Raw genomic sequence first — 72,089 nt, 5'->3', positions numbered from 1 at the left:
TGTGTTCTTGCAAGGTTTCACATTCTACTGACTTCTATAAAATTGGAGTATGGTTATACTTTGAATTTTTTTATTGCAAGATTTCACAGCATGATTACATGATTTTTTTGGCATTTTATAGAGAAATCTTTGGAGGTTGATCAACCTAAATATGGCGATTGCCGGAATATATTGCGTTCTGGTCCTGCATCATCTCTTCGTGTCAATATTCGAGCAGTAAGTAAATGTTTTCCCACGCCCCATCTCAACTCAATGAATGTCATTTTCTAATGGTTGATAATTATCAGTTTCTGTACAGCTTCTGCCAAAATTGGTAATTTATGAAGTTGAATTTGTTGATATAGACTTATGAATGCTCCACTCTGGTGTTGGAGCACACTATAACTCCTAAGCATGAGAATTATTATTGTACCAGTTGCGTTGTATGATATTTGTTGATAAAAGGGAAGTAAAGTAAAAGGGAAATTAAGAAGAAAAGAGTAAAGAATTACACTGCTGTCACAAAGTTGTCATTTTTAGCTTTTTGAGTGTCAACTGCATTAAGACTTTGACCAAGATCTTTTAACAATTTGTAAACATTTTGAGACAATTTTTTATCTTGCAGTATGTTTCATGTAATTTGTAAATATCCGACTATTACTTTCAAATCATGAATTTAAATATTTGTCAACTTGACGCTCATAAGCTTTTGCGGTGGAGAGGAACAAGAAAAGATTTGAAGAAAAGAAAGCAAGAACTTCTTCATTGGCCTATGACTCCTCTGCTATGCCATTTCTTCAGCAGCGTGCTAGTATGAACATTGAGTATTTAACTAAGCTACACAAGTCCAAGCTAAATATCGAAATTAGAGAATCGGTTAACAACAGAAGACCATGCAAGTAGCATTGCTTTGACAGGCTATCATCTGTCTATCAAAGTAAGGCAAAAATATCCAAAATGCTCAAATTTTTGTTACCAAGGAAAGAAAAAGTCTAGTTACATAAACAATAAAGAAACTCCAGTTCTTTAAATAAATCTCGTTGATGGTTTGAAAATGGCAGTGCACTGAAGTTAGATATTCACATGTTCGACTAATTCTAGGCAATGGCGTTTCTTGTTCTTTTCTTTTTCTTTAGCTATTTGGTTTGTGGCAATTTTTCTTATTTCATCTAGACAGAGAAATACCAAAGACTTCTTCTAACTACAAAAAGATGATCATATCTGGGAAAAACTCTCTTATATTTTCCTTCAATTATAGGTAGCACAATATGCATCCGATGATGGAAATGGTGAATCAGCTTCCAATGATGTTGATCAGTGTCTGAGGTACTACTTCAAATATTTTAACTGTCAACCTGAACGATCCTGTTTAAATACAATGTAAGGCAGTGATAATAATAGTTTTGCAGTTCAAATTTGTTATTAACTTCATGCACAGGATGATCAGACTATCAGGTAGAAGATGTAAGAAAATTTTAAAATTTTCTTGGAATACTGATGATTTCACTAGGTCTTTCTCCCAGAAAGAGCTACTTAATTGATTCTTGATCCCTTTAAGGTTGATTTATGGTAATGACTAATGACATTTGATTGTTCAATCGCAATGTTTTTCCTGTAAGCTTCATGACTTTGTTTTTTTCTTAAGCAAGGTTGGCTGTAAAGTTCATGCCACGAATGTGCTGATATTGTAATTCCAAGCAAACTGCCAAGGGAGATGGAACACCTTCAAATTTATGACTAGAGGAACATGCTTTTAATATATCCTTGTACCTCGCTAAACAAAAAGGACCAATGTTAACCAACATGCAAAGTGGACCATCATATTACATGTAACGTTGTGTTTTCGCTCTCACTTGTAGTTACTATTGCTTCTATTCTTTCTTGCAGCGCATTGGAAGGACTTGACTCGTTGCTTTTGCGTGCATCAAGAAATGATCCAGGGGCCTCAATTGACTCGATGAAGGCAAAAATTACTACTGCTCTAAATGCATTGGACAGGTCAAAGTTCTTCTTTTATTTGTTTCTTTCTGCCTTGGTGATAATCGATTGTTCAACGGCGTCTCAATTCCAAATGAATTAGATTGGTTGTACATATATGTTTTCTCTATAGCCATTTTACTCTATTCAGGTTATTAAATAATTTGTCTTTCAACGCAACTCAGGGGTTTGATAAATCTGAATTTATCCCTACACAGTTAACTAATTTAATCTGAACCAGTTATACACTTTTGCTAGCTAGTTGCCAATCAGATTCTCTAGAAGGTTTTGAATTGTTTTTCCCCTTTTCCTCTTTCAGTCTTCTGAAAACCGTCCCAGCTGATATGCTCGACAAGGGAAAGATTGTAGCTGATTCATATTTATTTGCTGATGAGGAAGATGTAACACCTGAGAAACTGGACCCGAATCTGAAGCAACTGGAATCTATACTGTAAAGAATATGAGAATGCTATGGCGTTAGCTTCGGATACGAAGGCTCTTTCTTAACCAGGTCTGACTGTTTCATCCTATCAGAGTTTTCATATTGCTCGAAAACAAAAACCCATGAGTAGATGTGGTTTGGGAAGGGGGGGCCGGGGTTCTCTTACTCTCTTAATTGATTAAACGTAAAACAGAAGATCCAACATATCTAACTCTTGTATTTAGTTTTCTTTTTTAATTCTAAAGATTGTATAGGATATCTTCCAATATACTCTAAATTTATAGCAATATTAACTCTGAAATAACGCTAAACATAGAGTAAATTTGCTTTGACTTTTTAACATAGAAAAAAATGCTTCCTTTACCTCTACTGAATGGAAACATAACCCCTCTGACCTCAAGGTCGACAGTCAAAAATAAGATGATCGTTGCCGCTATCAAAGTGTAAAAAATGGGTAGCAGTGCATTTTCTTTTAACAATTAAAAAGTTACCTAATAGTATGGCATAAAATTTGAAATTCCCGACCTGCTTTCTCTTTAGCTTTCTTTGAGTTTCTGTCTCTTACTCTGTTCTTACATATATCTTAGTCCAATTACTTAAAAATATCTGTATTATTTTGAAGAACAAGAGACTGCGGATGTTACAATCCTTTATAGGTGATATGCACTTGCTCCTAAAATGTTAAAAACCATCGGAGGACATGGAAGGAAATATGTGTCTCATTGAAGGTGAAGGAAAAAAATCTCGCTGCTCTCTTAGCTAGTTAAACTTTGAGGACCTTCAAATAATCTGATTGCAAAGCTGACCAACCAACAGCGACGAACAATTTTCTGATCCAATCCTCCAGCTCTATTCTGGTGGCTACTTCTAAGTTCTAACTCCCAGCCTCGAGCTTTTCTTCTTTCTACGGGCAAACCAAATATTGCTTTCTTTTGTAAATTAATTAAATTGATTTTGAGCGATTTAATATTCACAATACAGTTCATTTGATGCTTCACATTAATTGGAACTTATCAGCGGTAAACCCGAACTCAAGGTTGTGCCCATGCTCATATTTTCCAGTTCATCCCAATTACTGCACTTGCTCTTTCCTTCATTCATTTTACCCACTTCTTTATTATCCTGTTCTTAGCCGTTGCTCAAAGTCTGGACAATTTTCTGTCCAAAACCCTGGCCCCTTGACTGCCCCTGTTATTAGCTAGGTTCTTCGTAAGACCAGCCATCTTCTGAAGGGGGGCCATTACTAGCTTAAGAAAGTTCAACAAAACCCATCAATATTTATGATATCTATATATAAAAAATAGAGTAAATTTCAGTTTACCCCCTTAACCTTTAAGGGTTGGGAAACAATATCCCTTCACCTTCTGAATGGGAACGACAACGGCCTTCACTTTTTGTCTGACGTTGACTCTATATATATCTATTAAAGAATACCATTTTAAATTCAGTGAAAACATAATTTTTTAATTGCATTATTTTTTGCCAATGCAATTCTGATGTGGTTTGATTACTGTATGGTGTACCATAAGAATGCGTCCAGTTTACCCTCTATTTCCCCTCCATCGACTGTATTTTTGGAGGTTCGACTTCCTCCACAAGGCCAATGTGTGTCCTTTTTGTGCTGTTACAATCATCTGCATGCCTCCTCTGGCCCCTGAATCCTCCAATTGTACCCGCCATCCCCTTCGATGTTAGTCGAAGCATCTTCGTAGTCATCTGCTTCCTCATGTATTATCGGCATCATCTTCTTCTTCTTCCACTTCTATGTGGTTTTCCATATCCCTGAAGCTTTCATCTTCATACCGGACTCCAACATATTGAACCCAATTTCATGAGTTCTCTATATTTAAGTAGTTTAAGGACTTGGGTCTCAGTAAAATAAGCTTGGGCCAGACGAGGAGCTAGCCTTGTTAAAATTAGAGAAACTACCCGTTATGTCAGCCCAAAAGTAAATTAGTACAAAAATTAGTTAATTTATAAAATATTACCAATATTAGCCAAATGCTACCAATACTAGCTATTTGTAGCTAAAAAAAAATTTGCTTTCTTTTGAGTTGATGTTATTAAAATAGATTGGGTACATTTTAAGGAGTTTGAATTTCAGTTTTAGGATGATTTGGTAGAGTTTTGAGGTAGTTTGAATTGAAAATTCGAAATAGAAGATGAACATAAAAAAGATGATATGTGTATCACATTGTATATCACGTATGTATCATATGTGTATCTCATGTATATCTATATGTGAGACACATGTTTGACACACGTGTCATAGAAAAAACTTTAAACTCGATTTCAACTATAAATTTTGACTCAAAACTAGTTCAATTCACCTCCAATCTTCCTCAAATTTTGTATATTGGCTCATCTATATGTTTTCAATGAATTTCAACCATACACATTGAAAAAGATCCCTTTTTGCTTAGGTTTTGGGATATTGTATATATTTTTTTTGTATTTTATCACCTTGTTTGCTGCCTCATCAATGAAATTCTTTTCCATCTTGCATCTAATGTTGTTGATCACACTTAAAAATATAGGAGATTTTTGTGTATGACTCTTGGAGAGAAAGAATAATTATTTATGTGGGGTTTCAATTATTGTACGAGCTTGGCTAGTTTTGGTAAGTCTATGATTAATGACTAGAGGATGGTAAATTTGGGCTTATTTTGTATATTTCCGTAAGATTTTCTTAAAATTGTTGGGTGAAGTACACAAATAGCCTTTAAAGTGGATGGTCTTCAATTTTTGTCTCCGCCTGCTTCATGGCTAGAATTCAAGTTTAACAAGTATTGCTATTCGCTTTACCTTCTATTACCCGGCCTATTTATTAGTCTAGTCTGCATATGCTTGGGCTTGTCACTTGTGCAATATTTTCCTTTTGGCTTGCATTTATGCGCCCCCCTTCTGTATTGTACAGAAGGTATCAGGTCTTACCCCCCTCCCCCCCTCCTTGTAGCCCTCAATCTAGTGCCATTTTTTTAACCAATCAACTTAATATTTGAAATACAATCTTTAAAAAAGTGGAAAAGGGCCAAGTTTAACAAGTATTGACATTTGCTTAACCTCGTATTACCCGGCCTATTTATTAGTCTAGTCTACATATGCTTGGGCTTGTCACTTGTGCAATATTTTCCTTTTGGCTTGCATTTATGCGCCCCCCTTCTATATAGTACAGAAGGTATCAGGTCTTAACCCCCCCCCCCCTTATAGCCCTCAATCTAGTGGCATTTTTTTAACCAATCAGCTTAATATTTGAAATACAATCTTTAAAAAAGCGGAAAAGGGCCAAGTTTAACAAGTATTGTCATTCGCTTAACCTCGTATTACCCGGCCTATTTATTAGTCTAGTCTGCATATGCTTGGGCTTGTCACTTGTGCAATATTTTCCTTTCGGCTTGCATTTATGCGGCCCCCTTCAGTATAGTACAAAAGGTATCAGGTCTTACCCTCCCCCCTCCTTGTAGCCCTCAATCTAGTGGCATTTTTTAACCAATCAACTTAGCTTAACCTCGTATTACCGGGCCTATTTATTAGTCTAGTCTGCATATGCTTGGGTTTGTCACTTGTGCAATATTTTCCTTTTGGCTTGCATTTATGCGCCCCCCTTCTGTAGGTATCGGGTGAAATTCAAAAATAGCTAGATTTATAACTGGTCGTTCAAAAATAGTCTAGTTTCAAAAGTAATCGAAATTTAGTCACTTTTCATGTAAAAATAAATCTTAGCGAAAACACTGTTCAAAACCCGAAAAATATGCTAGTATATTATGCTGGAGTTCCAGCATAAGTATACTTGAACTCCAACATATTATACTGGAGTTCCAAGATAAGTATGCTGGAACTCCAACATAATATGTTGGAGTTCCATTAAGTATACCGGTCCAGCATAATTTATTGGAGTTTGGAGCACCGGTGCTCCAGTCTCCAGTATATTATACTAGAGCCAGCCAAGTATACCGATCTAGCATTATATGCTGGAGTTCATACACAGGTGCATCGAACTCCAGTATATTATGTTGGACCGGTCTCTATTTAGTGGCTATTTTTCATTGACTTGGTAAACGCTGGCTATTTTTGAATGACCAGTCCGAAAATTGACTATACCGTGCTATTTTTACGAAGGTATCAGGTCTCCCCCTCCTTGTAGCCCTTAATCTAGTGGCATTTTTTTAACCAATCAACTTAATATTTGAAATACAATCTTTAAAAAAAAAGCAGAAAAGGGCCATATTTGCCCCTTTACTATTGAAAATAAGTTATATTTATCTGTTTCAGTTTCTTAGTATAACTATCTATCGTCATAGTTTTGGATCATATTTGCCCCCCCGCGTTGCCGCCTGTTAAATGGTTTGGTCTCATCTTAAAAAAGGGCAAGTACACACATAGCCACTTTCAGGGATGCTATCCAGCGATTAGTCAGCACTTATTTTGTCCTGAAATTTTAAACTAAAAATCTCAATTTCAGGACAATTCATGATTTTTTTGTCCCGAAAAATTAAACTGAAAAACTGAAGATCAGGATGCACTAGCTAATTCCTAAATAGCAGCCCTTTGGAATGGCTATCTACAGGGGCGGATTTAGGGGGACGGAAGGGGGTTCGCCCGAACCTCCTTCGCCGAAAAATTACACTTGTACATATAAGGCAAAATTCAATTTGTGCCTCTATATATTATATTTTGAACCCATTTGACACAACCGAAAAGCATAGCTCAATGGTCAAGGGGGTTTAAAATCTTTATTAGGTTGTTGGCTCAGTTCCCACTGGCCACAGTCTCTTTTAACTTTTTCCTTTTTGAACCCCCTTAGCGGAAATCGTGCCTCTACCACGGGCTACCTGGTGTCATTTCTGCTCTTAAAAAATTTAAATCTCCGAGCAAACCCACACTGTTATGATAAATATCATATTATGTTGGATGTCTACTCTTCTTCTATGATCTTCATCTCAAATGCTTAATGACATATTTTGTATGTTCAATGACATATTCTATGACATATTTTTCTTCACTTTTTATGTCTATATAAAGACCTTGTAATAGATAGAAAAATACACACAATTGAAGAAGAAAATCTCTTCCTTCCCTCTATCTCCATTTCTTGTTCATGTTTTACTAAAGTTGCTTTTATTTCCTTGTTCCATATTGTTACTTTGAGTTATATTTGATAACACGTTATCAGCACGAGTCTCTAATATTTCATTTATATCATCATACCTACGACATTTCATATGCCATGTTGATAGATTGCTTATATTGTCTATTTTAGTCACATTATGTTTTTCAGTAATGTTTTGGTCTTCTTCAACTTCAAAGTAAGCCACAAAATTAGGCATAAAAGTTGAAGTGTTGCAGTAAAATTCCGTACGGTCTTTTCATATCTCGCCATGAAAATGAAAAGGAGTTATATGTTAGTTTGGAGCGGATGAAACAAGGTAGGACCATCAGATGCCAATGTTTGGTCCGTTAAATAGCCTTTTAGTGGTTCTATAAATTATAACATAATTACTACAAAAGTTAGACGTGTATATTAGGTAGATAATAATTACTACTATATCCTAGAGGTCCCATGAAACTAAATTTAAAGCATGTTAGAGCTAAATACTGTTAATTTGGAAAATGTGATTTTCTTACTCATAATAGTTATGTCACATGATCATGTTGGAGGAATGGCCATATTACTTCAAGGATTTTAATATGTTAGTACTACTATGTTGAGATTTTATTCCGATTTTGTTTGGCTTCGTGATGTGATTCTATTGCTTCTTTGAGAAAGAAAAAAATTGCGAGTGAAAAACTGTATACTTAGGTTTCTATTTTGGCAAAGGCAATGTATTTCGTTAATCTTCTGCTTTAGGCACATGAAAAATAATGTCAATTATATTATGATCCATACTAATTTAATTAGATGCAACATGTTTTTTTTATGTTGATAGTTGACAAAGTGATATCATTATGTTTTACTAGTCTATTTTGACATCTTATGTATAAAAACAGAATATGCTAGCAATAGTTAATACTCATGATTATTTGCTTTCTGAAATTGTATATTTAGTTATGTGTTTTAATTCTTGTGTACATTTTATGTAATCATCATGCATTAGTTTTCAGTAACACATCATATAGTAATAACGCTACATGGTGATTTTCTGTTTTGAAATGTTTATATGTAAGATACTAGTACACGGGTTTGTACTCCATCATATTTTTGTTGATAATAGTTCTTATCATTTCTATTTACTTATTTGTGGCTACATAAAATTATGTTCCATTCCTAAAAGTGAATGAGACAATTTGTGATAAATATTATATGAGGGTAAGACGATGGGTTCAAGTCCCAATGCACCATAAGGATAAGACATCGGGTTTAAGTCCTGATGCTCCATGATGATAAGAGTTGGGTTTAAGTCCCAATTCATTATAGCCTAACATGCCTTTATATGGGTAAGACATTGAGTTTGAGTTTCAGTGTACCATATTGATGATATATAATGACTAAAGAAAAATAATATATTTTTTTATTAAAGGCATGAAAATTGTCCCACTTGATTTGCTCCATTCTTGAAGTGAATGTGGTAGCAGTGCATAATAAGTTTAAATGAAGACAAGTGGTTGAACAACGAACGTGGGCGTTCCAAAGATCAAAATAATAATAATCATCATTATGATTATAAAAGGAGAACAATAAGGGTTCTCAAAATAGTCATTCAAAATGTGAAGGCAATGTTTACCATCAAATTGGTATGAAAATAATAAAGCACATCGCTGATTATGATCCATTTCTTGAAGAGAATGTGACTTGTGATAAGCATTGAGAATGCAAACCCATTCCTAAAGTTGAATCTGGCAATATATGATAAAAGCAATGAATAAAGACATGCAATTCATGATTATATGAATACCACACAACTCACCTCTAAGGGAGGTTTGAGTGAAATAAAGAGAATAAATATTATTGTATGGTTACATGAATATGTCATTGGTCGCGTACATGTGATACGCCAAATATTATTTTGTCATGCCTTATAAAAGTTATTAAAGGCAAAATTAAAACAAGAAATGATTTTGCTTATGATAATTCTGACCATGACAATTTATTATGATATAAGTTTCTCCGTGAAAGAGATATTTACCATATGAATGGTATGATAAAAGATCTTGTAGTACAAAAGTTATTAAGAGCTCCGGAAAAACTAATTACTATCCAGATGAATAAAATTATTCATGACATTGATATTGTAAAGTCTCAAAAGAAACTTTTTGAGTTTCAAATGTATAAGTCAAAGTGGTTGGCATATTGAAACTATAAATGAAAAGAAGATTGAATATCTTCATATTTCTATAATTATACCGGGTAAATATAAAAGGTTACCCGATTTTCTTTCTATTTGTACTACACAAATATAAGCATGATGATGGAATTATATGCCACAAGTAAACTAGAGGTTTATTAAAACAAATACTAGTTGGCATAACCGGTTGACCATCCTGGTTCAATTATGATGCGAAAAATTAATTGAGAATTACATTGGCATATATTGAAGAATAGAAGATTCTTCAAGAATTATCTTGTGTTGCTTATTCTCATGATATACCAGTTAAGGTTGTGATTGAATCCCTTGATTTCTGGAACAAATAAAAGGTGATAAATATATGGGCCCAGTCACCTGCCATGTGGATCGTTTACTATTATATGATTTTAATAGATGCATCTATTCTATGGTCACATGTGCATTTGTTATCAACTTGCAGTTTGGCTTTTGCAAGATTGCTTGCTCAATTTATTATAGCACAATTCCATAATATAAATTATAATGATTTATCTTAATAATACTGGTTTAAATCCAAGTTGGTTTAGCAGAAATTGTATGCCTCCAATTATAGCTAAATCATTGGTTATGAGAACAAAACTCCCAAAAATAAAATTTGGTATGAGATGTTATTTAATATATAGCAGCACTTGTGCGCATCTAGCCAAGTTATAAAAAATTTCTCCCTATCACAATCGGTTCAGGGTCAGGAACCAAATAATTTCTATATAGAAATATGGATGTGCTATATGATTTAATTATGCCACCAAAATGCACAAAGATGAGTTCCCAAAGATAAAACTCCTTGAAGAAGGAGAGGGACAAATATTCAAAATGGTCATAATAAGGAGGCAAGTGCTCTAGAAGTGCACCACGACATAACATTTCATAAGACCTCATGGGAGAGGCTCAGGTACCTAAAAATAATGAGATAAAGAAATCTCAATAAGTTATGTCTTTATTAGGTAATAATGGAACCGACATAAAGTGATCGTTGACGATATTGTTAATATAATATAGCGCTCAATATTATTAATATTGACGAGGATCTTGAGCTCAAATCTGTCATGAAATTTGGACAGATAAATGATTGGCCAAAATAAAATAAAATATACGCAATCAAGATTGTCAGGTGAAGTTGGATGGATAGTTCCAACACCTGAAAGTATAAATCCAGTGGAGGTATAAATGTGCTCTTGTGCGAAGAAAGACAAGTCGATAGATATAAAGACGACTTGTGTCACAAGAAGATTTGTAAATATCCCGGTATTGATTATATAGAGACATGTTCTCTTTTGGTGGATGTAGTCATTTCAGGTTTTAATATGGCAATACATAAAAAACTTGATATGCGTATAATGAAAATCACTGAAGGATTTAAATTGTTCTGAAGCATATTATGGTTTCCAAGAAATTTATTAAATAAAGCTTCAATAATTCTTATACGGATTGAAACAATCAGGGCACGTGTGGTATAATCGCTCGAGAAAATACTTGTTGAAAGAAGGGTACAAGAATAATTCAATTTGTCCTTGTAAAAGGACCCGGATTTGAATTTGTTATAATCGCCGTGTATGTTGGTGATTCAAATATCATTAGAACTCCCGGGGAGCTTCATAAAGCAGTAGACTGTTTAAAAAAAGAATTTGAAATGAAAGATCTTAGAAAGACAAAATTTCATCTTGGTCTACAAATTGAGTATATGAAAGATGAAATTTTTATCCATCAATCAACATGCACTGAAAATATTTTAAAGCGATTTTATATGGGTAAAGTACATCCATTAAGTACCGCGATGGTTGTGTGATCACTCGATATAAGTAAAGATTCATTCCGACCTCATGAAAATAATGAAGAACTTCTTGATCTTGAAGTACCATATCTTAGTGCAATTGATGCACTAATGTATCTTGCTAACACTACAAGGCGTAACATAACTTTTTTAGTTAATGTCTTAGCAAGATATAGCTCTGCTCCTACAAGGAGACATTGGAATGAAATCAAACACATATTGCGTTATCTAAAAAGGACTACCGATGTGGGCTTATTTTATGGCAATGATTGCAATTCCGATCATGTTGGTTATGCCGATGCGGGGTATTTATCTGACACACACACAAGGCTTGATCTCAAACATGCTATGTGTTTACATGTGGAGGTATTGTCATATCTTGGCGATCGACTAAGCAATCAATCGTGACTACTTCATCTAATTATGCTGAGATAATTGCTATTCATGAAGAAAGTCGAGAATGTGTATGGTTGAGGTCTATAATACATCTTATTCGAGTCAAAAATGATTTGTAGTGTTACAAACTACCCACAATTTTGTATGAAGACAATACATCATGAATAACCCAATTGAAGGGAGGATTCATAAAAGGAGTTAGGACAAATCACATTTCACCAAAGTTATTTTCCATATATGATCTTCAAAAGAATGGTGATATCAATGTGCAACAGATTCTTTCAAGTGATAATATAGCTGATTTGTTCACCAAATCTCTACCGACGTCAACCTTCAAGAAACTAGTGTACAAGATTAGGATGTGAATGATCAAGGATGTGAATTGATGCTCTCATCAGAGGGAGTTAATACGCGTTGTACTCTTTTTCCCTTACAAGGTTTTGTCCCACTGGATTTTCCTTGCAAGGTTTTTAACGAGGCAATCAAAAGGCGTATTTCTAAACATGTGTACTCTTTTTCCTTCACTAGGATTTTTTTCCCATAGGGTTTTTTCCTAGTAAGGTTTTAACGAGGCACATTATCTTTGGACATCCAAGGGGGAGTGTTATGATAAATATCATATTATGGTGGATATCTACTCTTCTTCCATGATCTTCATCTCAAATGCTTAATGACATATTCAATGACATATTTTGTATGTTCAATGACATATTTCATGACATATTTTCTTCACTTTTTATGCCTACATAAAAGCCTTGTAATAGATAGAAAAATACACACAATTGAAGAAGAAAATCTCTTTCTTCTCTCTATCTCCATTTCTTGTTCATGTTTTACTAAATTGTTTTTATTTCCTTGTTCCATATTATTACTTTGAGTTATATTTCATAACACACACAAATTTAAATGATTAATTGGAGTACTATACTTCACATCTAATATATGTGATACTGCATAAACTGTAAAGTTCCTATAAGAGTATTAACACAGGAGTTGCAGAAACCATGGCTTTAGGAGTGGGCTCTCTAGCTGCCCTATATTGACCGTCTGTGTTATGATTTTTTTTCCCTTGGGTGCTGACACCGCTGCAGTTTTATGTTCTGGAATATTAATTTATTCTCATTTGTTTCATGATTTACTAAAGTAATAGAAAAATGCAGTGTTTCATTTCATTCGAACACAACCCAAATCTCATGCATCCCAGGGTGATTTGGTGCATCACAAGATATCCAAAGTGTCCTTTTTTAACAGTCATTCAACATACCCGTCACCCCCAAATTAGAAATGTCATTGTTATTCGGATGAAAAATATCATTGTTTAGAGGGTCTTAACTTTTACGTTAATGATATACAAATAAGATTTCCAATCTTTGACTATTTTATTATAGAGTAATATCCAGTATATTTCACTGTCATTGGAACCACAATCAAAAGACAGAATATTATGTCTCTTTGTAGGTGAACCATCCATAAGTTTTAGATGTTAAAATAGGGAGGCTTGTGTTTTTTCGGAAGGATTAGGAGAAATGAGCGAGACTTGCCAGTAGGTCTGGTTAGGTGGGTTATTACTTAGAGAAACTTTTAGAAACCACTATGTTTTAGTGGGTATTAGCTAGTTGTAGTTATCATTTACTATATTACTTCCTATAGCTATGTTTTCAAAAATTTTAGAGTGTATTTGATGTATTTAAGCTAATGTATTCATGAATACAGTAACATTTCTAGGCGTGAAACAAGGGATTACAGTTAGATGATTTTTGTATTCGAGTTTATTCGACTGTATTCATGGCATGAAACATGAGATTACAGCTGGACAGATTATTGTATTCGACTGTATTCACGGCATGAAACAGGGTATTACATTGTTTTTAAACGGAAAGTGAATCAATTAACATAATAGACCCCTAATATAACTCAACAAACTCAATTATAATGCACAAATTTTGTATTTCCAGTTATAAAAAAGATTCTCAACCGAAAAACACCCCAAAAACATAGCAATCTTTAGAAAAGTTATATAATACATCTGAATACATAAATTATATTAATTAGAAAAAAACATACGAATACATTCATGAAATATAACGAGACAGGGAATACAATGAAATACATAGAATACAGCGGAATACATTGAAATACAATGAAAAAAAAGACAATGAATACAATGAAATACATAGAATACAGCGAGATACAATGAAAAAAAAGACAATGAATACAATGAAATACATTGAAATATATTAACAGAAAATTCAAGTTGCTTAGCCCCCAACTCCGCTGTCTTTGTTCAAGAACAACCCTAATGTCGTCTCGTTGAAGCAACATCAATATCTAGTCCTCGCTCGTTGTCACCGTTGCCTCCGGTTGCCGACGATTAGCACGTAATTACCGGATTGAAGACAAAGCATGTGATGAAGGGGAGAAGAAGAAACTTAGAAGCCGCTCTAGTAGACTGCCTCCATCGACGGATTCTTCTCCATCTTCGGAGGAGAAGTCGTGTTCTCCGCCGCTTATCAAAAGTAGAAGCAACAAAAGCCGAAGTCCAGTGCCTTCATCTTCAGCCTTGATTCGGCGGATGAGAAGACATCGGGAAGTAGAGAGAGAGAGAGAGAGAGAGGGAGGGAGAATAGATATGGGGTAGGGGATAGGAGAAATTTGAGGGGATATGAGAGAAAATTAATACAAAGTTTATTTTATGGCTTAAAGATAGGAAGTGATCATAAATAGATATTTGGCTATAAAAAATCAAAAGGTAGCTATGGAATATAATTTTTTAAAAGGGTATTTATTTAAAATAAATAAGGTATCAACCTTTGCTGTGGGAGATAACTAATCCTATTACTTATTAGCATGGGCCGAGTGGGTTTGATTAAATTGAGGTGGGTGTTTTTTATCCAATTAGAACCAGTCATGTCTTTTTTAAGATGGGGCCAAACCATTTAACAAATGGAGGCAAATATGAGTCACGGTTGGGCTAATTTACTAAAGAGCAACCCGATGCACTAAGCTCTCGGGGGCATTTGCATCTATACCCAATTTTTGGGTCAACTTTAAGTTATACCTGCTTTGCAAAAAAACATTGTAAGCGTACCCATTTTTCGGGTAACTTCAGACATACGAACCTAAAGTAGCAAAAATTTATGTTTGAAGTTTGAACTTTAGAATGTTTTGCCTGAAGTGTACCCTCATCAAAGCAAAATTTCAAATATTTTTGCCGGAAGTTTGGCCTGACTTGCAAAGGCAATCACGAAAACTTCAGGTCATAGTGCAACGGCAAACTTCAGTTCAATAAAACTACAACATGTTTTGGCTGAAATTTTTGTTTTGTAATTGCTGAATTTCAGCATTCTAGGAGCTAAAGTTTTTGTTTATATTTGCTTAGAGCTGAAGTTCTAAGTCTGCACACGGAAATGAGGAAGATAATCTTTCTCCAGAATAGATTATGATTAGTAGCGATTGATGCTGTTCATTTCAAAAATTAAAGAATGAAAAATATTTTCGACATAAAAACAAGTTACTATAGATAAATTAGAACCAAAACCAGATACCTGAGCCTAGATCTAACCCAAGGCTGTTCATAAGCCCATTTGTATCTTCGCAATATCTCAGCTTCAAAATACTTCTCACCAATGTGCCTGTAAAGTTAAAATATCTAAGAGGTTAAATTATTGTGAATAAGACCAAACTGAACATAATGGGACAAGCATATATATATATATATATATATATGAATCATCAGGCTAGAACGCATAACAATATCTCAAGCTTCAGCATTCAGAAAACAAAGGAGGAGAAGGAGGAGGAGAAAGAAACCTAAAGTTGTTTAAAAAGTGGGTAAAAGTTAAAACTTTTTTAAAAAGTGGGTATAGGTTAAATGTGGATGACCAAATAGGGCGCCCCCGTGGAATTTTTACAAACTCTCGCTATGCGCAGGGTCCGAGGAAGGGCCGGACCACAAGAATCTATTGTACGCAATCTTACGCTGCATTTTTGCAAGAAGATGTTTTCACGGGAGAAATTCAAAAATAGCCAAATTTACAAGTGGCCATTCAAAAATAGCCACAGTTTCAAAAGTAATCGAAATTTAGCCACTTTTCATATAAAGATAAATCTGAACAAAAACGCTATTCAAAATCTGAAAAATACTCCAACATAATATACTGGAATTCCAGTATAATATACTGGAGAGTTCCAGTATAATATACCAGTCCAGCATAATATGCTGGAAGTTCATACACAGGTGCTCCAATCTCCAATATATTATGCTGGAACTTTCCGTATTGCAACAAAATAGTGGCTATTTTTCAGTGACTTAGCAAACACTGACTATTTTTGAATAACCAGTCCGTAAACTGGCTAGCCCGTGCTATTTTTACTGTTTTCACGGCTCGAACCCATAACTTCCTAGTAGGGGTGTACATAGGCCGGGTTGGTCGGATTTTATAATTACCAAACCAAACCAATTGTATCGGATTATTAAATCTAAAGACCAAACCAAACCAATAAAACTCGGGTTTTTTCACTCTCGGTTTTTCTCGGGTTTTCGGATTTTTCGGATTTTTTTCCAGTAAAATTTTCGTAGAACAAAACATATAAATTATGCTCAAAATATTTCTTTAGTCCTAATAAGATACAACTATATTAAGTATTTTTCAAGAAAATAATAAAAAATATGATATATAACATGGCATTATCCTAAAATATTCAACAATAAAGACAATAAAATTATGTAATATAAATATTGCTAATTAAAAAGCCATAATAAAAATAAACATAATCTAAAAGTAATAAGTCATGCTAAAATAAGTAGATTAATAAGGGAGTATTAAATACATGACTAAACGCTAAAGAAAAAATAAAAATAGGTTATTGTTATGATAAAAATCAAAATATGGTGGATGTCTACTCTTCCTCCATGATCTTTCTCTCAAATGGTTAATGACATATTCAATGACATATTTTCTATGTTCAATGACATATTCCATGACATATTTTCTTCACTTTTCATGTCTATATAAAGGCCTTGTAATAGATAGGAAAATACACACAATTGAAGAAGAAAATTTCTTCCTTCTCTCTATCTCTATTTTTTGTTCATGTTTTACTAAATTGCTTTTATTTCTTGTTCATGTTTTACTAAATTGCTTTTATTTCATAACACGTTATCAGCACGAGTCTCTAACCAATTGTATATATACCTACAAAAAATTTCCTACATTACAAAAAAAATTCTACATCCGGAAAGATTACAATTAGAAGCCATACATATCATCACATGGTTAAATGTAAAGAGAAACTACATATGGTAAGTAATGAAATGTAAGAAGGTATGATTATCTTATACTTGTCATTCCTTTAAAATCTCATATGCACACAACTTCGTACTACACCTGTATTGCATAAGCACATATTAATATTACATCTTTTATATCACATGAATGGAATAAAATTTTCGAAGTTCTATATGTGAAAATCATAGTAGCAGTTAATTGTTGATATGATGCATGTCATGGTAACCAAGGATATTTTATATAAATTGTCCTATGCATATTTATGTGTTAACTATCTTCAATCTGTCCTGCCGCTTTAAACATTTTCTTTTACTTGGATGAATATTTTTTTCCTTTTGGATTTTTACACTTGCATATAGCACCAAAAAAAGGAATAAAAAATAAAATAAAATTGGTCATACTGATTAAAAGCATAAATCATCTTGAAGAAAACAAGAAATACTTCACATCTTTATCTAGGTTGATTAATTACTTCTTTGAAGTTTGGAAAACAAACCAGCTATTGAGAAAGTATACTTCATAATTTATGGTCGTATCATTTGAAAGCAAACAATGATTAGTATGACTACTAGAAGAGGTATTTTTGAGTATCCATGACCTACTTGATGCTTGCTACTGACTTACCATTTTTAAGTATTTTATATGAATGATGCACAAGCTACAACTGGTAAGTTGTTACCTATAATGTCACTTTTCAGGTAATATAAATGCTGAATTTATGTATTAGTACTATATATGTGTTGTTACCTATATGGTGTACTTTTGATAAATTTATTAACTAATTGCTTGGTTGAATTGAGTGAAGGAAAGTCATGGCATTTAATCAAATCCAATAGGTAGGGTATACCCCGAAAACAACAATATTTTTGAGAGAGACTCAATAAATATTATGACAATGATTTTATGATCCTTTTAAACTCTAATAGAATTTAAAAGAAATATTCTGACTACAAACGGTTGTATTTCATATAGATGCTACAAATGATTAATAAAGCTTTACGCTGATTTGAGATTTGTACACTTATTTAACAAAGCAAATTTGATTTGCTAAGATGCAAATTAGTTGTGTATAACTTTCTTGGCATGTGATTGAAATTAAGTCTTGAGAATGAATCTCAATATTGTTTAGCCTATTATGCCATTGATTGAGGGTAAGACATCGAGATCAAGTCCTGATGCTCCATAATGATAAGAGTTGGGTTTGAGTCCCAATTTATTATGACCTAACATGCCTTTATATTGGTAAGATATTGGGTTTGAGTCCCAATGTACCATATTTATGATATAATGATGACTAAAGAAAAATAATATATTTTTCATGAAAGGCATGAAAATTGTCCCACTTGATTTGCTACATTCTTGAAGTAAATGTGATAGCAGTGCATAAAAAGTCTAAATGAAGACAAGTGGTTGAACAATGAACGAGAGCGTTCCAAATAATAATAATCATCACAATGATTATAAAAGGAGAAAAACAAGGGTTCTCAAAATAGTCCTTCAAAATATGAAGGCAATGTTTATCATCAAATTGGTATGAAGCACATCGCTGATTATGATTCATTCCTTGAAGAGAATGTGACTTGTGATAAGCATTGAGAATGCAGACCCATTCCTAAAGGTGAATGTGGTAATATGTGATAAAAGTAATGAATAAAGACATGCAAGACATGATTGGATGAGTACCACGCAACTCACCTTTGAGGGAGGTTTGAATGAAATAAAGAGAACAAATATTATTGTGTGGTTACATGAATATGTCATTGGTCTCGTACATGTGATACGCCAAAATATTTTGGCATACCTTATAAAAATTATTAAAGGCAAAATTAAAGCAAGAAATAATTTTGCTTATGATAATTTTGACCATGACAATTTATTATGATATAAGTTTTTCCGTGAAGGAGACATTTACCATATGAATGGTATGATAAAAGATCTTGTAGTACAAAAGTTGTTAAGAGCTCCGAAAAAAACTAATTTGTTACTACCCAGATGAATAAAATTATTCATGACATTGATATTGTAAAGTCTCAAAAGAAACTTTTTGAATTTCAAATGTATAAGTCAAAGTGGTTGTCAAATTGAGACTATAAGGAAGATTGAATATCTTCATATTTCTATAATCATACCGGGTAAATATAAAAGGTTACCCGATTTTCTTCCTATTTGTACTACACAAATATAAGCATGATGATGGAATCATATGCCACAAGTAAACTAGAGGTTTACTAAAACAAATATTAATTGGCATGACCGGTTGACCATCTCGGTTCAATTATGATGCGGAAAATTAATTAAGAATTACATTGACATATATTGAAGAATAGAAGATTCTTCAAGAATTCTCTTGTGCTGCTTATTCTCATGATATACCAGTTAAGGTTGGGATTGAATCCCTTGATTTCTGGAACGAATAAAAGGTGATAAATATATGGGCTCAGTCACCTGCCATGTGGACCGTTTACTAATATATGATTTTTAATAGATGCATCTATCCTATGGTCACATGTGCATTTGTTATCAACTTGCAGTTTGACTTTTGCAAGATTGCTTGCTCAAATTATTAGAGCACAGTTCCAGAATATAAATTATGATGATTTATCTTGTTAATACTGGTTTAAATCCAAGTTGATTTAGCAGAAATTGTATGCCTCCAATTATAGCTAAATCATTGGTTATGAGAACAAAACTCCCAAAAATGAAATTTGGTATGAGATTTATTATTTAATATACAACAACACTTGTACGCATCTAGCCAAGTTATAAAAATTTCTCCCTATCACAATCGGTTCAGGGTCAGGAACCAAATAATTTCTATATAGAAATATGGATGTGCTATATGAATTAATTATGTCACCAAAATGCACAAAGATGAGTTCCTAAAGATGGTTGGGAAAACATTAGGGGGAGAAAATGAGCAGCTTAGAAAGTGATACGTGAAATGAATTATTATGAATACATATAGATCCTCGCACAAGAAAATATAAACTTGAAGTTCAAGTGATAATTCATTTACAAATTATTGTCAGACGCATTTGCTGACCCAAAGCTAAATGTCATATTTCAGCTGTTAATGCTCCAAATAGAATAAAGTCCATGAGGGACAAAGTCTATGGCACGCATGAAGTGTAACAGACCAATCGGTTCCAAAGATAAAACTCTTTGAAGAAGGAGAGGGACAAATATTCAAAATGGTCATAATAAGGAGGCAAGTTCCCAAGAAGAGCACCACGGCATAACACTTCATAAGACCTCATGGGAGAGGCTCAGGTACCTGAAAATAATGAAATAAAGAGATCTCAATAAGTTATGTCGTTATTGGGTAATAATGGAACCGACATAAAATGATTGTCGACAATATTGTTAATATAATGTAGCGCTCAATATGATTAATATTGACGAGGATCTTGAGATCAAATCTATCAAGAAATTTGGACGGATAAAAGATTGGCCAAATAAAAAATACGCAATGAAATTGACTTCACTTGAAAAATGTGAAGTCGGACGGATAGTCCAACACTTGAAAGTATAAAGTCAATTGAGGTATAAATGTGTTCTTATGTGAAAGGTTCAAGCCGATAGACATAAAGACGACTTGTGGCACAAGAAAATTAGTAAATATCCCCACATTGATTATATGGAGACATGTTCTCTTATAGTGGATATAGTCACTTCAGGTTTTAATCTGGCAATATATGAAAAACTTGATATGCGTATAGTGGATATCATTGAAATATTTAAATTGTCTTGGAGCATACTAAGGTTTCCAAGAAATTTATTAAATAAAGCTTCAAAAATCCTTATACGGATTGAAACAATCAAGGCGCATGTGGTATAATCACCCGAGAGAGTACTTGTTGAAAGAAGGGTATAAGAATAATTCAATTTGTACTTGTGTCCTTATAAAAGGATATGGATTTGAATTTATTATAATCGCCATGTATGTTGATGATTCAAATATCATTAGAACTCCCGGAGAGCTTCCTAAAGCAGTAGACTATTTAAAGAAAGAATTTGAAATGAAAGATCTTGGAAAGACAAAATTTTGTCTTTGGTCTACAAATTGAATATATGAAAGATAGAATTTTTGTCCTTCAATCAGCATACACTAAAAAGATTTTAAAGAGCTTCTATGTGGATAAAGCACATCCATTAAGTACCCCGATGGTTGCGAGATTACTCGATATAAATAAAGATCTACTCCGACCTCATGAAAATAATGAAGAGCTTCTTGGTCCTAAAGTACCATATCTTAATGCAATTGATGCGCTAATATATCTTGCTAACACTACAAGGCATGCCATAACTTTTTCAGTTAATGTCTTAACAAGATATAGCTCTGCTCAAGGAGAAATTGGAATAAAATCAAATACATATTGCGTTATCTAAGGGGGATTACCGATGTGGGCTTATTTTATGGCAATGATTGTAATACCGATCTTGTTGGTTATGTCGATGTGGAGTATTTATCTGACACACATAAGGCTTGATCTCAAACATGTTATGTGTTTACATGTGTGGCACTGTCATATCTTGGCGATCGACTAAGCAATCAATTGTGGCTACTTCTTCTAATCATGCTGAGATAATTGCTATTCATGAAGCAAGTTGAGAATGTGTATGGTTGAGGTCTACTATACATCTTATTCGAGACAAATGTGGTTTGAAGTGTGATAAACTACCCACAGTTTTGTATGAAGAAAATACAACATGCATTGCCCAATTAAAGGGAGGATTCATAAAGGAGTTAGGACAAAGCACATTTCACCTAAATTATTGTTCACACATGATCTTCAAAAGAATGGTGATATTAATGTGCAACGGATCCGTTCAAGTGATAATATGGCTGATTTGTTCACCAAATATCTACCGGCGTCAACCTTCAAGAAACTAGTGTACAAGATTGGGATACGAAGGCTCAACGATGTGAACTGATGATCTCATCAGGGGGAGTTAATACGCGTTGTACTCTTTTTCCCTTACAAGGTTTTGTCCCATTAAGTTTTCCTTGCAAGATTTTTAACGAGGCAACCAAAAGGCGTATTTCTAAATATGTGTACTCTTTTTCCTACATTAGGATTTTTTTTCCCATAGGGTTTTTTCCTAATAAGGTTTTAACGAGGCACATTATTTATGGACATCCAAGGGGAGTGTTATGATAAAAATCAAAATATGGTGGATGTCTACTCTTCCTCCATGATCTTTCTCTCAAATGGTTAATGACATATTCAATGACATATTTTCTTCACTTTTCATGTCTATATAAAGTCCTTGTAATAGATAGGAAAATACACACAATTGAAGAAGAAAATTTCTTCCTTCTCTCTATCTCTATTTCTTGTTCATGTTTTACTAAATTGCTTTTATTTCTTGTTCATGTTTTATTAAATTGCTTTTATTTCATAACAGTTATGCATTTTTATCTAAATTATTGCAAAACAAAAAATAGATATTCAATACATTCCCGATCGTAGTATTGAACTAAATGTCTTTTGTTAGCATTAGTATTGATTTGATTTTGGTTTGAGCTTTTGTTAGCACTATTTAATTTACTAATGTTAATGGCTATAAAACTTATTGAAACATTCAAAAATTCTAAGTTCAATCTTGAAATAATACCTCAAAAGATAAAATTATGAAATCTTTTAAAAAATATTTATAAATTACATCACAATAAATATATTTATATATTAAATATATCTAAAATTTCTATATATTGTAATGTCGGGTTGGTTTGGTTTCGGTTTGACTTTCTTTAGTTAAAACCAAACCAAACCAATTATGGTCGGATTTTTTTTCAACACCAAACCATAGTCGAAACAAACCCATAGTCGGGTTTTTTTTTCCGGTTTGACTCGGATTATCGGGTTGGTGCAGCTTGTCGATTTCCTTTGTACACCCCTACTTCCTGATTACATGGCAACAACTTTACCAATTACGTCAAGACTCCCCTTCAGGTTGGGTTGGACTAATTTACTATGAACTGAAATGGAAAGTAAATGTGACCTAAATCGATGGTAGACGGGGAGGCAAGTACGACACTCTTCTGAAAAAAGAGTTAGTTTTCATTTCTGCAAAAACAGTTGAAAACACTTTTTCAAGAGCTACTACATTTTAAATTTTTTCAAACAAGTGCGACCGAAAGAGCGCCTTGCGTACGACCACTATTAGTTAATTCATATTTCATCCATACCATCATAACAAGTTTTACATTTATTTATAACCCTTCTCTTTCCTTGGGCTGGCACTGAAGTTGCGTCTATTGCGTTAACCAAAACATACAATGCGAAAGCCAATGCCAAAAACATGTGGCATTCTTATGTTTACAGCTCGTTGTGCATTCAGCAACCACAATAATATAAATAGTTAACTATACATAAAATATAAACCTCTGTAGTTATACATGTTGCTGAATTACCCGTCAACACAAACATATCCAATATTTCATTGCCTCACGATGGGACTAAGCTGCTAAAGATGCGTTTTAAGCTGGGACATGCAGCACGTAACCTCCCCATGCTCGGTGGGCAAATCTGTTAAAAGTGGCAAAAGGACCATGAGCATATAATAAACCAATATGGGGCATATTCCTAGCATCCAAAAATATCCCTTACCTTGGGACAAAAGCGTACATCCAGTGTCTCAAGCATGGTACATCGTGAAATTGCAGCTTCAACAGCTTCCTCGTCAATGTTGCAGGACTATACAGCAACAAAACAAAAGTCAGGAACACCTCGGCAGCACAATTGCATCACAAAGTGTTTCAGGCAACCAGGAACTGTTTAGACACTATAGAAAGAATAGCAGTCGATTTCACGAGCACTACACTAAAAAGTGATATGAAAAGGTAAAAGGAGGGAAGCCTGAAATGTGTCACTTATAGAAGTAAAATAAGAGAAAGTACACAGAGATTCCTAGGCAAGCAGAACCTTCTTCTAAAGAAGAACTAGAGGTGGCAAAATGGTTAAAAGAAAACAGTTATCCACCCATATTATCAATCAAAAAATGGGTTGGATAATGAACCATTTAAAAACATGTCGAATATGGATAAAGAACCATATTATTCACTTAGAAAATGGTTAACCAAATGGATAACTAATGTGTTTAACTTTTACATTTGTAAAGCTTCAAATAGGGATTCCTCAAGTTTGGAAGGCTAGGAATTCTTTTATAAGTGATCATATTTAAGAAGCCATGGATAATATGGACCGCCGGATAAACCTGTTTTTTATCCGTCTCAAATACCGGTCGGGTCGGATAATTTATCCGTTTTTTAAATTTCCCGTTTTGACCCGCTCATATCCGACGTGACCTGCCTATTTGCCACCCCTAAGAACAACTAAGACACTAAAATCTTTTATATCTCCTGCCGAGGAATGGTGCAAGACACCCCCAACAATTATGACAAGTCCCAGAATCAAGTTATAGCATAAATTTTACCCAAAGCACATCATGCTCCAGGAAAGAGGGGCAAGATGCTTCAAAAATACGCATGCCACCCCCTAAGAGTACCTCAAATTTTAATTCCAAAATTTGAAATTTTCGATAACCCATCCCCATGAATGCCCAGGAGGACCATGAAGAGTACTACGAATACTTGTATTTTAGTAGGCCAGTGAGTTATTTTTGAGCATTCATTAGAGAATATGCAGCTTGATGACGGATCTTTGGAGAAGGAGGAAAAGAAAGTGGTTCCTAGAAGATTGTACGCCACCATTGTGTCAATGTTGAACGCTAACCTCGATGGCAAATTTATGTGAGGTTAATCACATGAGTATTTTAATGCAGAGTTTAACATAGCAAGTCAAAACAAGATCAAAGCATGAAACAAGTTTGCATTTTCTTCATATTTGAAGAAACACTTGAGTTCTTTACCAAAAAAAGAACATGCAAGTCAACTGAACAAACAAAAAGAAGCGTGCCGGCATTTAGCAAATATTAAAACAAACTAATTTCATAGATTGCTATCAGATCCAATTATACGATCTCATCTACAAAACTTTACTTAGAAGCAAAAGCACCTGATACGAAATGATAAAGACCAACTAGAAAGAACATTTTTTGCAGCAACGCTGCTGCTACAACTAAAACAACCAGCAAAGGATATGCCAAATTGAAGATGTAAGAATACCTGAAGAAAGAGGCTACTCAATCTTGGACATTCCAGTTGCAACGATTCCAGTGAACAACAGTTGCTGAACAAGAGAACATAATTCATTAGAAGTTACAACTTTGATTATGAAAACAAAATTGTTGATATCAAACTAACCTATGAAGTCCTATTGCTAAAGAACATACCTCAAATTGAGAAAGCACAGGTTGTAACAAGCTATATCAACCTCCTTCAAATTCGCAGACAGGGAAAGGTTTAATGATGACAAAAGGAAACCTTGTGCCATCGGAATAACCACCTTTTTTATATTTGGGCAACCTACACAATTTAGGTTCTCTAGCAAACGCTTTGGTTGTTCATTTGGAAAATGTTGTTCTACCAAGGAAGATCCATGAGGTGCTATACCAACACTGGGTATACGCGACCGTTGGTCACCAGTAAATCCCCAGTTCAAATCATGCATATTAACACATCCATTCAAGCTGACATGAGTCAAATGTGTGCAGCAAGCAAGCAATTCCTCAATGGCTGATTGGCACAGCGTCCCATATGACAAATCCAACTCACAAAGGGCTGGGAGAGCATTGTCTTTGTAAAGAGGTTCCAAAGATGTATCGGTGAGATACTTGCATGCTTGCAATTTTAGGACCTAGAACAGAGCAAATAGATAAGCTTAGAAAGGGGGGAAATGCAGTAAGCAAAAGACCATGAACGTACCATACAGATGCAAACAAACATAATCCCAAAAGCAGTAGGAACTAAGAAGGCAGTGTACAGTGCAGCCAGAAAGAGATATACGCACAATTGTGGTGTTAAAATACATCACAGAAAATTTCAGATTGAAAATGCACCTAAAAAAAATTGAAATACAGTCAAACCTCTCTATAACAGCGCCATTTGTTATGAGATTTTTTAGCTTTTATAGCGAATGGTTGTTATACACCTATAACAACATTTGACGTTTAAATAATTTTTAGCTGTTATAGATAAAACTTATCCAAAACTCAATTATTTTTCTTTTTTTAATGTTACATATAAAAAATAAGAAAATTATTCAAATTTGGTAATTGGTAAATAAACTTTTTTATAAGAGTATCTTGTCCTCCTAGACCCCATTTATGAGAATATACTGGGTTCGTTGTTGTTATCTTGTCCTGAAAAATTAAGCTTTTGCTTCTGCTTCTAGTTAATGAGAAGCTTCAAATTTGAAGCTTTTCGCCACAGCAGGAAAAAAACTTCTGGTACTGAAAATCAATTTTTTTCCTAGAAGATTGTCACCACCTTTAACTTCTAAGAAGTACTCGTTTAAAATAAAAAGAATGCTTGTAGTCTCTAAAAAACATGGCCAAAGAGACAACAATTAAGTTCTTATTGTCATAATTGAATCAGTTTTGCTGAAGTGACCTATTTGATCATTCAGAACTGATTTGCGTATTGTTACTTGCATCCATGCGTTCAGCTTTTGCCGCAATTGGAAAAAAGGGAGAAGACAGGTATAGAAAAAGGAAACGGGGAGACTGAGTAAAGTAGGATTGGCTTATGACCCAGTGTTCATCGCATCGTGACATGAGTAAATTTTGTAGTAGGTATTTGAGCTTCCCAAACTTAACCCAACCAATCCATTTAACACCCATAAAGAAAAGGGATAGGAAAGCGGCCTTAAATCTACAAGATGAATAAATAGGCATACTTTTTTCAACAAAAATCGAGCATGTCATATCAAGTTCATCTAAACTAAGCACTGTGATGGAGAAAGTGATAATACTTAGATGGAAGAAGTTACCTTTAATCGCAAGCATGATTCATAAACAGGCTGCAAGTTAACCAAAAATGTGTAGGATAGATCAAGGTAGGTCAAGTTTGGGAGGGAATGCAAAGAGAGCAGTCCATCACAGCCAACAGATGGACATGACATTAGTATTAATGACTCGATAAGGGGGCATGATGAGGTCGTGGCAGATAAACAGTCATCCTTGAGTTGGCTGCATATATGGAAAGACATTAATCAGACGTGAAAAAAAACTGAACAAATATACATGTGTGACAGGTGAAACAAAGTAAGCAACCTGCAGAATGAAGCATCAAAAGAGGTCAAGAGAGGGCAATTAATGGATGCTTCAGATAGCACACCACAGCCCTTCAGCTCAAGTGAAGCCATTTGTGGAGCTTCGATATTGAGCACACTCATTTTGGGGCATATACCGAGATTAAGTGACCGAAGACCAACCTGCAATACGAAAATGCATTCATCAACTTCTTGGGAGGAAATAGAAATAAAAAAGCATAGTAAAAATCATAAAACTATAAGGTAAACATACAACTCCATCTCAAACCCAGATAGGATGCAAAACAAAAGAACAAATGATATTGAGGCTAAAAAGAAGCCTAAGGTCACTTACTGGGGAAAAAGATGCTATTTCAAGATGATCACAACCATCTAAAGAGACTTGCTCAAGATAAGAGCACCTGAGTTGAAGAGAAATTAAAGCACGGCAACCAGCAAGTGAGAGAGAAACCAAAGAAGTGCTGCAGAAAGCCACAGCTGTCAAGCTCTGAACAAAGGGAGAACCACAATTAGATTTAGACCGTAATAATGCATACAAGTTTTTCAAAAAGAAAAAGGAAAAAGGTGAAGTTGAATAGGCAAAAATATATCATTATTTTCTTCCAATATCAAAACAAAAAAATATATTTTCTTTTCCAAATAGGTGGTAGCCAAAAGAAAGAAAAAAGAGCACAGAGAAGCTGAATGCTGCATTACGTTAGGAGTTTAGAGACGTATCGAGGGACCGAGGGGGGAAGAAAAGATCTCAAAGCATTTCATTAGACGTAATTAAAAAATGTATGAATGCTTTCATGTGGCCAATCCAGGATAGCTCAATAAACTCTCCTCTAGAAATTGGTTTTCTTGAGCCTCAATTATAGCTTTAATTGATTCACAACTTTAACACCACCAACAAAGCAACCAACTTCTATCGGGGTGGGTTGGGGTTTTTTTGTGTGTGTGTGGTGTGGGTGGGTGTGTGTGGTGTGGGTGGGTGTGTGTGGTGTCCACATTTACTTGACTCACTATACTTTTCTCTGAGCACTTTATTTTATCCTTTCCTTTAGATGGAATGCTCATGTTTACTAGAACCCATACTAAAACCGCGGAATCTCTCCTTTCCTCCCACTCGCTCCCCTTTTTACTGGAGGGGGTTAAGCTGAAATACACTCCCCCCCCCCCCCTTTCCCGTGAGGTGGGGGTTTTAAGTGTTAATTCTTTTTTTTTGATAGACCCACTATGGTCCGGTCCTTCTGCAAACCCTCTGCATAGCGGGAGTTTAGTGCACGAGGCTGCCCAACTTCGGTGAGTTATTGCAAACAAGACAAATTGTATAAAGCACAACCAGATGACACACCATTCAGTACACTAAGATTTTTTATTGTTTCTGACATGATTCAAATGGATATAAACATTCAAGAGACACGAGTATCATCTTTATGATTACTCATTAAAAATACTGGTAATCAATTGTTGGAATTTTCAGTACTGAATTTATATACTTGGAAAATATGCACGTTATTAATTCCTACGTTTCTTAAGAAAAGAATAAAATGGTACTATATGATTATAGGACCATAACTACATTGACAAAGGTGAGGACGAAGGTAAGCTCTCATTTAAAAATATGTGTGATGCAAGATCAAGAAAGGCCAAGAATCCAAGAAATTCAAGAAGTACAAGAATCCATTCAAGATTAGGATTTCTTTTCCTTAAACATTTGGATTTCTTATTTCTTGTTTCCTAGTAATTTGATTCTTGTTTTAGTAGGATTAGATTTGTAGTTCTAGTCAAGTAGGATTGTTAGTTAGTATTCCGTTCCTACTAGAATTGTTTTACCTATTTTAGTTTGGATAGGTTTTTCTTAACCTTATTGTTATTCTAGTTTAATTAGGATTAGTTTCCCTAACCTCATCAATTTTACCCATTGTAAGGCCAATTTAAAGGGCTCAATATGCTGAAAATAAACATTGGTGATTAGTTTTTCAAATCTCTTGCTTCAAAAGCGTGATTTATCTTTTATTTCACTCTTCTTTCTTTATTTAACGCTTCTTGCAATCTTGCAGGATTGAGGAACGAGTGGTTAAGGCTATTTCATCTTACATTCTTCTCACGTGAGTTTGAAGAATGCTTTCGCGAGTTTTGTTAAACAATTTGGCAGAATGCTTTGGTTTATTCTCTTCTTTGTGCTTGAGAGGTGCAACACCTTGAGAGTACATCAATATGTGCATAAAAATCAGCGGCCAAGATTTTGTTAAACCGCCTTTCATTGTCAAGCAAAACTAAGTAGAGATACATATATGTTGGTAATAGATGTAGAAAATCATGTTCAGTAGCACCTCCTCTAGTTAACAACCAAGCATGCACAAGTTTAAAACGAACTACTAAAATTGCTAACCTCGCAATTATCTAGAATTAAGGATTTAAGCACAGGACAGCCACCACCATCGCTGAAAACTTCACAGATAGAATTGGTGAGCGATTCGCACTCAGTAAGGTCTACTTCTAGCAAATTCAGGCACTGCAATGTAATTGTTGTCAAGCTTTCTTGCTTCTGCAAAACTAATTTCTGTGGAATGATAAAGGAGAGAACCATTATCCCATGACTAATGTTAGTCAATAAATTAAAGTGATAAGATAAAATATCTAGGAAGAGACTTACTTTGAGTGCACTTGAAGTTATATTGATTCGTTGGAGCAGTGGGCAATTAGAAACAGTAATTGATGATAACATGCCACTATGCAAGTTGAGGTCAATAAACCTGTCTCAATTTAAACAGAAAGTTAGTGCCCAAAGGAGTGACAGAAGTTAAGGCTTGGAGAAAAAAATTCCTGACACTGGACATGGAAAAAACAAAGATATTATCATACTTGCGACAATGTACGAGTCTGATGTTCTGAAGGCGAGGAAGATCCAAGGACACTGATGTTAATAAACTGCAATTATCAAGCTCTAGAACCTGAAAAGCAGTGAAATTCACATATGAGGTTTAAGGACTCTTGAACACAGCATGGTTACCAGTATGAAAAGTGTGAGGAAAGACTCAAACCTCTAACATATAGCTATGGGCTATGGCAGCCATGGAAGCTGATGTTATGCCCTCACAACTGTGAAGCTTGAGAACAGTCAACATAACCAGCCTCACAGACTTCAACAAGGAACAAGTGTCAGCATAAACCAACTACGTCAATTTCAGGTACTACATAAATTTAATGAACATCAGAACCGACCTCAAGAGAAATGTTAGGGCAGTATGAAGCATCTAGAACTCGAAGACTTGCACAAGTTTGAGCTATTTCTCGCAGTGTTTCATCACTAACACATGAACAATTTGACATATCCAAAGACTCTAAAAGAGGGCATGCTGTTGCTGCTGAGCGAATAGCGGCATCTGAAAGCTTGTGACATGAAGCTATATCAAGGTCATGTAAAAGTGGGCAATTAAGCACGGCATGTGGCATGCTACTGCGCTTGAGTGACAACGTTTCAAGCTGCGGACACCTGTAAGAATAACAGTTAAGCACAACTCGGCACCAACTACATTGATAGTATAACATGGTCTATTAACATTTTACCTGACAGAAACTCGAAGCACACGACACTTCACGAGCTGCAGAAGACGCAATCTGTCATGATAAATAGGTATCTCCTGAATACCATTTCCAAGAGTAGCATCATTAACAGTCAAGCTCTTCAACATATGGCAGTCCGTTAAGGCCTGGAAAAATGTTTCTCCCAGCTGACCTCTACCCAAAGTCAGAGCTTCAAGATTTCTGGAAACAATGAGATGTATCAGATTAGTCACTTACGGTGATCCATAAAGTAGTGCCAACAACATAAAAACCAATTACCTTAATGAGGAAACCGCTTTCATTGCTAGTGGATGAATATTAAGAGTTCCATATAAATTAACAGCTGTTGCATTTGGGTATCGTCGACACATATCCTCAACTGTCATCAAAACAGTCATCAACTCTTTTTGATACGTGAAAGAAACAACCACAAATTATATCTTGTGTAAGCACACAGATAGCAAGAAGCTGTTATTGATTGAAACATAATTTGATGTAAAGGTATCTTAGCAGTGTGCAAAGTTGCTAACTTCAAGTTTTCAACTGAGAACAACTTCCTAACAGAATAAATTACATAAACAAAATAAGAGGGTAATCACTCAACTAGACATGTTCTCTCACTTCTCACATCACATTACAGAATATCATTCATAACCCACCTGGAAGGAAACCCTTATTCTATTAATTGCTAATATTTGGCAATCTCTTATTCTAGCGCTGAGCTCTATTAACCAGCTAAGGACGCATCAGCTTTTTGGTTAGGTATTGATAAGTTCTGCCTGCCCTTTTCAATCAACAAAGACTAAAATCTGAAGTAATGACAGTTCCAACATCTGGTGATCTTCAATAATAGAGAGATATTCAGATGCATGGTCAGGTTTATGAGTAATGTAAGACACAAACATCTCTCCCAATCTCTTGCATTTTTTCTTGCCAATAATCAAACCAAATAATCAATTGCTCAAGATCATCTAAGAGACAAGGGAGTTTTCAGGCCTAGGTTAAAGTATGATCTGCTTTTCTCTGTATCACCATACAACAACTTTATCTTCAGAGTTTCAGTCCTCAATCCCAAGTATGATGAAGATGGTTAAAAGTTCTATAATTGCTTGAGCCAGAATAATCAAATTATATTTGTGCATACAGTTTCATGATAACATGAATCAAACCGTTGGGGGAAAAAAAGAACAGCATGTCAGCATTTATTACCAGGGTAAAAGATACTCACATTGATCTGAGGAAATCTGCTTGTTCTCAAAATTGAGATACCGCCAAAAATCTTCATGAGAGCTAGCTGCTCTCCACTGCCTACAAACACTTGCAGCTCGACAGAGATCAATATGGTCCAAGAAAGAGAATACCTAGCAGCACATGGGACGTATATTCCTTAATCAGAAACTTAGTGGTAATAAACAATTGTTTAAGCAGCTCGGATGGAACAGATGCCAGGCAACTAGGAAATACCATATGCAACAAGTCATCAGTAAGATCCATCCGCACATCTAAATCCTCCATTTTTGAGATGCCAATATCTTTCCCCTTATCATCTGTAGCATCAAGAAAGTTGGACAAACTCATATCTCCACCACCCTCGTTCATAGGACAAAGGTAACTCGTCTCCTGCAACAAGTGGTTGTCCCAATCCCTGCAAGAATACCAATAAACCAGTCTTTATACAAGCAAAGCTATGAATTTGTTTCAAAGTTCAAACCAGTCATCCAAATTGTATTTTGGCTCAGCCACTTCCATTGAAAATATCCCCAAACACAAAGAAACGGGGAGATCACTAATGGCAGAATTTAGATCTCTGTATCTCTTTATTTCAAAATAAGCACATAAGCTAATCATAAAAACAGGGTACCATTTTCAGGATGTAACAATCTTTAGCCTTCATTAAGGAGGTCCGCGTCAGATATACTTGCTAAACGAAAATTCAAAAGAACCTCAAATTTAGAAATACTTATTTCAGATTAAGTTTATACTCGAGGTTTTGACCAAGGACTCTGTGTAACATAACTCGCTATTATATAAGAAGCTTGTTAAACTTCCCTTTAAGTTAGCACAAAAAACTGTGACGACCACAAATGATCGCTCCCACAAACCCCACTAACACAGAAAAATATAAATTAGTAAAATGACCTTTTTTAAACCTAAAGGCATGTTAGCTCACTTGGCATCATCAAGGAATGCAGCAGAATATAAGAGCTTTGAGTGAAAAAGCACTTCTTCGAGTATTTTTTTTTTTTTTGATGAAGTGATAACATGTCTTCGAATATTTGGAAAATACTTAATAATAGTGTGGCAAAAAAGTATGTTATCACAAACTCATTTTTTTAGCTTTACGCCTGAATTTAGGCCTCACTTCAAATGACAATTTGTCTATTATCAAATTAAAGAGCTAAATTTTACTTTGCATTTTGAAATTCCATAATATAAGTAGTTTTAGAAATAATTCTACCAAATATTAAATAAAATGCTTTTAAAAAATTTCTATAGTGTTATATTCTTTCTCCTAGAACATCTATGCTAAAATGTACTTTCTCCATAACTAAGTGAACTCGAAAGTCGAAACAGGCTTGACTTTAATTACAACTGTATATAACAACCCAAAAGCGTGCATTTGAGGGACTCTTGAGTGACAGCAATTATCGAGCTGGCCCTATAACAACAACTACGCCTAGTTGTTATTCATTCTCTATTTTGGCCGATTTCACTCCAATATTCCATAATTTGACTAATTCAAACAAAAATAATAACAAAAGACAACAAATGAAGGCGCAGAAGCAGGTCTTACAGCGAAAATGAGTTAACTTTGGGCCTTTTACTACAGGAATCACGATCAGGATCCTCTTTCTGCACTGTTGAGGACGAAGAAGCCTCTTCACTCAACCCTAAATTTAAATTAACATTCAACATTCTCTCACCACTGTAATTCCCATTCCTCGCCTCCACGTCACTGAGTAACCAGTTGATATCAAAATCAATCTCCTCATTCCTCCGGACACCAACATTATCCGCGCGTGGCCTCGACGCGCCGGCGCCGCCAACATCAACGCCGTCAAAAACCGCCCTCCAGTCAAATGCCGGGGTTTCATCCGGCGATTCCTCGCCGTTATTTCCCAAAATCGGGTCCCTCATACTCTTCTTGTAACCCTTGTTATTATATTCTTCTTCTTCACCGAAGCAAAAACAACACCAAATCCTCATACACACACTCACAACACACCAAAAAAGCGGGGAAAAACAAAGAAAACTCCAAATTTTATCAATTTGTGAAATTCACAAACCCTAGCTCACGATCCAACAATTCCCCCCCCCCCCCCAAAAAAAACATATTACACAAAGACCACTCCTTTTACACAAGAAATTACACAGATTACACAGTTGAGAATATCCAATGGATTTCTATTCAAGAATGAAGTAGCATAATACAAAAGATACACAATATGTAGGTACAGGTAGTGAGAGAAAGAAAACAGCAGTGCGAGAAGTGTAGAGAGAGAAAGAAAGAGATCTGATCGGATCTTTGAAGGATGGAAGGCTGGTAAATGGTGACGCTTTTTTGGGATTGAGCTTTGAAAAGATCGGCGGAAACGGAGATTTGTGGCAAACAAGAAAATATGAAGATTTGTAACTTTACTTTTTCTCTCTTATTATTATTCACTTTATCTCTCACAAATCAAATACTCCTATATGCTCCTATACAAATATGATAAGGTGAATTTATATAATCCTGTCCTTTTTCTTTTCTCACTGTGATATTTATGGTGAATTTTGGTTTAACTACTTAACCGTAATGGAGAAAACTTTCTTAAATTTAAATTAATTTTTAATATATATATTGCTAACATGCTAGCTCCTAAACGAATATAAAAGAGTTTATAGTGCAACATGTTTCTTCACTTAGGAGTAAAATGACAATTTTGTTTATTAATCAAGGAGTAGGAGAATTAATTCGGGTGTTTTGGATAAAGCAAAAATGAGTACCTTGCTAATTTACTAACATAGACTCTGTGTAGTATGTTCAAAATCATAGATTGTGGAGCATTTATGCTCGCACTAGGCAATGTATTTTCTTCTAGATTACTATTTACACGATTTGGTTAGTTTTTCAAAAGAAGTTCCTAAAATGTCTGCCCAACTATTTGTGACAACACATTGGAAGACGAATGTTACACATTGTCTGCCCAACCTTTGCTAAATTTAGCATCTGTTATAATTCTGCTCTCGAAGGTGTGAGCAGGGTGGGCATAAAATTCGAAAAATCAAATTTCAAATCGAATCGAATTAATTCGGTATTTCGGTTTCGATTTTTTCGATATTTCGGTCTAATTCGGTATTGAAATTTCGGTATTTCGGTACAGTCCTCGGTGTTAGAAATTTGAAATTTCGGTATACCGAAATACCAATTTTTTTAAATACATTTTCTTATATTGCCCCAACCCCCAGTCCACTGCCCGTCTGCCTCAGCCCATCGCCCTGCCCACTCTAATAATTTTAATTCCAACAGGCCATCACCCCAGCCCACTCTAAATATGCTCTTCTCTCTTGCCGAGTTGGACATAGTCTTAATTTGTTAGTAAAAATTGCACGGAACTTTTAATTTGTACGGAACGTCTTATTTGGTCGCCCCCATTTAACCTATACCCATTTTTTAAAAAACTTTTAATTTGTACCCAATTCTTAAATAACTCCAGCCCACTTTCTCCTCCTTCTTCTCCTACTTCGTTTTCTTCTTCTTCTGAAATAAATAGCTGAAATATGCAAACAAACAAATTAAAAGAAAGGAACTCTATCTTATCACAGCTAGATGCCAACAAGGAGTTCTCTCTGATCAGATACCATATTACTCTATAAAACTTCAGTAAAGTTATCTAAACAAAATCAAAGTACAGAATATTGTGGAAAAAGATTGAGTAGCCAGCACGATCATTATACAATTTCTGTGTAAAACATAGCGCTTATTTTCTGGTTAATATTGTTTAATCGTTAACGTGAAAACAACGAAATAGAGAAATAATGCACTTGATTTACAAATAGTTAATTGCATTGTCAATACAACAATTGAAAGAAATGGTTGAATGTTAATAGCCGGTGAAGGCTTCATCAATTGGATCAATGGAGAGGAGCAAATCCAACGGCTTCATATAAGAGTTAATTTTATCCAAGCTTCAGCTTCAGGCACAACACATAAACTTCAGCTCTAGAGCTGAACTTCAGGCCCGACTACTAGAATGCTGAAGTTTTGCGTGATTGCCTTTGCTATTTCAGCCCCATGTGCTGAAATTATGCGAAAAATCGAGTACGCTTGCAATTTTTTTTGCAAAGCGGGCACAAGTTAAAATGTGACACAAAAAGCGGGTATAGATGCAAATGCCCCTAATTGTTATGAACTTGAGTATTTGCCAAGGACATGTTTTTTTTTTTTTTAAAAAAAAAAACTCTCATACCCATTCTGTTTTGAAGTACAAACCTCATCCATAATCATTATAGTTCCAGGTGCCAAGTTACATCATACACGGGGTATATTAATGTGAATAACATCATATGTTGATATTGTGTTGCGGAAATGATCTAGCATTTTCTTAGCTGGCGAGCCAACGATCTTCCTTTAGTTAATTCTTTCCTTTGCTTTACACAGAGAGAGCTTGGGATTTTTTCTAACAGCTTGGAACTTGAGAACATGAATATGGTACTACCATTTAAATTGTGGCAATTTAATTGGTTTTCAGATATTATTAAGTGTTCCTGGAAGCATACACTGTAACTGGAATTTTGCGTGAAGTAAAGAGCACCCCAATGGAGGTAGCAATTATGAAAGGAATTTAATCGAACCTACATTTTACTTATAAAAAAAAGAAAAGAAAAAAGAAGAAGAGAGGAATTCAACTGAATCCCATGCTCACCAATTCCTGACAGAAAAAAATCGTAGGCTAGAAGCCATAATATTAAATCGAAATCGTACCGAAACCATACCGAACCAAAATAATAAATATCGAACCGTACCGAAATATTTTGGTACGGTATTTGATATATACAATTGATAAACCGAATAACGAAATACCGAAACGAAATTCTTAAATACCGAACCGAAATACCGAACGCCCACCCTAGGTGTGAGTAATCAACGAGTTTTTCATCTCCTCCATCAGGTGCATGTATTTATTAACAATGGGTTCATAAGTAAGGTTACCATGAATGAGTATTTTAATTACCTCTGCTGAATCTGTCAGCGGCATGAGGTTTTGACGCTTTGCAATTCGAGGGGTAGTATGTGTGATGCTACCCATAAATCCAATTACTCAATCTCTTTGATAATTTCTAATAACTCCACCTGTACCAGCCTTCTTTGGGTTTCTTGTTAAAGCCCTATCAATGTTGAGTGTGATAACACCCATCTCTCGAGGATTCCATTTCACGTAAATGCTAGTATTATGTTGTTGAATGTCATTTTTCCCTAGGATGTGATAAGCTTCTACTGCTTTAGCAATTGTATTGTTGACAAAAGTTAGCTCGTATTTACTATTAAATAGATTACTATTCCTGATTAGTTATAAGTGCCAAAAAAAAGTAAGGTAGCATGCAATTCGATCATTAAAAGCTTGGCTCCTAACTTTTTCCCATGTTAATTCCCATGCATCATAGTAAACATGCCTCATTTGTAAAATAATTTACAATACTTTTGTATTAGTAACAAATAAATATGACACGTGGAATTATGTGTAGTTGACAAGACATAATACGTGGATCGCTAAGAAAATGACAGTTGAAATACTGCATTAGAAGATGCACGAAATACAAGAGGCATGAACAAATCACTCACGGGATGAAGGGATACAATTGCTCGTGTCTAAATCATTCAGCAAATATGGGTTGAATGAATCAAGACAGTAAGAAGGGGAATATTCACTAACCTCTAGTTAATGAATAATAAGAATTGGAACCGTTACAAAATCTCCACAAACAGTTACGATTGTTTATTACAAACGGATCATTAATGTCATTAATGACATATATAATGATTCGGCCATAAAAGGGAGGAAACGTTATATTTGTAAACCCTTATAAAAGGGAAGAGAATTTCATTTGTAAGCATCATTTGAGACTATATTGGAATATATTTACTTTACTTTTCTACTATCTTGACTTTGCAATCAATTATTTTTTTACTTATTTTTGTCTTTTCCTTTTATATAATTGAGAAAGTACGGAATTTCTTGATTATCAGTAACTTGAGCTCTTCTAAAAATAAGTTTTCACCGAATGTATGGTATGGATTCCGAAGGATTACCGCAGTAAAAATATGAGGGGTTAACCTATTCTATTCAAATAGTGACATGTGGGTAACCTACAATGGTAGAGTAGCCGCATGAATATTTTAATCTTGTTAGGGACCTTTATTTTTCAAATTCAGGTGTTAATGGAAAAATCATTAGATCCCTGACTTATAATATCTTGGGATTGAATGAGGTGATAGCATGAGCTGGTAGAGAAAAGTCCATTGCCGGTGAGACCCAACATGAATTCGTCTTTACTGTTTGTGTAGAGGGGGGAATGGATGAGTGATATTCATCAAACTAGTGACATCCTGAGGGATGTGGAAAGATAGTGAATTAAGGCTTCATACCTCATCAGACAACATATTATCAATCTTAATATTCTCATCAAGAAATATAAAAATGGTTGAATTTTATATGGAATCTCATCTACTAAAATCAAATTTTCTGTTATATCAATTACGTTTGGACTCATATATGGCAATGCTATTTATTGAAAAAGGCTTGATTTTTCCACGACCAATATGATTTAACTTAGGAACTTTTCAATGTTTTACTCACTCAGTTAACACAAATATGGCAATGACTATGACTGACGGTGAAACTTTTGATATATTAATAATACATATGAAAAAATGTGCATAGATTGTCAAATTAAGGAAATATATGTAAAAAGAAATTGACTCTACGGCAAAATATGACTGAAAAATTAATTATATCAGTGAAATGTTGAGTGCCAAAATGAGCTGAAATATGAAGATTCGAGTTGTGACGTTATAACAGATTTTAGAATGCGAGAAACCAGACAACCCTTTCCATCTACGAAAAGGTGCATGCTAATTTACGTGCTACTATTATGTTTGGTATTTCGACTAGAATCTCCTTCTGATTATTTCTACTAAGGTAATTTGATAGAAAATAATTTTATGTCTTCTCGTTAGTATTTTATAGTTTCTCTTCAGGGTTGTGCTGTTGTCATATCAAATATTTTGTTGTAAAGAATTATTTGCTATCACAAACACCTCATATGTAGCATCAAATTTATGTTTTAGTTTTCCAAGTGCTCTTGGAGGATTTCATATGAGAAGTTGGAAGTATATTGGAAGAGAGGACGAAGTAGATATGGCACATATAATAATATGCTTCGCCTTTTATTATTTTATTTTAGGGATCCTGTAATTTCTAATCCTTTTTAATCTGGCCATAATTTTTTAAAGATATATTTGATCTACTATTCCCTTTATATTTGTTGTTACTTTTAAATCGTTACTTTGAATCTTTCTTTAATCTAAATATAATATAACTGATATATACTGTATTTATTTGTTCTTTTGCTTTTATAGTAAATTTATGCTATGATTTTTTATCTGTATTATATTAAAAGTTGAGTAGTATGCATTGTGGTTAAGCCAAATAGCAAGTTAAAATAAAGTTACTTGGTAATTTTAGAACAACATTAATAATTTGAAATTATAAATAGAAACATAATTAATGGAAGTACTAGTTGAATGAAAATTATTTTTTTAATTATGATAGGAAATATATTTGACGTCTGCTGACTAATCAGAATCTATATTATATTATTAAATATAGATCTTAATTTGAAAAATAAATAACATAGAGTAGTATAATTTAGTTAACCTTTTTTGTATAATTCAATTATGGTAGGTTCCTCCTTTTTTTTTTTTTTTTTGATAAAGAATCAATTCAAATATACGTTATGTATATCTTACTCATTCCTTTTAAGTTGAAATAATAATTCTTTATTTAGTACAAGCTTTATATCTGACCTTATTTGTGTACAATATAAATTACTATAGGTATCTTTAATTAAACTTTTGTATATAATTCAGTTATGGTAGGTATCTTTTTTTTTAGAAAGAATCAATTAAATTTTCGCTTTGGAATCGATTATTATATTATATTATATTATAATATATGTCCTCTATAATATCACTTCACTATTGTCACGATCCGGAATTTTTATATTCGGGACTATGATGTCGCATAACATTTAACTCGCTAGGCAAACCAACGTTAGAGTAAATCTTATGCTGTTTTAAACAATTTAAGTAATTAAAATCAATTAAACTGAAATAAAACTGGAATATTGTGCGAAAAGGTATAACAACCAAAATATCTAAGTACAACCCTGGATCTGGAGTTGTCACACCTCCTCCTTCGCCCGCCCCGCCTCAAAGGGGCGCGGAAGGGAGTTTTTTCCAATTAAAGGACAATCGAAACGAGATTTTATTTAAAGATTCAGAGTCGCCACTTGGGAGATTTTATGGTGCCCCAAGTCACCGGTTTTAATCCCGAATCGAGGAAAATATGACTCTGTTTAACAGTCCGCAAACCAGAAATTCGAGTAAGAAATTCTGTTAACCCAGGAGAAGGTGTTAGGCACTCCCGAATTCTGTGGTTCTAGCACGGTCGCTTAACAGTTTATACTTGGCCTAATTATCTGACCTATTACACATTTCAAACTTATTGCGTATTTTTAACTTTTATTACCACTTTTAACTTGATTATTTGTAATTATAGAAATGTCTTGAAACGAATCACGCGTACGTATATTCATTTTTTTATGTAAGGAATCATGTCACGCGTACGTGTACATAATTAAATTAATAACACATTTTTTGTTATAAAAATGAATTTGGCCGAAGCTGCGCGTGCTTAAAACAAACTACGAACATTTATCATTTTTTGTATGATTCAATGATGGGCGGCGCACCTCGGACTATATGAACTAATTTGATTTAATAACCTCTGAAAACCCATTTTTATTAAGAAGATTTGCTCGAAGTTGCACGAACGCATACCCCGAATTGTCTTTAGAATTGTAATCATATCACGCGAACGTGTCCACAACTACACTATAATATTTTAAACGGCCCTAAAGGTTTCTCTACGAATGTTTATTATTTGTATATCTATATTAATATGAGAGCCGTGGGAATTTACTGAATGGTGCGCCTCGATTTCCAGAGAATCAATATTTATTAGGTGTTGGCCATAGGTTATATGATTTAAATGTGTGAATGGCACGCCACAAAACTATTCAACTAAAAGAATTAATGAGATAATAAAAAATTAATTTGAAATTAAAAATTACAACCTCATCGCGAAAACAGTATCCGTGATTCAATTATGTGCCTTAGAGCTTGATAACCATATTCACAAGTTGTTTGTTCTCTTCCTATGCTTGGGACCAAGTGTATGTGTTTTAAAACTTGCAAAGTGGTTTACGTGTAAAGTTGGGAGAAAATTAGGTGATATGCATACCATTTGTTTCATGAAATAACCATTATTCCACCCGGAGCAAACTCAACTTTGTATATCCTCTACTTAAAATGCCGAAATCAGTATTCATAAACCCAATCCTCTTTTACGCAATTTTTTTCTTTTTTTAGTCCAAGTCCTAATTATTTTGTTAATTCGCTTATGACGATTGAGTTTTAGACGAACAAAATCAAACCAATTATTGTCCAGACTTATGAAAACTATTTACAACTACCAAATCTATACCTTGTAATAATGTTGACATTATTTTTTTGTTATAAGAAATGGGCTAATTGCACTCCTAAAGTAAAATAGGCAATTTATCGTTAAGAAAGAAAACTAGTTTACAAATTGATTAATAGACAAATTTACACTACATGTACCACGAATACACATCTGAACCTTTCAGAATACTCCAATACCTTAAGCATAATGGATTATATCAATTTACCTCTCACTTATGGTTATCCCAATAGCTGTTATCATACCGGCTTACATACAAACAAGAACACTTATATCAACTAGAATTAAACAAAAATCCGATGATTGACGAAATATACTAGTGTGGTTCCTTGATATTTTCATACTACCCTGCACTTAGCTAACAGGGCTTAAACACAAAATTTAACTAATGGTCAACTTTCTACCAAGTTCCCCATCTCAACAATTCGAAAGCAGCTATAACCCATGAGCTTCAGAAATAAATAAAATTACTGCAGAGCTTATACTAACTTCAACATAGGCCAGTTGGCTAATAGCTCCCATGTTGAGCATATGATATGTTAGTTAACTAAAAAAACAAAACTTAAACTTAAACTAATAGATTTAAGTGGGCAGAGGACATATTTGGAACTCCGGATTTCATTTCCTTGCGATATCGAAACTTTGTATGATATAAGTCTAAAAACATATACCTGGAAATGAGGGTAAAAAGGGTAAGATTCAGCAGTAGCAACAGCAAGACCCTACAACACAAATACACCAAGGAAAACCAATTTTTGAGCCAAATTGAAGCCAGTAGAAAGATCAAATGATGATCAGTACATCAAAATGCAGCCAACACTTGAACCAAACACTTGAAAATCAACAAATTCAAATCATTTTAACATCTGATTATTCAGGAATTATTTCAGAAATGAAAAGCCTTAAGAATTTCAGAAATTTTAATGGAACAGTAATATTTTGTATCCTTTCCAATATTTTCTTGAATATTTTTTTTTCTTTCGAATCCTCTTTTTAACTCTTAAACTCTATCTCTGTATCTTTTCTATCTCCCTCCCTCTCAGAATGTTCCCTTAGAATGTCCTAGCGTTTTCCAATGTTTTTTTTTTCAGAATCCTCTCCTCTCTCTCTGAATGCCCTTTCTACAGACCTGATTCTGCCCTCTTATACAGGCATGTCCTCCCTTTTCAACCCACTGCCTTACCCCCCTTCTTCCACTAAAAATCTGAATTTTTCACTTTAAATCCCACTAAGGAAAACTTTTCCTTATTTTCAGCCCCCATTCCCTTTTGTTCCCCATTACCATATTAATCTAAAGACATTAATATCCCACTAACAAAACACTAACATTAAAATATTATCCTAACTGTTTCATTCCCAAATCACCCCTGAAAATCCTAAAATTACTGCCCTAGTCCAATCCTTTGTATTTTATCAGCTATAACCAATTTCCTTAATCAAAATCAAACAACAACTCTAACCTCATAGATTATGTCAAACAACAAACTACAATAGCTATAATCGATCCAGCCTACCAAATTTCTAATAACTAAATGACTAAGGCTGAATTCAAACTAGAACCAACAGACTGAACTTGAATCAAAAACCCTATTAACACCACACAGAACTCAGCAGAACCATTTAAACTGAAACTGAAAATTGAACCAAAATCAACATGAATACAGGAGCATTGTCAGCATATTGACAATGCCCTGAAACTAATTGCCTAAAGATCAGCATACACAATAACCATTTGACGAACTTATTGGTTTACAAACAAGAACTAATTAATTGACGAGAACTAATTAACCGATTACCTATAACAATTGATAACAATCAATCTGAAAATAAATAATCAGGCAATTTCAATCAGCATTGACAAGAATAGAGGTTTTAAAATAACTAATCGACGAACTTATTCGAATCGATTACACAGCCTATAATTATTCACAACAAAGAACAGAAACAAATTCGACCAAATAAAAAGGTCTAATGGAGAAGGAAAGAATAATCGATAAAACTGAAAAATTAGTTTAACAATACTAAACACATAAACAGACACTTAAAACATCAGAAAAAATGGAATAAAAGAAAAAGGAATAATACCTTACAGACGAACTTGAATCGACTCGAATTTGAACTTCTTTTGAGGTCAAACGGACCTTAATCGAGTGTTCTCAACTGAGAACACTTCGATTAAGGTCAGTTAAACACCCAAAACCTCTAACAATTCGGACAGAAACCAGTTTTGGTTTTTCTAGGGTTCATTTTGTTTCGATTTGGGGTTCGAATGTTTCTAGCCAGATTCAAACCAAACCAACGGTGGTTTGGTGACGAAGGAGGTCATGGATAGGTTTGGTATGAGTTTGGGTCTGGTTGGGTAGATCTAGTTTTTGCTCGAATCTTTGATTGAAGATTCGAGAAGTTGGGGGTTGATTCGAGGCAAGTGGTTAACAGATCCGTGACGAGGGTGATCAGAGGGTGCCTTGGTGTGGGTTTGGGGCTCATTGGATGATCTAGGGTTTTGGGTCCTGAGCTTCGATCGAAGATTCAAACAAGGCGGGGATGATTCGAGGACAATGGAGTGGGGATTCAGGTTGAGGGTGGTTAGGGGGGTCTAGGGTGTTATTTTCGTGGTCACCGGCGTTGTTGCCGCCGGCTTTCAAGCGAAGGGGTTTCAGGGCGGCTAGGGTTTGGGAGGGGGGTGTCTGTTTCTGAGTTTGGAGACGATGATGTAGGTTTGGCTATGGGGAGGGAGGTAAGGTTTAGGAATATATACTAGGGGTGAGATTAAAACCTGGCCGTTTGATCTGATGAGATCAACGACTCAAATTAATTCTATTGAAGGAAACAGTGTCGTTTGGGTGCAGTAACGGGTGAGACCGGGTTGGGGAATGGGTCGGGTTAAGTCAATGGATATAGGGGTGTGTTTTGAGTCGTTGGATCGATGCGGAATCAACGGCTATGATTGGTTGATGCTGAAACGACATCGTTTGAGTCGTCTCTGAGGTCTGAACCGAATGGACCGGGTATGGCATGGTTTTAGGCCGGTTTTATTGATTTGGGCTTTGGGATTTAATTTAGATTTGGTCCAAATTTTATTTCCTCTCTTTATTAACTTTTTTTTCTTTTCTTCTTTTCCTTTCAAAATTAAAACTCAAAAAATCTTAAATTAAATTATAAAACACCAAATTAACTTAAAAATTACTAATTAACTCTAACTAATAATTATCACAAATAATTAAATGCCAAATTAAAAGAAAATCACACAATTTAACTAAAATTACAAAAATATGTTATTATTACTATTATTTTTTGAATTTTCATTTTTGTAAAACACCTAATTATTAATTAATTCCAAAAATATAAAAATCCAATCCTAAATGCAAATGCTAGATTTTTTGTATTTTTAATGCATTAATAAAATTAAACATGCACACAGATCTATGCAAACAAACATGAAAATCGCACAATATTTCCTAAAAATAACACATAATTAAAGAAAAGACCTAATTTTGGGAGTTATTTTGGAGTAATTCGTATGAGGCAAAAATCACGTGCTCACAGCTGCCCCTCTTTGTCCGGAAACACGAAGAGTTTTCGTGCAAAGATAAAGTGAGCGGATACGAGCGATTTTTGCCTGTGTGAATACTCCGTGGAAAGCATTTTTTGAAAGATTTGACCGAACCTCTGCTTCAAAGGTTTTCCTACATATCCTTGGCTATAAAGGAATCAGGTCAATTTAGTTCGGGAAGTTTTGGGTAGCTGGGACTACCATGGGACTGCCTTTTTTTGTTGCTGCTGTTGCATGCTGTTATTACTGCTTACCGACCTCCTTATTACACCATGCTGAAAGAAAACAAGAAGCTAGACTAAACTATAGTCTATGAATTACAAAATCTTATCTAGATCTTCAGTCGTGCTCTTGTATCTCTTGTTACTTTGATGTCTCGGTGACTCCTCTGGTATTTCTTTACTTCTGATTTGTCTTGTATTCTCCCTTGACTGCCGATCTCGAACTACTTATTTCCTTCTCGTGAGCTTTGCATTATTTTTCCATCGAATCTTGAACTTCCTTCCTCTGCTGGGGATTTTTGTTGTTTCCCGCTGGGGATTTCGGTTGTATTCCTCTGCTTTACTGACTTCAACACCAATTACTTCTTAAAATATAACACATTTGCCGTTTCTTTATTTCTGGCTCGACTTGTGGTCTTCCTTCTGATTTCTGCTGGCGGTTTTCGCTGTAACCCTCCATTTTACTGACTTCAAACCTCCATGTATTCTTCTGTTATATGGGTGGGCTCCCAACTTCAAAACTTGAAATTTAACAACCCCCATTCTACAGGCTGGCTCCTGACCTTAACAACAACTTCGAAATTAAATCGCCATTCCTTTCTTTAGGGGGGGCTCCTGACCTCAACAACAACTTCGAAAAATAAATCGCCATTCCATTCTTCAGGCGGGGCTCCTGACCTCAACAACAACTTCGAAAATAAATTGTCATTCCGTTCTTCAGGGGGGCTCCTGACCTCAACAACAACTTTGAAAATAAATCGCCATTCCGTTCTTCAGGGGGGCTCTTGACCTCGACAACAACTTTGAAAATAAATCGCCATTCCGTTCTTCAGGGGGGGAGGGGGCTCCTGACCTCAACAACAACTTCGAAAATAAATTGTCATTCCGTTCTTCAGGGGGGGATCCTGACCTCAACAACAACTTCGAAAAATAAATTGTCATTCTGTTCTTCAGGGGGCTCCTGACCTCAACAACAACTTCGAAAATAAATTGCCATTCCGTTCTTCAGGGGGGGCTCCTGACCTCAACAAAAACTTCGAAAAATAAATCGCCATTCTGTTCTTCAAGGGGGCTCCTGACCTCAACAACAACTTCGAAAATAAATTGTCATTCCGTTCTTCAGGGGGGGCTCCTGACCTCAACAACAACTTCGAAAAATAAATCGTCATTCTGTTCTTCAGGGGGGGCTCCTGACTGCTGATACTTCGACTATTCTTCCTTGTTCTCCAGGTGGACGCCTGATTGCTGATACTTTGACTATTCTTCCTTGTTCTCCAGGTGGACGCCTGATTGCTGATACTTCATTTGTTGTTCCCTGTTCTTCAGGTGGACGCCTGATTGCTGATACTTCAATTATTATTCCTTGTTCTTCAGGTGGACGCCTGATTGCTGATACTTCAACTGTTGTTCCTTGTTCTCCAGGTGGACGCCTGATTTCAACAAAATAGACAAAAGCAAAGAAAAATTTCTGCCCCAGTTTGGTAGTTGGGGACAACTGTGATTGCAAAACTAAATCATATTACCAAATATTATTAAGAATTTGAAAGTTATGTCCCATTATCCAGGGGGGTCCTGACAACTCTTAACTAAACGACAATTTTAAATCTAAGTTATATCTTTTAAAGGCATGACTTCTACTAAATCTTATTATCTAAACCAATTTTAAACTATGTCCCTTTATCCTGGAGGGTCCTGATAACTCTTACGCGAACTTTGATGCCAACTTATATTCCCTTTGGTGCACATTTGTCCTACATTTATTACTTATGATTGTTTTAAGGTTTAACCTAGGTCCCATTTTCCAGGAGGGTCCTGAAGTTTCTAATTGAGTCTTGTCTTTTTTTAAAAAAAATAAAATAAAAAATCAAACTAACTTATATTTTCACGAAGTAGGGCTTATGCCAGATCTTGTATTCATGAATATTTTGAATTAAAGCTAAGTCCCATTTTCCAGGAGGGTCCTGAAAATTTATACGATCAAACCTACATGGTACTTGCTTTCCTCACAGGGTGCTTCCTGAAACAAATGTCGTCTTTGCCCCTGTTTTCAAATCAAAGAAAATCTTGTCAATTTAAAATGTGGTAGTTAGTTGTGGCATTCTTGCTGGGGAGGGTTTTCTCTTTGCCCTGCTTTGCTTCATCAGACTGCCTTGAACCAGTCGAAAAGACTGTTTTGACCTCATGATTGATCCTTAACTGTAGGATCCCCAACTATTGTTTTTCACTTCGGACCCCTCTATTCGTAACTATACATCTCTCATGACATTACTGAACCATCTCACCGATTTAACTTTTGCTTACACCCTATGTCTCATTTTCATCATATTACCTCCAGCATATCCTAGTCGTATTTTACTTTATGCAGTTTTGAATCTTGGTAGTATACCTTGACATTCCTTCTTATTTGTTGGAACAAGTCTAACCTCAGAAGAGCTTTAGGGGAGTAAAAATTAACAGCAATGAAATGCGACGATTTTGCGAATTAAGAATAAAGAAGAAAATCCAAATTTGGATGACTGTTGGAGATAGGAAAAAGGAACTTATCTGAGTGGAGTCACTGGCACAAATGATCATGGTATGCATTTTGGATTAATCGGCCCAGTCTATTTAACCAATCTCCTTTCCAATTGTTTTACTTTGTTCTCCAAGATTCCCACAACCCAAATTTACTCTCTGCCAACTTACGGACCCTGTTCGATTTGTAGTGCCCTTACGGGTATTCACCAACAAACCTCTCTCATTTGTTTTCTCAGCTTTCGTCGTCTCATGGTGCCCATGATGGTTTTCACCAATAAGACTCTCTCATTTCTTGATTTTTCTTGCTTAAGCCGGAGTGTTGCCCCTGATATGAATTCTCTTTACATTGCTTGATTTGGCATCTCTCGAAGAGATCAGAAGGTCTTTCTTTGGACCGTAGTGTGGGTTTTTGGATGGGTTAGAAATAAAAGGTATCACAGGCTCAAAACAATTTGTCATGGGTTTAAAATTACAAGTTTTGGAATCACATTTCTTATTACAAGTACAACTTCTGCCCCAGTTTCTTGTTTGGGGATCTTTTGATATTTTATTTTACTATGACCAAGCCGTGAGGCTGCCTACGTATCCTTAACAAGAATCAGGTCAAACATAGTTCACACCTGAGTTTCCTTGTTGTCATACTTTCTCTTTTCACTTCTTTTATTTTCTTTTTTCTCTTTTTCTTTCTTTTCCTTTTCTTTTTGTTATTGATTCCAAAAGAAGGGTATGAAAGAAACAAATGTGGCTCAGAAGGGGGAACAAAGGGTAGAGTGTTTATATAGCATAATAAATTGCCTTCGTCATTTCAATCTTCGAAATAATGCCAAATACAAACAATCAACAATTATACCAAAGAAAATCATGCATAATATCTCTTTACTGCATCAGAATTGATAGCCATGTCTATGCATTTTCCTTCAATATCTGTTAAATATAAAACACCATTGGACAATACTCTGGTCACAATGAACGACCCTTGCCAATTCGGGGCGAACTTGCCTTTTGCTTCAACCTGATGTGGAAGAATACGTTTCAGCACCTGTTGACCCACTTCAAACTTTCGGGGACGCACCTTTTTGTTGTAAGCTCTTGCTATTCTTCTTTGATATAACTGGCCATGACATACTGCTGCCAATCGTTTTTCATCAATCAAGTTCAACTGCTCCAAACGGGTTTTGACCCACTCATCATCATCAATCTTAGCCTCAGCGACAATCCGAAGGGAAGGGATTTCAACTTCTGCAGGTATTACTGCTTCAGTGCCATATACCAACAAATAAGGAGTTGCACCTACCGAAGTGCGAACAGTAGTGCGATATCCCAACAACGCAAATGGTAATTTTTCGTGCCATTGCCTCGAACCTTCTACCATTTTCCGAAGTATCTTCTTTATGTTTTTGTTGGCTGCCTCGACTGCTCCATTCGCCTTAGGACGATATGGGGTAGAATTGAGATGTGTAATCTTAAACTGTTGACAAACCTCTTCCATCAAGTTACTGTTAAGATTAGCACCATTGTCTGTGATGATCACCTTTGAGATTCCGAATCGACAGATGATATTTGAGTGAACAAAATCGACCACTGCTTTCTTGGTCACCGATTTGAATGTTTTGGCCTCAACCCACTTGGTGAAATAATCAATGGCTACCAGAATGAACTTGTGCCCGTTGGATGCTACTGGCTCAATTGGTCCAACGACATCCATGCCCCAAGCGACGAAGGGCCATGGTGCCGACATTGTGTGCAATTCTGATGGTGGAGAATGAATCAAATCTCCGTGTATCTGGCACTGATGACATTTGCGCACAAAATTGATACAATCTCGCTCCATGGTAAGCCAATAATAGCCTGATCGGAGAATTTTCTTTGCCAACACATATCCGCTCATATGTGGTCCGCAGACTCCCGAATGTACTTCGGACATGACAACCGTAGCTTGTCGAGCATCTATGCATCTTAATAATCCAAGGTCTGGTGTTCTCTTATACAAAACTCCTCCACTTAAGAAGAATCCATTTTCCAACCGTCTAATTGTTCTCTTTTGATCCCCTGTAGCTTGTACTGGATATATCCCCATTCTGATGTATTCCTTGATATCGTGGAACCATGGTTCACCATCAAGTTCTTCTTCAATCATGTTGTAGTAAGCGTGCTGATCTTGGACTTGAATATGTAGTGGATCCACATAAGCTTTGTCCGGATGGTGCAACATGGACGCCAGGGTAGCGAATGCATCGACGACCTCATTATGGACCCTTGGAATATACCTGAACTCCACTGATCGAAACCGTTGACAAAGATCATGTAAACATTGTCGGTATGGTATGAGCTTCAAGTCTCGCATTTCCCATTCTCCTTGAATTTGATGTACCAAAAGATCTGAGTCTCCCAAGACCAAGATTTCCTGGATATTCATGTCTGTAGCTAGCCTTAGACCCAAAATACAGGCTTCATACTCAGCCATATTGTTAGTGCAATAAAACCGAAGCTGAGCTGTAACAGGATAGTGATGCCCTGTTTCAGAAATAATCACAGCTCCTATCCCGACTCCTTTCATGTTGGCAGCCCCATCAAAGAAAAGTTTCCAGCTTGGTTTTTCAATTTGCTCCAGTTCATCGATATGCATCACTTCTTCATCGGGAAAATAAGTTCTCAATGGCTCGTAATCTTCGTCAACCGGGTTTTCGGCTAAATGATCGGCCAATGCTTGGGCTTTCATCGCATTCCGAGTCATATAGATGATGTCAAATTCTGTGAGCAATATCTGCCACTTTGCAAGTCTCCCTGTCGGCATAGGCTTTTGAAAGATATACTTCAACGGATCTAAACGCGAAATGAGGTAAGTAGTGTAGGATGACAAATAATGTTTCAATTTCTGAGCTACCAAGTTAGGGCGCAACATGTTCTTTCCAGATGAGTGTACTTAACCTTATAAGCCGTGAACTTCTTGCTAAGATAGTAGATGGCCTGTTCCTTTCTGTCGGTGATGTCATGTTGCCCCAGTACACAACCAAATGAATTTTCCAAGATTGTCAAGTAAAGAATCAAAGGTCTTCCTGGTTCTGGCTGAACCAGCACGGGTGGGTTTGACAAGTATCCTTTTATCTTATCAAACGCTTTTTGACACTCATTAGTCCACTTGACCATAGCATCCTTCTTCAGCAATTTGAAAATAGGCTCACAAGTTGTCGTGAGCTGAGCAATAAACCTGCTGATGTAGTTCAACCTCCCTAACAGACTCATTACTTTAGTCTTGTTCCTCGGAGGTGGCAATTCTTGGATGGCTTTGATCTTTGATGGGTCCAACTCGATGCCTCGCCGGCTGACTATGAATCCCAACAACTTTCCAGATGGAACACCAAATGCGCACTTGGCAGGGTTAAGCTTGAGGTTGTACCTGCGAAGTCTCAGGAAGAATTTCCTCAAATCCCCAATGTGGTCGGCCTGATGCTTTGATTTTATGATCACATCATCCATGTATACCTCAATCTCCTTATGTATCATATCATGAAACACCGTAGTCATTGCTCTCATGTAAGTTGCCCCGGCGTTCTTCAAACCAAATGGCATTACCCGGTAGCAATAAGTTCCCCATGGTGTGATGAATGCCATCTTTTCTGCATCTTCTTCATCCATTAGAATCTGATGATACCCGGCATAGCAATCCACAAAAGATCCTATCTCATGTTTGGCACAATTATCGATCAAAATATGGATATTGGGTAATGGGAAGTTATCCTTCGGACTTGCTTTGTTGAGATTGCGGTAATCGATGCATACTCTGATCTTGCCGTCTTTCTTTGGCACAGGAACGACATTAGCCAACCAAACAGGATATCGAGTGACCCGAATGACCTTTGCATCCAACTGTTTGGTGATATCTTCTTTAATTTTCACACTCATATCAGTTTTGAACTTCCTCAACTTTTGCTTGACAGGAGGAACCATTGGATCAGTGGGCAATTTGTGAATCACTAAATCTGTGCTCATGCCCGGCATGTCGTCATATGACCATGCAAAAACATCTTTGAATTCGATGAGTGCTTTGATCAACTCTTCCCGGATCTTTAGCTCGAGGTGGACACTTATTTTAGTCTCTCGGATATTATCTATGTCTCCTAAATTGACGGCTTCTGTATCATTCAGGTTGGGTTTGGGTTTTTCTTCAAAGTGAATTAACTCCTTACTAATCTCTTCGAATGCCTCATCCTCATCGTATTCTAATTCGTAATCACAATCTACTTCTTGAACTATTATTTCGGAATTAGATTGATTTTTAAGACTGGGCTGAGGATTCCTTATGCATGCCATATCACTAGAGCCAGCGTAAAATGAACTGGACAGAAAAGAAAAACAAAAGAAAAACTATCAGGAATGATAAAGAAAGGGAAACTGCATTTCATTGAATGATGAAAGATAACAAGGTTTGCATACTTCAAACAAACTGAAAGATAAAAATCTGGATTACAACCCTGGAATAACCCAAACAAACTGAAGGAAAATCAAAATAAACTACCAAGACTCCTTTCGAATGGGGAGAGGAGTGACTTTCCAATTATTAAGCTTTGTTTCTGGCCCAACGAATTGAATTTCTGCGTTGCTAGGACCTTCACCACTTTTCACCATGTTCACACCATCAAACAACTTTTCAAATTTTTCAATTAACTCCTTGTCAGGATTAATCATAGAATTAGGAATTGTTGTTACTGGGCGACTTCTGGTACCGGACTTGAAAAAAGATTTGGAAAGACATGAGACTGGCTTTGGAAGGACCCATGCATTCTGTTTTAGCTTTCTGGCCTTTCTTATGTCTGCGGTAGTGGGTTTGAATCCCAAACCAAATGTTCCCAAGTTTTTGGGAAGAGACACCGGTTGTACGATGCCTTGCAAAGATGATCCCAAACCTTTACCGAGTACAAAACCATTCTTCAACATCTCATAGGCTACCATGATTGATGCGGCGGTTATCTTTGGATTTGGAATGTATTTCCCTCCGGAACTTTCTCTACCAACATCGTGTCAAAAACCTGGTAGACCCACGGTCCCTGGTCATTTTTCACTTCAATGACCGGTACAATGGCATTGCTGTGAACACATAAGCTGTCTTCCCCATGCACAACTATTTCTTGTCTATCCCATTCAAATTTGACTACCTGGTGTAGTGTTGATGGGACCGCTTTAGTGGCGTGGATCCATGGTCGACCCAACAGTAAATTATAGGAAACAGCTATATCCAACACCTGAAACTCTATTGTGAACTCAACTGGCCCTATTGTCAGCTCCAGCACTATGTCCCCAACTGAATCTCTACCTCCGCCGTCAAATCCCCGCACACAAATACTATTCTTATGGATCCTCTCCTCTTCTATTTTCAACTTGCTTAGAGTGGAGAGAGGACAGATGTTTGCGCTTGCCCCGTTGTGAACCAATACCCGGGTCACCATAGAGTTTTCACATTTTAATGTGAGGTAAAGAGCTCTGTTGTGCTCAGTACCTTCTATAGGCAATTCATCATCAGAAAACGTGAATCTGTTTGCCTCAAAGATTTTGTTGGCTATTTTTTCCAAGTGATTCACGGAGATCTTATCGGGAACGTGTGCCTCATTCAAGATCTTCGTTAGAGCTTGACGGTGCTTGTCCGAATGGAGCAGTAATGACAATAGTGAAATTTGAGCGGGCGTCTTTCTTAATTGTTCCACGATAGAATAGTCATGCAGCTTCATCTTCCTCAAGAATTCTTCTGCTTCTTCTTCAGTTATAGCTTTCTTCATTGGTGTTGGATTATTTTTAGCTCTTCTTAACTCCTCGGGAGTAAAACACTTTCCCGAGCGAGTCAAACCCTGTACTTCACAGATTTCTTCCTTGACTTCCTTTCCTTTGTACATTACCGTTACCCGTTCATAATTCCATGGAATAGCCTTGCTGTTGATTACTGGTAACTGGGTTACTGGCTTGATAATAACCCGATCTGCACGGGCCCCTTCCACGATTATGATGGGTTTGCTGGCCACTCTTGGTACAATCACCTTTACCCCTTCCTGTTTCGTTGCAACTTTGCTCAAAGATCCCTTCTCAACTGCCACATATGGCTCAACACTCTTTTTGCTCTGCTTGAGCACCAACTTCTCATCTGCTAATTGTTCATCTGTCTTGGCTTCATTAGACCGAATCATCATGACGGTCTGTGATGGCTTCTTGGGTTCCCCATCTGCATGCACTATTTCGATCATATTTGCCTCTTGATGGGCTGACATCGAATTTCTGTTGATATTGGGTGCTTCGGGAGCTTGAACTTCAATTCTATTGGTATCAATCAGCTCCTGTATCGCATTTTTTAAGTGCCAGCACTTTTCTGTATCATGACCCGAGGTACCAGAACAATACTCACAGCTAACAGTGTAGTCAAGATTCTTTGGAGGAGGATTTGGCAGTTTGGATTGTATCGGCCTTAGCATATCTAGCTATTTTAGCATGTGGAACAGACTAGTGTAGGATTCTCCCAATGGAGTAAAGGTTTTCTTTTTCTGCAACCTTTCACCCTTGAGTTCTTGACTAGGCCTGAAACTTGGTCCGGGAGCGTTTTGGTAGGCTCGTGGATATGGATAACTATTTGGTAGGACATGAGCACTCCATTGAGCGTGGGCAGGTGGTTGGTTGTATGCTTGTGCATGGTGGACGGAAAAATGAGGTTCTGACGGGGAATAGTAGTGTTGGGGTGAATTGTGGTGATAAGTTTGTTGGTGGGGTCGAGGTTGATTGTAGTAGTGAGGTGAACCTCTGGATCCGGACCAAGTTCCCGAATCAACCATTGCCGCTTCCTCTCTTTTCTTCTTCCCAATCCCTCCTATGCCGCCTTGAATAGCCTGAGTAGTCGCTTTGATAGCCGAATAGCTCATGATTTTATTCAACTTGAGGCCTTCTTCTACCATGTCCCCCCATCTTTACTACTTTGTTGAATGACTTTCCCACCGCTGAGACCAAATGGCCATAGTAAGTAGGTTCCAAAGCCTGTAGGAAGCAATCTACCATCTCACTTTCCTTCATTGAGGGATCCACCCTTGCTGCTTGTTCCCTCCATCGGAAACCATATTCTCTAAATCTTTCACTGTGATTTTTCTCAAATTTGGTCAAGGATAGTCGATCTGGAATGATCTCAAGATTGTATTGGAAGTGACAAGCAAATGCTTGCGCCAGATCATCCCATGTGTATCATCTCCCATAGTCCTGGCGGGTATACCATTCCAATGCTGATCCGCTCAAACTCTGACTGAAGTAAGCCATTAATAATTCGTCTTTTCCTCCAGCTCCCCTCATCTTGCTGCAAAAACCCCTTATGTGGGCTACTGGATCACCGTGCCCGTTGTATAAATCGAACTAGGGCATCTTGAAACCGACCGGTAATTGCACATTTGGGAACCGACATAGGTCCTTGTAGGCCACACTGACTTGTCCTCCTAACCCCCGCATGTCTCAGAACGATTGTTTTAATCTTTTAACTTTCCTGAACATCTCCTCATGTTCGGTATTTTTGACTGGCTTATCAGCTTCTGTTGGGAGGTCAAAGCGGGAGGTATATGAATGGGTTTCTGAAGCTTTGAAAGTGGGCTCTGAGGGGTAGTATTGGTTGTCCTGGGCTGGAATATAGGCTCGCTAGGATATTTGTGGAGTGTAGCTGGGGGAGGTGCTACGAAGACAGGAATTACTGGTGGAGGAGTGTATGGAATTGGTTTAGGGGGTGGAGATTGTGGTGTATGAGAAGTGGTGCCTCGGTAGTGCTGGTAAATGGGAAAGCTCGGGGATAGATCGGTGGCAGGATGATCCTGAGTTTGAGCCGGTGGTGGGGTGGAAGCAGGGTTAGCAGGGTAAGCTGGGGGTGATTGTCCTTTAGACCAGGCCTGATACATCTCGACCATCTGTTGCTTAAGTTTAAGCATCTCCTCTTTCATTTTACTGACGTCCAACTCCTCTACTTCAACACTTGTGTCGACATCCGGGATAGACATGATTTCTGGTATTGGTCCTTTTGATCTGGTTTGGTAATGATAATGTGCCAGTATACTCTAGATAAACTAACTGCTTGAATTCTGGAAATGAGCAAACTTGTTAGTTTTTAGAGTTTAACACATATGCAATTACACGTTGGGATGCAATGTACCTAGGAAACTAACCATTTTCTATCATGTATTTGCTCGGTTGCTTGTGTTATCCCAGCTTTTCCTGATCTTTCCTTTTATTGTCACTCACGCCTATCTTTATTTCCCTCCCCTTTTTCATTTTATTCTTTTCTTTTGGTTGTGGTCAAATCTTATAGAGATTGCCTACGTATCATATCCCCGCATGAATTAGACCGTGCGTAGTTCTGGATAAAACAATTATTAATACTCTTATAAACGAAACAGTACAAAGGCAGAAATGACATTACATTTGGACAACACTTTAAGAAAAATGGTTTAAAAGACTTGACACAGACTCAAACTAAAACATGACTATTATATAAAAAGTTCCAACAACTATGACTACGCTCCACTCCACAATCTTTTGCTTTCAATTACTGGAACATCTGCTCACAGTGGGGCTTGACCCGACTGACCTCCTAGTGTACGGTACATTCTTTCTAACTTCATTGCAAGATGACGGGCAAAAGTAAGTGCATGCTTTAGAAACCTTTCATAATCCATCCCTTGGCAGTTTACATAACTTTGAGAGGTGTAAACAGCCAAATCATGGATTTGTGCTCTGAAATCTTGGAGATTTTGGTCTTGGTTTTGCAATCGCTATTGGCGAGTGGTGGCTATATCTCTTATGCGGTCTTCGCGATGTAAAGCTGACTCCAATTGAGCTCGAAGTCTGGCTTGATCGAGTCTTGCATGTGTTCTTTCCCTATCAATATCTGCGTGCTGATGTTCTCTATTGTACCTTCTCATTTCTTCCAAATGTGCATGGAGTTGAGTTTCTGAATGTATCCAATGGTCCTTCTCTCTCTTGAATTGAGCCATGTCTTCTTCGAATCTTATTACTTGGCGTTCCTTATTAGATTTGGCCTCCTCATTTAACTGTATGATTTTTTCCTTAGCTTTGTCTTACGCCCTTTCAGTCTTTGCCAAAATGGAGTCATAATCTTGCATTTTTTCCATCAGATTGTCAATAATTTTCTGATCTTTCCAACTTCTCACTGGCGTTTCAGAGGCTTTCTTCATCTGTTAAAACTGAGCGCGGAGAGTTTTATTCTCGTTAATTAGACTCTTCTTTTCACCTTCTGCTTCTTGTGCTTGTAAGTCTTTCTCCAAATTGAGGTTCCTCATACTTTCTTCTAAGGCATGAATAGTTGCTTTGTACCCCTTTTCCTTTTCACCCCAAGCCAACCGTTCTTGGATTTTATCATCAAAGGTTTGAACATGCGGTCTTTTTATGGGCCTTCTAAGATCAGGTTCTGGTGCATCATCCACGCGGGATCTTTTCTCAAACCACCTGGCATATCCCGGATTTATCTCGCCTTTCGCAGGATCTGGAACTTGAGTATCATCTTTCAAGTATCGACAACCATTCCAAATCTGCTGGATTAAAGCCTCTGGGAGAGTGGCTTCGGGGTGTAGCTCGATCGCTTGCATACTCAAATCTTCATCATCAGGCACCAGTTGGTATCTCCCTAGCTGTCTTAGAACTCTCTGTGGCGCATACGGCTGGACGCTTCTTAAACCCAACAACAGCAAATAACTCTTCAAGGTTGACATGTGTATCACCTCTCTTACCGGGAGCCATCCCAAGGTCCACTCAATTTGACTTACCATTAAAGATATTAAATAGGATATCCAGGCTTCCACCCCTTCTGGAGATTTATAATCTTTTATCCTTTCTTCATAACTCTCGATGAAATTGTCCTTGTTTGGACCATACTGCATGAACTTGGGGTGATGTAGGAGATGTTCAGTCAACCACATTTGCAACAAAATATTGCACCCTTCGAAGAATTTTTCCTCGGATTTACATAAAGTCAACGCCCGATAAATGTCTGAGAGAATGATCGGGGCAAGGGTGTGACGTTCCTTGGTAGTGAGGACTTGTACGACTCTGGCTATGCGAATATCAATCGTCCGCTCTTTGTTTGGGAAGACCATGATTCCCAGAAAAGCCACCATGAAAGCGAAGCGACGGTGAATCTGCCAGGTGTCCTTGTTTTGTTTGTTAGTAAGGCCCTTTTCATGAATTTCAAATCCATCCGGCTTTCCGAACCTTGAATATAGGAAGTTGAAAGAACAACACCCTTTGACAACGTTGCTTTTTCTGATTTGATTACTGATGTTCAGAAGACCAAAGAATCGATGTACTGAGGGAGCCTTTGGGAATATAAGATTCTGGTTTCTCAAATCTCCATTAAAACCGGAATATCCAACTATTTCTTCTAATGTGGGAGTAAGCTCGAAATCAGAGAAGCGAAAGACATTGTGAATAGGGTCCCAGAAAGTCACTAGGGCCGTAATCAAATCATCGCGTGGTTTAACTTTCATAATATCTGTGAGAGCTCCCAAATACTTAATGACCCATTTCTGACCATCTCCTCCTAATTCATACCACCACATCTGAAGCCTAAAGAGAAACTCATCTACATCTGTGAACGGTGGGTTTTGGATGGTGCTCATTTTGTATCTGCAAGTGATTTTAATTTTAAAAAAAACAAAATCAAGACTCATTTTGAAAACAAAAATTCATAAAAAAAACACTTCGATGAAGAAGATTTATTTTTTTTTTAAAAGCGGCTGTTCTTGCAAAAACATCCTTCCGGCGCCTTTTTGGGGACATTCAGCATTTTTTTTTTTGGACAAGAATGACATTGCCTTACTCATGACAACACAACGACATTTATGTACCCATATTGTTATTTATTTATTATCTATTTCTCTTTCTCTCTTTTTTTTTAAATATTTGGGCCCGATGTGGGTTGCCTACGTATTTCACATCCGGCGAGAATCAAACTTATGTAGTTCGTAATAATAAAACCAAAAAAAAACACATTTCCTTTCCTTTTCATAATTTCAAACTATTTTGGAATTTTTTTTTCCGAAAACAACCAATTTTCTTTCTCGGTTCCCACATTGATTTTCTAACTTTTCCTATAAGCTGATCAACATGCAAATCCAAAACAAATGAATGCACAAATAACAAGTAAGATGCATCAGGATGGTCTTTTCATTTCGGGTGCACCTGTCCTAGACAGACCCAACCCCTGTGTTGAGTCTCCAAAGTCAAATGCACATGATGCAAACAAACGTTCCTACTAGGGGTCCGACATGAAGCTGAGTTATTCTAAGTGAAAAACCTGGGGTATACTGTTTTAGACCTGGCTTACCCAAGCGGACAGCTTGAGCCGAAGTGGGGGAAACGTACCGGGAGCACGAAAGTCTACCCGGCCTAGTTACTTGTTCCAACTTCGTTCTATTTGGTATGACTTCTAATAGAAAGGTGGGCCACGCGCACGTGTGCACCATAAATTCAGAAGACTCAGAAAGAAGAAGGGTTTCGTAGCAGTTTTATATATACAATTCAGATAATATCAAAGCGGTAAAAAAAAATAACATTTAGCACATTAAGCACAAACATGTAAAAATTAGATAATAAATAAAGCCAAATAATACAATTATTCTAAGCTTGAATTCTTGAACCCTGAACCAGAGATTCTGGGTGATGTCCCCAGCAGAGTCGCCAGAGCTGTCACACCTCCTTCTTCGCTCGCGCCGCCTCAAAGGGGCACAGAAGGAGTTTTTTCCAATTAAAGGACAATCTAAACGGGATTTCATTTAAAGATTCAGAGTGCCACTTGGGAGATTTTATGGTGACCCAAGTCACCGGTTTTAATCCCGAATCGAGGAAAATATGATTCTGTTTAACAGTCCGCGAACCAGAAATCCGAGAAAGGAATTCTGTTAACCCGGGAGAAGGTGTTAGGCACTCCCGAATTCCATGGTTCTAGCACGGTCGCTTAACAATTTATACTTGGCCTAATTATCTGACCTATTACACATTTCAAACTTATTGCGTATTTTTAACTTTAATTACCACTTTTAACTTGATTATTTGTAATTATAGAAATGTCTTGAAACGAATCACGCGTACGTATATTCGTTTTTTTTATGTAAGGAATCATGTCACGCGTACGTATACATAATTAAATTAATAACACATTTTTTGTTATAAAAATGAATTTGGCCGAAGCTGCGCGTGCTTAAAACAAACTACGAACATTTATCATTTTTTGTATGATTAAGTGATGGGCGGCACACCTCGGACTATATGAACTAATTTGATTTAATAACCTCTGAAAACCCATTTTTATTAAGAAGATTTGCTCGAAGTTGCGCGAACGCATACCCCGAATTGTCTTTATAATTGTAATCATGTCACGCGAACGTGTCCACAACTACACTATAATATTTTAAACGGCCCTAAAGGTTTCTCTACGAATATTTATTATTTGTATATCTATATTAATATGAGAGCCGTGGGAATTTACTGAATGGTGCGCCTCGATTTTCAGAGAATCAAGATTTATTAGGTGTTGGCCATATGTTATATGATTTAAATGTGTGAATGGCACACCTCAAAACTATTCAACTAGAAGAATTAATGAGATAATAAAAAATTAATTTGAAATTAAAAATTACAACCACACCGCGAAAACAGTATCCGTGATTCAATTATGTGCCTTAGAGCTTGATAACCATATTCACAAGTTGTTTGTTCTCTTCCTATGCTTGGGACCAAGTGTATGTGTTTTAAAACTTGCAAAGTGGTTTACGTGTAAAGTTGGGAGAAAATTAGCTGATATGCATACCATTTGTTTCATGAAATAACCATTATTCCACCCGGAGCAAACTCAACTTTGTATATCCTCTACTTAAAATGCCGAAATCAGTAATCATAAACCCAATCCTCTTTTACGCATTTTTTTTAGTCCAAGTCCTAATTATTCTGTTAATTTGCTTATGACGATTGAGTTTTACACGAACAAAATCAAACCAATTATTGTCCAGACTTATGAAAACTATTTACAACTACCAAATCTATACCTTGTAATAATGTTGACATTATTTTTTTGTTATAAGAAATGGGCTAATTGCACTCCTAAAGTAAAATAGGCAATTTATCGTTAAGAAAGAAAACTAGTTTACAAATTGATTTAATAGACAAATTTACACTACATGTACCACGAATACACATCTGAACCTTTTAGAATACTCCAATACCTTAAGCATAATGGATTATATCAATTTACCTCTCACTTATGGTTATCCCAATAGCTGTTATCATACCAGCTTACATACAAACAAGAACACTTATATCAACTAGAATTAAACAAAAATCCGATGATTGACGAAATATACTAGTGTGGTTCCTTGATATTTCCATACTACCCTGCACTTAGCTAATAGGGCTTAAACACAAAATTTAACTAATGGTCAACTTTCTACCAAGTTCCCCATCTCAACAGTTCGAAAGCAACTATAACCAATGAGCTTCAGAAATAAATAAAATTACTGCAGAGCTTATACTAACTTCAATAGAGGCCAGTTGGCTAATAGCTCCCATGTTGAGCATATGATATGTTAGTTAACTAAAAAAACAAAACTGAAACTTAAACTAATAGATTTAAGTGGGCAGAGGACATATTTGGAACTCCGGATTTCATTTTCTTGCGATATCGAAACTTTGTATGATATAAGTCTAAAAACATATACCTGGAAATGAGGATAAAAGGGGTAAGATTCGGCAGTAGCAACAGCAAGACCCAACAGCAGAAATACACCAAGGAAAACCAATTTTTGAGCCAAATTCAAACCAGTAGAAAAATCAAATGATGATCAGTTCATCAAAATGCAGCCAACACTTGAACCAAACACTTGAAAATCAACAAATTCAAATCATTTTAACATCTGATTATTCAGGAATTATTTCAGAGATGAAAAGCCTTAAGAATTTTAGAAATTTTAATGGAACAGTAATATTTTGTATCCTTTCCAATATTTTCCTGAATGCTTTTTTTTTCTTTTTCGAATCCTCTTTTTAACTCTTAAACTCTATCTCTGTATCTTTTCTATCTCACTCCCTCTCAGAATGTTCCCTTAGAATGTCCTAGCCTTTTTCAATATTTTTTTTTCCAGAATCCTCTCCCCTCTCTCTGAATGCCCTTTATACAGACCTGATTCTGCCCTCTTATACAAGCCTGTCCTTCCTTTCCAACCCACTGCCTTACCCCCTTCTTCCACTAAAAATTTGAATTTTTCACTTTAAATACCACTAAGGAAAACTTTTCCTTATTTTCAGCCCCATTCCCTTTTGTTCCCCATTACCATATTAATCTAAAGACATTAATATCCCACTAACAAAACACTAACATTAAAATATTATCCTAACTGTTTCATTCCCAAATCACTCCTGAAAATCCTAAAATTACTGCCCTAGTCCAATCCTTTGTATTTTATCAGCTATAACCAATTTCCTTAATCAAAATCAAACAACAACTCTAACCTCATAGATTATGTCAAACAACAAACTACAATAGCAATAATCGATCCAGCCTACCAAATTTTTAATAACTAAATGACTAAGGCTGAATTCAAACTGGAAACAACAGACTAAACTTGAATCAAAAACCCTATTAACACCACACAGAACTCAGCAGAACCATTTAAACTGAAACTGAAAAAAATGAACCAAAATCAACATGAACGCAGGAGCATTGTCAGCATATTGACAATGCCCTGAAACTAATTGCCTAAAGATCAGCATACACAACAACTATTTGACGAACTTATTGGTTTACAAACAAGAACGAATTAATTGACGAGAACTAATTAACCGATTACCTACAACAATTGATAACAATCAATATGAAAATAAATAATCAGGCAATTTCAATCGGCATTGACAAGAACAGAGGTTTTAAAATAACTAATCGACGAACTTATTCGAATCGATTACACAGCCTATAATTATTCACAACAAAGAACAGAAACAAATTCGACCAAATAAAAAGGTCTTATGGAGAAGGAAAGAATAATCGATAAAACTGAAAAATTAGTTTAACAATACTAAACACATAAACAGACACTTAAAACATCAGAAAAAATGGAATAAAAGAAAAAGGAATAATGCCTTACAGACGGACTTGAATCGACTCGAATTGAACTTCTTTTGAGGTCAAACGGACCTTAATCGAGTGTTCTCAACTGAGAACACTTCGACTAAGGTCAGTTAAACACCTAAAACCTCTAACAATTCGGACAGAAACCAGTTTTGATTTTTCTAGGGTTCTGTTTGTTTCGATTTGGGGTTCGAATGTTTCTAGCCAGATTCGAACCAAACCAACGGTGGTTTGGTGACGAGGGAGGTCATGGACAGGTCTGGTATGAGTTTGGGTCTGGTTAGGTAGATCTAGTTCTTGCTCGAATCTTCGATTGAAGATTTGAGAAGCTGGGGGTTGATTCGAGGCAAGTGGTTAATAGATCCGTGACGAGGGTGATCAGGGGGTGCCTTGGTGTGGGTTTGGGGCTCATTGGATGATCTAGGGTTTTGGGTCCTAAGCTTCGATCGAAGATTCAAACAAGGCGGGGATGTTTCGAGGACAATGGAGTGGGGATTCAGGTTGAGGGTGGTTAGGGGGGTCTAGGGTGTTATTTTCGTGGTCACCGGCGTTGTTGCCGCCGGCTTTCAAGCGAAGGGGTTTCAGGGCGGCTAGGGTTTGGGAGGGGGTGTTCGTTTCTGAGTTTGGAGACGATGAGGTGGGTTTGGCTATGGGGGGGGGGGCGAGGTAAGGTTTAGGAAAATATACTAGGGGTGAGATTAAAACCTGGCCGTTTGATCTAATGAGATCAACGGCTCGGATTAATTCTATTGAAGGAAACGGTGTCGTTTGGGTGCAGTAACGGGTGAGACCAGGTTGGGGAATGGGTCGGGTTAAGTCAATGGATATATGGGTGTGTTTTGAGTCGTTGGATCGATGTGGAATCAACGGCTATGATTGGTTGATGCTGAAACGACGTCGTTTGAGTCGTCTCTGAGGTCTGAACTGAATGGACCGGGTATGGCATGGTTTTAGGCCGATTTTATTGATTTGGGCTTTGGGATTTAATTTAGATTTGGTCCAAATTTTATTTCCTCTCTTTATTAACTTTTTTTTTCTTTTCTTCTTTTCCTTTCAAAAATTAAAACTCAAAAAATCTTAAATTAAATTATAAAACACCAAATTAATTTAAAAAATACTAATTAACTCTAACTAATAATTATCACAAATAATTAAATGCCAAATTAAAAGAAAATCACACAATTTAACTAAAATTACAAAAATATGTTATTATTATTATTATTATTATTTGAATTTTCATTTTTGTAAAATATCTAATTATGAATTAATTCCAAAAATATAAAAATCCAATCCTAAATGCAAATGCTATATTTTTTGTATTTTTAATGCATTAATAAAATTAAACATGCACACAGATCTATGCAAACAAACAGGAAAATCGCACAATATTTCCTAAAAATAACACATAATTAAAGAAAAGACCTAATTTTGGGAGTTATTTGGAGTAATTCGTATGAGGCAAAAATCACGTGCTCACAGGTGTCACAAGTACACGAGCTACTAGAAGTTCTACAAACAGAGTTTAAAATAAATATAACTGTTTCGAATGAAATGAACAGTAAATGAAGAAAGAGAAAGGGGACTTCAAGGTCTGCGGACGTCAGCATATCTACCTCAAGTCTCCAGCTGTGATAATCCGAGCTGATGCACCTCACAGACAGCTGAAACCAATACCAAAATCTGCACAAGAATTACAGAGTGCAGTATGAGTACAACCGATCCCATATATTCTATAAATGTCGAGCCTAACCTCGACGAAGTAGTAACGAGACTAAGATAGTCAATTATAATAACCTGTACGCAGTGTAAAATAACGGCAGTAAAGAAAATGCGGAAAACAAATTAAAGCAGTTGACACATGAAAATAACTCAACCTCCGAAGGAAAACTAGTAAATGTGCCAGAAATACCACTCCTTAGAGTCTCGTATGAAAATACCGAAGCCAACACAATGTAATAAGGAAATAGAAACACATAGACTATTGCGGTGTGAAACCCGATCCCACCGTACAACACAATCCTTTATTATTCCACCATTCAATAATAATAAATAAATATATGTTATGGCGCGCAACACGATCCCATCATATAATCAGAATCAATATCATAATTCACCCTTATTTCACCATATCATTCCACCATTATTTCACCTGTTGCGATGCGCAACCTGATCTCACTGTATCAATATAAATTTACCCTTATTTCATCATATCAATCCATCCTTAGTTTCTTTGTCGCGGCGCACACTTGATCCCACCGTATAGTATGAATAAATCAATAAGTGCATTTAATTTAACAACTTAAATCACAAGAATCCTCTATGATTAATGGATATGATGCAGAAACAAAAAGGAAATCTCATCTCAAATTAAGAATCCGCTATAATGAATACTAAACAACAAGAAAATTCAAATAAATAACAACTAAGGGTACACATAAGTCATTTAAGGCAATTATCATTAAGTCATGAAAACATGGGAGAATATAACATTTTTTAACACAAGAATAATAAGTGACAAGTAGCAAATAAAAGCACGGGAAGCATTTAAAATACGTAACAACTAAGGAATAGAAGGAAATAATTAATGAAATGCGGAAAATCAGGGAATCAAGTAATTTAGCGGCATATAAATACTTGTCACCTCGCATATACGCCGTAACACATGAATTTCTCATAGCACATAGTTCAAGGGTTCCTAATTCCCTCAAATCAAGGTTAAACCCAACACTTACCTCACTCCGCAATCAACTCAAAATTCAATCACGGCCTTGCCTTTTGAACAAGCATCGTAACCAACCAAATCTAACAAATTATTGACCAAGCAATTCAAAATAAGCTTTAGAAACTACTCATGAATGAAAAAGATTCAATTTAGGTCATTATTGAAAAAGTTAACCCCATCCCCGCTTGGTCAAAACTCAAAATTCGGACCAAAATTCGATTATCCATTTACCCCCGAGCCCGATTATGTAATTAGTTTTGAAATCCGACTTCAATTCGAGGTCTAAATTTTAATTTTACAAAACTTCCTAATTTTACCCAAATCCCTAATTTCTACTATGAAAACCATAGATTTAATATTGAAAACATAGGAAATATAATGGGTAATTGAATGAAAGTAGATTAAAGTCACTTACCAACGAATTGAGGAAGAAAAGCTCTTGAAAAAATCGCCTCTAAGGCGTTTAGAGTTGAGAATTTGAAAGAATGGGGTAAAATCCCTTCTATCTTAGCTTTTGACCAGACACAGATGTTGCAATTGCGAACCCTACAAATGGGAAAAAAGCCTTCGCAAATGCGAAGAAGCCTTCACAAATCTGATGCCTTCGCAAATGCGAACAATATGCTCGCAAATGCGAACCTGAGAAGATCACAATTGCAACCCAAATCTCGCAAATGCGAGAAATCGGCACATGCTCGCAAATGTGAAGTTTTCTTCGCAAATGCGAGACTCGCATTTGCGAAGTTAGCAGTCCGACATCATAACACACATGCACCAGCTATTTTCTAAGTCCAAAACCACTCCGAAAGCTATCCGAAACTCACCCAAACCCTCGGTGCTCCAAACCAAACATGCACACAAGTCCAAAAAAATCATACGAATTCACTCACGCGATCAAAATACCTATATAACATTTAGAACTACGAATCTGACACCAAAACAAATAAATTTTTCAAAGAAACTTTAAAACTTTTATTTTGAGAATCGGACGTCCGAATCACGTCAAATCAACTCCATTTTGCATCAAAATTTGCAAACAAGTCGTAAATACTGAAACAAACCTATACCAAGTTTTGGAACCGAAATCTGAACCCGGCAGCAACAAAGTGAAATTAAGGTCAAATTTATGAATTTTTTAAGCCTTTAAACCTATAATTTTTAACAAATTGCGATAAATCAAGCTAGGGACCTTCGAATTTGATTCTGGGCATATACCCAAGTCTCAAATCACGATATGGATCCATCGAGATCATCAAAATACGAATCTGGGTCTGTTTGCTCAAATCGTTGAGAAGTTAACTCTAATAGGGTCTAAAGAACTATTTTGTATTTAATCAACTATTCACATAAAACTTTCCAGAAGAAGACACAAATTGTGCACGTAAATCGAGGAAGGATAAACAGAGCTATTTAAGGTTTTGAAATACAAAATTAAGGGCTAAAACTCTAGATGACCTATCGGTTCATCACATTTTCCACCTCTAAAATAAAAGTTCATCCTCGAGCGGACATAGAAAAGTATCTGGACTGATGAAAAGGTGTGGATATCTACTCCGCATGTCCGACTCAGACTCCCAAGTGGCTGTCTCGATTGGCTGACCTCTCCACTACACTCGTACTGAAGGATATCTCTTAGACCTCAACTGCCGAACCCGCCAGGCTAGAATAGCCACCGACTCCTTCTCATAAGTCAAATCCTTGTCCAATTGGATTGAGCTGAAATTTAACATATGGGACGGATCACCGTGAAACTTTCGAAGCATTAACACATGGGATACCTGATGAACTGCTGATAAATTAGGTGGCAACGTGAGCTTGTAGGCCACCTCACCCACTGTCTCAAGAATATTAAAGGGTCTGATATACCTAGGGCTCAACTTGCCCTTCTTCCCGAACGTCATCACACCCTTTATGGGTGAAACATGGAGCAATCCCCTATTTCCAACCATAAATGCAACATCACAAACTCTACGGTCGGCATAACTCTTCTGCCTATACTGAGTTGTGGGAAGTCGATCCTGAATAATCATGACCATATCCAAGGCATCTTATACCAAATCTGTACCTAACAACCGAGCCTCCCTCGGCTCGAACCATCTAACTGGCGATCGGCACCGCCTCCCATATAATGCCTCATAAGGAGCCATCTAAATGCTCGATTGGTAGTTATTATTATAGGCAAACTCCGCAAGCGGCAAGAATTGATCCCAAGAACCCCGCAAAATCTATAAGCGCGAAGCATATCCTCCAATATCTGAATAGTGCGTTTTGACTGCCCGTCCGTCTAGGGATGAAATGTTGTGCTCAACTGAACTTGCATGCCCAACTCATGTTGTACGGACCTTTAAATGTGTGAGGTGAACTGTGTACCTCTATCAAAAATGATAGACATGAGCACATCATTAAGACAGGCGATGTCACAGATGTAGATCTCAGCCAACCGCTCTAAAGAATAGGTAAATATCACATGAATGAAATGTGATGACTTGGTTAACCTATCCACAATGACCCATACCGCGTGGAACTTCCTTTGAGTCTGTGGGAGTCCAACAACAAAATCCATAGTGATACGCTCCCACTTCCACTCAGGAATCTCTAACTTCTGAAGCAAACCACCAGCCATCTGATGCTCGTACTTAACTTGTTAACAATTTAGACACCGAGCTACATATGCAACTATGTCCTTCTTCATCATTCTCCACCAATAATGCTGCCACAAGTCCTAATACATCTTGGTGGTACCCGGATGAATAGAATACCGGGAACTATGGGCCTCCTCAAGAATCAACTCACGAAGCCCATCCACATTGGGCACACAAATACAGACCTTGCATCCTCAAAACTCCATCATCTCCAATAGTAACCTATTTGGCACCACCGTGCCGCACCGTATTCTTAAGGACTAGTAAATGAGGATCATCATACTGCCGCTCTCTGATACGCTCATACAAGGAAGACCGAGCGACTGTGCAAGCTAGAACACAACTGGATTCTGAAACATCTAACCTTACAAACTGATTGGCCAAAGCTTGAAGATCTACTAACAAACGGTCTCTTACCAACTAGGGTGTATGCAAGGCTACCCATACTCACTGCCTTTCTACTCGAGGCATCGACCACCATATTGGCATTCCCGGGATGATACAAAATGGTGATATCATAGTCTTTCAATAGCTCCAACCACCTCATCTACCTTAAATTGAGATCCTTTTACTTGAACAAATACTATAGACTCCGATGATCCGTGAATACCTCGTATGACACGCCGTAAAGATAGTGCCTCCAAATCTTCAGCGGATGAACAATGGCTGCTAACTCTAAGTCATGAACATGGTAATTCTTCTCATGAACCTTCAACTACCGCGATGCATATGCAATCACCCAGCCATCCCACATCAATACTACATCGAGCCCAATACGAGATACATCACAATACACCGTGTAAGATCTTGAATTTGTGGGCAACATCAACACTGGTGCCGTAGTCAAAGCTGTAAGCACGTGATTTTTGCTTCGCGGACAATCACTCCAAAAAGAAATCAAAAATAATGGCAAATGGCCTTGCTGTACAATTTTTCGATTTTTGCGTGACACGTGTTGGCAGTCATTTATGGTTCTGTCCATTTTTCGTTTAATCTTACCAAACAAAATACAAAATATGTATGTCATGTGTAATTAAACCATAATTCGGTCATTAAAAGAAAATTCAAAAAATATATATGCATCTTTTATTCTAGGTTGTGATTTAACCTACTTAAATATTTTCATATGTGTGTGATAATTGGGTTAAGTGATTAAATTAATGATGGTTTTTAATTTCATTTTTTATTTTTCTTTAAAATTAGAAAACAAAAAGAAAAGAGTAATGAAATTGGTTTGGGCCAAAAAAATGAATCAAAATCAGGCCCAAAACCAGGACACAGGTCCAGTTCAAACATAGGCTGCCCGGGTACGTCCCAAACGACGTCGTATCAGCGTCCCTGTGCTGAGCCGTTGATTTGATTCAAATGAACGGTCCCGATCAGGCCACTCATTTAACCCAAACGACGCCGTCTTAGGCAATTGATCTGAGCCGTCCAACCCCTTGATCCAACGGATCCAAGCCTTCCCCTAGGCCCGTCAAATTTGACCCGATCCAATCCCCTACCCGGTCTCAACCCACTATCAGCCCCCGAACGACGTCGTCTCTCTTCAATGAGTAGATCCTGGCCCTTGATCTCACATGATCCGACGGCCAGGATCTAAACATCAAAATCATATATAAAGCCCCAACTTGGTTACCCCGCCCCCTATCCAAAACACCCCCCGGCTTCATCGTCTCCCTGACCAACCCTAACACCCAAACCCTAGCCGCCACCCCACCCCTTCGCCTGAAAGGCGGCGACAACGGTGCCATTGGCCGTGAGTCTAACACCCCTGAACCACCATGACCCCCCCTCTCCAAATCCACACTCAGGTTACCTCGAATCTTCCCCGAACGTCTCGAATCTTCATTTGAAGATCCGAGACCAAACCTAGATCTACACCAAACCACCCCATATTCGCCCTAGTCACTCCCCTAACGTCCCTCAGGCCTTAATTAGCTTTGGTTCCGGTCGAATGCAAGCAGAACTTGTCGAATCCCAAATCCGAGTTCAAGAACCCTAAAAATTCAAACCTGTCTCGTGTTGAGGTAAGTTCCCGGTGTAATATTCTTTTCTTTCCTTTTGTTTGTGCATATGTTCGTATATTTGTTCTGAATCTTTTGATTATTTTCTGTCAGTTCTCCCCATCTTCAAAAGACCCTTTTTGTTTGGTCGATTTCTTTTCTTAAATGTTAAATGAGTGTTATAAGATGTTTGTTCGCTTCGACTGATGTCATCGACCAGTTAAGTTTCATAAACTTCATGTTAAATGCCCCGAGTGTTGAAATAAATTGGTGCCTTGTTTAGTCTGTGTTGTTTGACGATCAATTGTTACGTATAATAGTTTGTATAGTCGATTTGAGTAACGTCGTCAAGAATTCAGGGTCGTAAAGTTTTCCATTATTGTCCGAAAAATGCCTGAATCACTCAGTTGATTCTGTTTTGAGTTTAGTTGATTAGCGACTAATTAGTATACGTTATAACTCGCGAAGTCGACTCGACACCTGTTGTCGTTTAGTTTCACATTATTAGAATAACACACGACGTAACTCCTACTGGTTGATTTTTGTTGAATGGTTGTTTGTTAGCTGTGGGAGGGGGGTTTCGAACTTGTTCTCAAATGATTATAACCAGCAGATTCAATAGAGTGAAAGGGTGGGGCAGGACAATAATGACCAAGGGTCTGTGGGGTAACTTTGGTTGGGCAAAAGACTGTGTAAATGTTCAGGATTAAGGTGGGGGCTATCAGTTGTTTAATTAGAAATACTATTAAACTAGTATTAATAGGGACAAAACATAGGAGCATGGGAGTAAAATGAATACTTAACTAAGCCCATAACCTTGATTAGAGTAATAAGACAGAGCATGGGGGCTGATTAAGGATTCCGAGAAAGATGCCTTTAGGCATGGGGATTTAAGGGGTATGGGCAGACTGCGACTTGCAGGAATCAAAGCAGTTGGACTGACCTGGGGTTTGGCTTATAAATAAGCTGTTTTAGAACATAAAAGGGCTGGACTTTTGAGTCTTCAGAAAAAGAAAGAAAACATAAAGAAATTTTTAGAATATTGTAACCAAACACTGTCTGAAAGCTGCTTAGGAGTTCAGATTGGTCGAGCTGTCTTGGCCAATTGTTGTTGGTTATTTGCCGAGCTGTTTGTGATTGTTGAACTGTTAGTGCTGTTACATTGAATACTCTGGTTTTTTTGCTGGGTCACCATTCTGTTTTCTGGGATTGCTTGATTGTTGCTCGACCAACTATTGGGTTTCCCTTGTTGTTGAGACTACTGCTGTTTATCTGTGAACTATTGGTGACATTTGTTGCTGATTGTTGATTGCTGCTTACCTGCTGTTGCTGTATTTGCTGTATACTGCTCAGCTGATCATTCTCCTTCTTCTTTTGCTTTGCTATACCAGGTACACGATTAATAGTATCAATGTAACTTGAAAGTTGAGCATGAATACAAAAGAGAAGATCTGAAGATGTTTTTTATACATAGACTGTTATATAGAATATCATGTAATGTATAATAGTTTACATTTTTGTTTGGATACTGAAGGTAGCTTGCACGCCTAGTAGATATCAATGTATGGTGATTGAATGTTAG

At 36.4% G+C, this 72,089-nt stretch overlaps 3 protein-coding genes across 3 annotated transcripts in view; 1 reads left to right on the top strand and 2 right to left on the bottom strand.

Moving 5' to 3' along the window:
* The window catches only part of LOC104238235 (uncharacterized), a 5,640-nt gene extending 2,931 nt beyond the window's left edge, over positions 1 to 2,709 (top strand). Inside the window, exons 4-7 of the mRNA XM_009792540.2 lie at positions 122 to 216; positions 1,238 to 1,305; positions 1,867 to 1,977; positions 2,276 to 2,709. Coding sequence (XP_009790842.1) covers positions 122 to 216; positions 1,238 to 1,305; positions 1,867 to 1,977; positions 2,276 to 2,411 — 410 coding nt within the window. The 3' untranslated portion in view covers positions 2,412 to 2,709. The remainder of the gene's footprint in view (positions 1 to 121; positions 217 to 1,237; positions 1,306 to 1,866; positions 1,978 to 2,275) is intronic.
* Positions 2,710 to 23,342: 20,633 nt separating this feature from the next.
* LOC104235280 (F-box/LRR-repeat protein 15) lies at positions 23,343 to 34,613 on the bottom strand. Its single transcript, XM_009789000.2, has 17 exons — positions 33,700 to 34,613; positions 32,370 to 32,550; positions 32,134 to 32,266; positions 31,185 to 31,284; positions 30,909 to 31,106; positions 30,564 to 30,834; positions 30,383 to 30,481; positions 30,204 to 30,292; positions 29,995 to 30,094; positions 29,731 to 29,901; positions 27,688 to 27,840; positions 27,355 to 27,515; positions 27,072 to 27,270; positions 25,474 to 25,937; positions 25,307 to 25,370; positions 23,790 to 23,876; positions 23,343 to 23,708 (listed from the first exon to the last, which is right to left on the bottom strand). The coding sequence occupies exons 1-17, from the start codon at positions 34,110 to 34,112 to the stop codon at positions 23,628 to 23,630; spliced, it is 2,964 nt and encodes a 987-aa protein (XP_009787302.1). The 5' UTR covers positions 34,113 to 34,613; the 3' UTR covers positions 23,343 to 23,627.
* Positions 34,614 to 57,201: 22,588 nt separating this feature from the next.
* LOC138876069 (uncharacterized) lies at positions 57,202 to 58,638 on the bottom strand. Its single transcript, XM_070154960.1, has one exon. It carries the CDS (start codon positions 58,636 to 58,638, stop codon positions 57,202 to 57,204), a length of 1,437 nt encoding a protein of 478 aa, XP_070011061.1.
* Between the last annotated feature and the right edge of the window lie 13,451 nt (positions 58,639 to 72,089).

Source organism: Nicotiana sylvestris, chromosome 8, assembly GCF_000393655.2.
Source record: "Nicotiana sylvestris chromosome 8, ASM39365v2, whole genome shotgun sequence".
In the NCBI taxonomy this organism is placed as follows: domain Eukaryota; kingdom Viridiplantae; phylum Streptophyta; class Magnoliopsida; order Solanales; family Solanaceae; genus Nicotiana; species Nicotiana sylvestris.
This window is presented reverse-complemented; position numbering and strand designations above follow the sequence as displayed.

Excerpts from the sequence above, each read along its gene's own strand:
- LOC138876069 (XM_070154960.1), bottom strand. The coding sequence starts at position 58,638 with ATGAGCACCATCCAAAACCCACCGTTCACAGATGTAGATGAGTTTCTC.
- LOC104235280 (XM_009789000.2), bottom strand. The coding sequence starts at position 34,112 with ATGAGGATTTGGTGTTGTTTTTGCTTCGGTGAAGAAGAAGAATATAAT. Across the intron at positions 31,285-32,133 it reads GCAGATTTCCTCAGATCAAT|TTGAGGATATGTGTCGACGA; the intron begins GTGAGTATCTTT and ends TTTTGATGACAG. Across the intron at positions 27,516-27,687 it reads AAATAGCATCTTTTTCCCCA|GTTGGTCTTCGGTCACTTAA; the intron begins GTAAGTGACCTT and ends TTCGTATTGCAG.